We start from the raw sequence: 72089 nt of genomic DNA on the forward strand, positions 1-72089 counted from the left end.
TTGCCAATGTTTCTATGTTGGAAAAACGGAGAGGACGTTAGCTAAAAGGGTGTACGAACACCTCTATGAAATCAGTAGAAAAAAGGACACCAATGCGTTCTTCAAGCATTCATTAACCTGTGCAAACATGGATTTAAGATTCATGGTACTTGAACAGGTACATGTCAGCCCTAGAGGAGGGGATTGGGAAACATCTTTGGAATACAAGGAGCTGCTTTGGCAAGTGAGATTAGAAGCAGCAAAATTTCCTGGGCTCAATGGAGCTATTAGTATTAGTAGTTTATTGAAAATTAGAAGGGCAAAACTGTAAAAAGAGAATGACCATTTGGTAATAAATAAAATAGTTGGTTAAGTATTAAGGCAAGGGCAATTTGAGAACAAAAGATATGGGATGTCAGCAGGATCATCACAGATATTAGTTCAACAACAATAGCATATAAGTTGAGAGATGCTAAAAGAAAGTTTTTTTAAGAGTTTTGAATGGTAGATAGGGTTAAATGTGACCATGGGAATAGTAGGTAGGGGTCAACTTTTAGTTGATAAAAGTTAAATAAATATAAATATAATATATGTTTTTAAGGAATGACTTGTTATATAAGTTTTTAGAAAATTACATAGTATAGTAGAAGTCACTTGGTATTCAGAAACACTTTGGTTTGGTTACAAGTGTTTCTATAATATCTATATGAAGATTTTATGTAAAATTTCAAGTATCAAACATATGCATATTTTTTAATAATTGTTTAATAATTTTAACAAAATATGAATAACATTTTGGTTAGATATGAATAAAGTGAATAGGGAATTGAATATGTCATGAAGGGAATTGGAATTCAATGTACAAATGTGATGTGAAGGGCTTCTATTCCTTTAAAATGTAAATGTGAAGCAATTTAGTTTAATTGATTGTCAATTAAAGTATTTTGGGTTGAATTAGGGTAATATAAAAAGACCCATCACCCAATGTAAAAATGTCTTGAAAAAGCCTGGGAGGGCCCGGGTGAAAGCGCTTGACTTTACATGCTTGGAGTGTTTGTACTTTTTACGCTGAGCTGGTGGAGCTGTTTTAATTAAAATTCTTTTACTCAGCATTTGGTTCGTGATTCCTGCATCTTGGTTGTTTCGAATTACCAGTGGGTGCCTTTTAGTTCTTGGTTTTGTTGTGTTCTACAATTGAAGTGGTTTGTCCAATTGCCAACTTTATGAGAGGTACTGCATGGGGCTGTTTTGATGTTTGTGGTACATAAGATTCCAGTGTGGGTCTGCTGTTGAGAGTAGAATTAATATATAGCTTTGGCTGCTCATTTGAAGTTTTGAAGTATTCTGCAGTGAGGTTATCAACAGCTGGGGTAGTTGGATCATATTTTGTAGGTATTTATTGACAGTGGAAGAAATAGTTAGAGGGACTGATGTTTTGATTTGGGGTGGAGTGTTTGCAATAGTTTATGCATGCTTACATTCCGGGTTCAATACATTTTTCCTACTTTATCCTTTACATAACTGAATCACAACGAACCTACTGCCCCAACAATATACACTATTACATAGACTATATAGCTATTTACATGCACCCCCTTCCTGCACCAGGCTGTGCTTTTTACTCTTCCCCCACTTGACGTGTTTCTCACTGTTTATATAACACTCATGGCATCCATCTTTCCATGACTTTTTGTTTATGCTTGAACCCCGTGGCTACTAACAACTCCTCTAATCATGTCACTTCCAGAAGCTGCTTTGCCTTCACTAACCTAGGAGCCCCTCTCTTCTTCCATTTTCTGGTTATGACATTTTGGCTAACAATGTTATTTTCCCTGTTAAGTCCACCAGTTTCATTCCCAATCAATCATTCTGCCCTACCCCAGTAAAAACATTTTCTGGTTAAAATAACATTTACACTTCTTATAGCCTGCATTAAGCCTTGTAAGTCATCTTTACACTTCTCTGGCTACTGAAAGTTACATAATGCATGTTTTCATTCCCTGTGACATCACTATTATACTCTCAATACAGCTTGCTTACTTCTGGAAAGATCCTAAGTAGCCTAGCCACAGTTCAAAAATACTTGTGCAAACACATCCATGTTAAGATTCTGAATTTTCTTAACCACAATGCCTTTCCCAGAAGCAGACATGAGTTCCCTCCTCTGGTCTCAAACAACATCCCTTTTCACAGTTCCTTCCCATTCCTTCAAAATGTCATTTCTTCAGACCTGTCTGATTGCAGCCTTCTATATATACTTCCCACTATATATACCCTTTACACTCACCTGATTTTGCCTCAGATCAAGCTAGCATGAAATTATTTGGGGGTTGCATTCTTCTAACAGCATTACTCCCCCTAACTCTGCAATATCCGATTAGGGCAAAGTAATGTAAAAATACCTCAGGCACAACTCATATTTTTCCTGACCTTGATCTATTGTATTATTTTTCCAGCTACTGCTAGTTGCTTCCAGTACATCCTCATGCCAAAACTTCACCATTTCCAAACAATTGACTTTTTATCTCCTAACCTGCATGATATTGGCAAAATCTATTGTCTACAACTTTTGAGGTCTCTTAACTGAAAACTTTTATTGATATCTCTTTCCAATGACACCATACATGGACATTCCAGTATTTTCACACTTCCACCCCATGTGCTTCACTCCAATCCTTATATTCTAGCTATGGGCATTTAATTTGTAACATCTGTTTCCAACTAGCCTTATATCTGGGATTTTTACATATCACTATAATATTTAGAGATAAAGCACTAAAATATTTCTCTGTCACAGGAATTCTACAACCCTTCTCCCCATCCCAAGTCCTTCTTGGCCTTTGCCCTGACCATAAAAATTCTCTAATTCAGTTATTAAGTGTCTGGAGGATGTACCTATCTGGGGTATTTCAAAAAGCCTGATCCAAATAAATTGCTTGTGGGACTACATGAGACTTCAGAATTTGAGCCATTTGATCTAAATCTAGATTTAGAGTTTTTCATTGCTGTAGCTTGTTACACAAGCTGTCCATTATTTTAACCCACAAATACTCCTAGAATTCTGCAAATGTCTCTTTTACCCAGATCTCTATATACTTTAGTACTGCTCCTTCTCCCACATCAATAGGTGTTTTTCCATCAGTTCATCCCCTCCAGAGGGATTAATCCCTACTATTGTTATTTTGTCTGTATTTACTATATACTGTGGAATTCTCCAAAATTCTTCAAGGATTTCAACAGACGTTGGAGATCCTAATGGCAATGAGACACTGTAAGGATCAGATTATTTGTGTATGATGCAGTTTAAAGCCCAAAGTACTCCATCTGTATCCTCTAATGCATGACTGACTTCTTGATATCACTAATGGTTCCAAAAAATGAGGGGACAGTGGGTGACCTTCGTGATACCTATTATTAAATCCATCTCCAGTGTGACTCCCCTGACACTTTCACTCTTGCTTTGGAGTCCCTGTAAACTTTCCCAAAAAGTTTTTCTTAGAAATCTCATTGCCTCCAAAGCCCATTAAAGGTAATACATTGAACTCTATTGAGAGCCTTTTTGCTATCCAATGAGATTAATGCTACCTCATTTCCTTCCTTCACTGAATCTTGGGCCACTAAATTCAGAAAATTAACATTATCAAATGTTCTTCTCTGTTGGAGAAAGCCACACTAATTTAGACCAATGACTCTCTTCAACACTGTTGATCGGCTATATCCCAACACACAAATTAATACCCTATAATTATGGTTTATGGTTATTATTAGGTAGTATGACCCCAGGACACCTCATATCTCTGATCTGCTTTGGGAGAACTACAATTATCCCTCTCCTCCAGGACTATGATGCATGTCTACCTGCCAAAACCTTATTAAATAGTCCTGTCCAACACTCTACTATCTTATTTTTAGGTAGATTGTATGCCTTAGTTGGTAGATCATCCAGCCTGGAGGTTTATCTTTTGCCACTTTCAAACCCATTTTATTTCCAGCAGTGTGATCTGATTTTCCATAAACTTCCTTTCCTTCTCTGATATAAAGGGCTCTGACTCAGATTATCCCAGTCTTGCTTTTCCACAAACTTCCTTTCCTCTTCTGATATAAGGGGATCTGGTTCAAATTATCCCAGTCTTCCATTAATTATCCAGTTAACCTCACTCACAACTTCTTATAATAACCCATAATACCTGTAAAATCACACTGGTTGATGAAACTGCACCCATTTCCTCCCCATATGTATTGCTACAATTATTGCCTCCACCTTATGCATTCTTAGCATGACTATAAGTCCCTTCATCTCTTTTGGTGATGTTACTGAGAAATGTCCTCCTATCACAATTTTCTGTGCTAACACTGTTTTATAAGTTCATAAAGTCTAACTAAATGCTGACTGAGGGAAACACAGCCCAATAATAATAACTCCAAACCAAAATAAGGCTGGGTAACCATGCAAATACCACCAAAAAATGAGAAAATAAAGAAATTAAGGTTTTAGTAACTAAGCAGTTGAGCACTTTCATCCATTGGACTTCATCAAAACGAACACAAATTTAAACATTAATGAAAAACTTGAGAGGGGGACACAATTCTGTACTAACAAAAAGGCTATAGGCAATAGGAAATGTGGTGCCTATAGATAATACAAATACATATATGAAGGACAAGTGCTATATTTAAAAAGCATTAATTATATTTTAAATTTACTTAAAATATGATTGTAGCAGTAAAGGTGTTGTATATTTGGCTTTTTGTGACTTTTCTTTCTGTTTTTATGTTGGTAAGACAGAATGCTATATTAGAAAACATATAAAAGAGTATTATTATGATATTAATGAAAAAAGAGAAAATAATGCTCTTTTTAGACACAAGGCAGTTTGTAATAACAATAAATTATTTTATTTTACTATAATCGAACAGGTGATTCCGAATCCAAGGGAGGATCTTGGAAATATATTTTGGAACAGCATGAATTACTGTGGCAGCTATGATTAAATCCTAGTGAATACCCTGGTTTGAATGATACAATTTCTATAAACAGCACATTAAAACATTGTGCAGCTAAGTTATGAAAAAGAGAATGTGATAGTTGTGAGTTGATGAATGTAAGTTATCTATTTAAAACACAATTATATGTAGTACACATATACAGCTCATGGCTTTATTTTACCATTTTTCAACTATTTTAGCCTGGTATGTTTTTAATTTTTCAACATTTTAAATGTTTAATTATTCAGTCTTTGATTGTATATAACATGGTTGGATAACTAAAAGTATAAATTTGGAGTGAATTCTTATAAAAAGGTGGGGTAGATAAATGTGTATTAGTTCTGATGAAGTCCAATGGACAAAAGCACTCAACTGCTTTGTTAATAAAACCTTAGCTTCTTTATTTTTTCATCGCTCATAAATTTAAAAACTGTGTTCTAACCCTTAGACCTTTGAGGAACATAGACTATGAAAAGAAGGGATTGAAAATCTTCTATCAAACCCATGAATCTCAATTTTTTTAAAAAAAGATCTATATTAGTTGAAAAGCTTACAGAAATAGGTAAATGACTGCATGAAATAGGCAATGATTGCATAACAATATTTTGTCTTCTATTAGAAACAACTTTAAAATTAAGACCTTTATATATCAATATCCTGATATTTTCCCAGAGCTCCAAAGTTAACTCAGTTCTAAGTTCTTCACCCCTAAAGGCTTTATATGCAAAAAACATTTTATCACTATAATATCTATAATGTAATGAAAATAAGTTTAAAATCTTAAGTCTATCAAAATAATTTATATTAGATGAACCTTGAATTTTCTTTGTAAATATTCTCTGAATGCTTTCTCTTCTATTTAAGTCTTTTCTTCAATCTATACAGAAAAATTTGTTATATTCTAAAAGTGGTCTTATAATTGTTTTACACAAAGTTACCATAATATCCCTGTTTCTATTGATGCAATCTTGAAAAGCATAACCAATTATACTAAGGATTCATTGATGGGTGCCCATGTTTTTAGAGAAGGAGAGATCATTAGAAATTACAATGCCTAAATCATTATACTGAAAATCTCATACAGATTCCATTCTCGCAAAGCTATATTCTGCTTTATTGTTGGTTTACCAAAATACATCACCTTGCATTTACAAACACCAAATGTAATATCGACATCAGATGCCCATATACTGACCTTACCAAATATTGATTGATTTCCTCATAATCTTTATAACTTGATATTACAAAACATATTTTACAATCATCTGTGTATCTGTTCAGCCAAAATTACTTGCTCAATAGTTTAGTAGGAAAAACCTGAGAAGTACCTCTGTACAGTCTCCTAAAGGAAAAAGTGTGCCATTTTAATGCTGCACATTGATTTGATAATAAATGGGTTATAATCCAAATCACATAAAACATAAAACATTACAAATGTAATTCAAATCACATAAAACATAAAACATTACAAATGAAAACATGCGTTAGAGACTCAAATGCCTATCCTAAATCTTGAAAGATAATACAACAGGAAAAAAAAACTTTATCAAAGGCTGTTGTAACTTGTTTGTAAAGTATGTTAGATTGGTTAATATGGGTGTACCCTTTAGAACCCATGTTGATGTACATCAGCAGTTTATGGACATGCATGAAAACATTTGCAAACAATGAAAGTAAAGATCACTGGCCTATAATTATTTATATCTGAAGTTTACTTTACATTAATATTGGTATAATATTTAATAGTTTCCTTACATTTGGTACTGTGCTGTTCTGCAATAATGTAACAATATAGGAAATAAAATGCATTCTCTCCCTCTCTTTCTCTTTCTTTCCCTAGACTAATCTGCAAAAGTTTCAGTTTTCATAACTCTCTCTCCTCTAGAAGATAGCATATTTAATAAATTCCATTCCACTGAATAATTCTCCTGCATTTGTTCAAACAATTGTTATATTTGTGATTTCACCCAGTTTCCAAAGGAACTTTGGGACTCTCTATAGCTCATCCCTCTCATCTATATGCAAACTCTCTGCTGTAGCAATTAAAGGAGCATGATCCAACAAATTAATCACTTCTAATTCAACATTCTGAGTTTTGTTCATGTACTCCTTGGCAATATATACATTCCGGACCAGCACTTCTACTTTGCACTACAAACAGTATTCCCCTCATTCTGTTCCCCTGCTCTCAGTCTCCAAATGCCCCAAAGCCTTTTATTTTGTAACATCTATCTGATTCCTTTCTGTAGTATTGTTAATCTCGTCTCTCTCTCCTCTTCCTTTTCAGTTAGCTACTTATCACAGTGCTCCAGTCCCCTATGACCACTAAAAGGCCTTCCGAAAAGTATATTATATCTACAGTAATGAACTGTCAAAACTGATCTTCGATCTTGGGGGAAAATAAACCAAAATCATTGTTTAGTACCCTGCTAAATACCTTTCATCACACCAAACACCCCTTTTATTCTTGTAAGATACCATCTTTTTTAACTCTTCAGTCCTTCTTGACTAGCAATACTACCCACAATCTACTGATAAAAAATACTCAGCAAGTTCAGGAAGCAACTGCTAGGAGTCTACATGGATCCATTTAGGAATGTGGTACCTAACTCATCCTTGTCAGTCTACTGACTGAGGCTACTGGCAAACCAAGGACCATTGTGCAATGCAGTGATCAGTAGAATGACCTGAAACACTGCCTCTATAGAACTCTGGCAGTGAGAACAAAATGCTGCGAATTGTATAGTAAGTGTTGACATTCTTTATTTTGTTTACAAACTGTAATTTTATAGTCTCTTATTCAGAACAATGTTGACTGCTTCCTCTGCAGTTATAAAAACATACCAGGTGAGCTACAGTTGGGGAAATGTATCTGTGTTGTACCTGTTGCTTCTCTATATGTTAGTGAACTGCAGCATATTGTAGGATATTTCATGGTCATACTATCTTGAGTTTACATGTGGGACTGTGGTTTCATTGTGAGGCTGTGGGCATATTTTAGGCTTCTGCTATCTTGTAGTCAACATGTAGGATTTTTACTTTATTGCCAGGATGTAGACACTGTGTTATGCTTCTGCTATCTTGTACATGCATGTTGGACAGTGGCTTAATTATGGCGTTGTGAGCACTTTTCCAGGCTTTTGCTATCCTTTATGTGCATGTCAATGTGTATCTGTGCAATGTTGCTTGTATTTCAACAATATTTGTGGGTAAAGGATTTTGCCTTCCTTTTTGTCTTTCAGCAATGGCAGAGTAAGAGACCAACCACATCATGAGGCTGCAGAGACATTTGTCACTATGCAGTCAATTTGTCTATTACCTACTGACAGATAATATATCCATTTTACTATCTCATTGTGACAGGCAGACCAGGAGCCACCTGCCCTGCCAAAGCTGTAGCTGCGGTGGTTGAGAGAGCTAGAAGTACTTTGCTATGATGTTCTAACTTCTGTTGTTCAGGTAATCTGGCTGGTCACCAACTGCAGCAGAGTCATCATGCAGTTGATGTCGGAAGAGGCAGTTGACGTGAAAATGGTCTACTGGGTCAACTCTTCTGGAGGGGCTTGCTGATTCAGCTATCCTTTTATTATGTGATATCCATCCTTTGAAGGTTATCTGCCAGGGCAAGTTGCTACTACTTAAATATTTAAACATTAGCATATTTTAATGGTAAACAGTAAGGTGTGTTCTTGCTTTGCTAATCTTAGCTAACTGCTAGTAGGGCTACCATAAGCTTGGCTAACAGGTATTAGTGCTAAAGAGGTATTATTTACCCCCATGTTCTAGGGAAAACAATGTGTTAGTGCATTTGCAAATGAATTATGGTCAAGTTTTAATTACTGTTGGTAAGACTGCACTGGATGGGCTCAGGTAGGTGAAATCTTGGGATCCAGTATTTATGACTCTGATCTACAGCCGTGTATTGTAAAGCTCATTTATTTGTACAAGACTTGGCTATTACCTAGGGAAGCAGTGACCATTTACCATGCGACCTTAAGGCTATTTATCTTTTCTATATTATATAATATCAGTGTGGAATGCATACCCCATATATCTGCTTCATTTGTACAAGACTTGGCTATTACCAAAGGAAGCAGTGCACATTTACCATGCAACCTTAAGGCCAATTACACTTTCTATATTAGGTATATTCAGAGTGGAATGCATACCCCATATTTCTGTTTCTGTTTTACAAAGATTGACAGCAGTAGTGTAGTTGTCAAAATCCAGAGTTCGTTACTGTCCCAAGTGCAATATGCAAAGAAAAGACATCTATATAGTTTATATTATGGAATGTTGCATTATCATGTTGAAAAAATAAAAAGGAATGCACATAAATATGTTTCATAAAAAGCATAGGGAACAATAAGAAAGCTTAAATTGTAATCCAAAAATGGATACTCACCATTAAATCAGTTTCTCTGGAGTAATGTTCTTGTGACAAGAATTTCCTTATCCATTTGTTGCATTCTACATTTAATGATAAGAAACTGCTCTTTCTCATCTTTCATTCTCTGCAGTTTATCCCTTTGCGACTCATCTTTCATAGTACCGTCATTGTTCTATGATACTACATCACCATTTGCCTCTTCAAGCTAATGCACAAAACTGCTATTCATGATGTAAAGTTCATACTGCCACACAGAATTCTTGGCATCACATGCATTCATACATACACTGATGCTCACTGTGCATGCCATACTCCTACTCGACCACACTCATGGACACACTCAGCAATCAACTGCACCAACCCCACATGCACATATACACACACAGACACTCCCAATCCCATAATACCCCCCTTACTGCTATCATCCATACAAGCAGCCACACACGCACACACGCACACACACACACACACACACACACACACACACACACACACACACACACACACACACAGACACACACACACACACACACACACACACACACACACACACACACACACACACACACATACACACACACACACACACACACACACACACACACACACACACACACACACACACACACACACACACACACACAGTAATTGGACACCATTCATAACCCTGCATACATGCAGATATATTACCACATATATGCACACTCTCACATACACCACTACTTCTCTGTTAAACACCCTGACAAAGCAGTTTTCCCCATTGAAAGTAATGGGAGAACATGGCATTTGGCTGTGTTAATTTTTCACAGCTGGCAATGCTAATTTTTGCAGCCAACAATTCTCTAAATAGCTTGACTGTGTAAATCTCTTCCTGTTGGCATTCCATGGGGAAAGCACATGGATAATTAAAGGAAAAAAACAGGATATCCTTATAAGTAAAGATCAACTAATAACACAAGTCAGCAATGAAATAATAATATTAGATGACCACCATGGCTGTAAAAACAATTAAAATTTTAATAAAACAATAAACAAAATCAGTAAAACCCAAGTGAGGTTTTCATGGCCAACAGTGCCGTTTCTTCAGACCTATAAAGCACAAAGCAAACACTGTCAATTTAAAATAAAGCACAACAAATTACATCAGTGGGGAATGTCCCATGACCTCAACACTGGCTTTAAAGAGGCATGCTTATTCAAGCCAGGGGTCTTATTCCCCTGTAACTTCAAAATTCATCCCAACTCGCAATACTTCATTGTGTTGTTCAAATCACCACCCCTAATATTCACATTCACAATCTCAAGTACCAAAAACTTGATCCAGTGTTCTTTTCCACAATTAATAACATGTTTAGCCAAAGCATTGGTCATTTTTCAGTTTTCAGATGTCTCCATTATGTGCCATTATTCTGTCCTTCTGAAATCAGTTCACCATTCCTATATAGAAAGCCTCCCAGACCATACACCATGCATAATATACAAGATGTCTGCTCTTGCAATCCCTTCCTGTTGCCATTCCATAGGGAAAGCACATGGCTAATTAATATTAGCACTCCCCCAGAGTGCCTCATTAGCATATAATGAAACTGTGGAGAGGCTCAACATGATAATTCTAATCATGGCAGGGCTTACTGTTGGCAGAAGCCATTTCTGAATCCTAGTCACAGTTTTAATATATTCCTCTGGCAGATCTTCAGAGATATCTTCTTTAGTTCTGATTTGCCTTAATATTTTTCCTTCATCCTCTTTTTTTCCTGTTTGTCCATTTTTCTTTCATTTTCTAGAGTTCCATTTCCAGTAGACTCATCTTCTGTATGCATTATGCCAACTGTTTCTCTGTGGGCCTTCATCTCAACTTACTATTAGCCGTATAGTCTTCAAGATTTGTTAATGTAGTTCACTGTGCAGCCACTGTTTGATAAAGTCAGCATCTTGTAGCAGCCCTCAGAACACTGCCAACATTCTGCTGTGCTTTTCTTCAACATTTCCCTGTTTTGCTGAATGCAGCTGCTCTTCTTCTCTTTAAAGGTCAGATAATCCAACACAAAGAAACAAATGAATAAATATCAGATTTTTTTTAATTATGGCAAATTTTGGAGCATTTACATAAAGCTTAATTTATATGAATAATGCTGAATGAGAGAGGGGTGAGTAATGCAGGTATAATGCCACATTTAAACAATACTGTCAGTATTAAACCTGTATTGATGTTGAAGGTCCAGAAGTTTAGGGCTAACAAACTTGAACATTAAGATTTGAATATTAAAGTGTTTTAGAATTTTTACACTAAGTTCCTAAAAATGGTAGAGTTTTAACAAACAAAATGCAGTGTTTTTCATTGGTAGTCTATGTCACATGATTTTTCTAGCTTGCATTTAAGGGTTAATGTAGGTAATTTTAAATGTTCTGATCAAGTCTTTGTGAATTGTATGTGGCAAAATGCTTAACATAAACACAAGAGAAACATATTTCCAGTGGCTCCTTGAGAAATGTATGAGACAAAAGTGATAAACATATTTCCAGTGACTCCTTTTATATTTCTTTTCATCAATGACTTTATCCCACTCTTGTCAGAGATAACAGTGCCACTCAGAAAGTTGAGTGGTTGCTGAGATATTGTAAGCTGTTTACAACATATTACAAACTTGGTAGTTACTGTGTTTACTGTGATCTATAAAACCTACTTTAAGATCTAGACTCTGGAATAGACTGCCCATACATGTCAAGTGTAGCGCCTCCTTGGCCCTCTTCAAAAGGAACCTTGACGATTGGATGGGAGAAAGGAAATTCACCCCGGGGATCACATCAGCTAGACAGGGGACCAGGGAAGTAAATTGTGTGGGAAGAAATAGCCTGGGAATTGTTATGGCTCAGCTTATATAGGCCCTAGGGCTGATAGCCTAGTACCAACCTATGAACCTAGAACCTAAAGAATACTACCAATATAAAAATAGTTTGGGCTGAAAGGTTTGAGATGTACACTTGTTTGTAACCTCTGTGGTTCTAGAGATATGAACATTTGTCTGAATGTGAAGAAATAATTTTATTCTACCAAAAAGATTAGGATCCACCCATTGAAAGTTAAAGTGAAAATGTTCAGTGGTCAATTGAGGGGAATGAGTTAATGCTATCTTCCACTGGGGTTTCACTTTGAAGCTTGTTAGTTATTCTCTTGTTCTCCATTCCCTGCTAGGATAGTTAAACAAGAAAAAAAGATGACAAGAAGAGTTACAGTAAAGGTTCTTAAAAACCAGGGAAGGGAGCAGGTGAGTTTTAACCACTTATGCAGCCTTCTTTTTCAATACAGCTCGAGTGAAAGTTGTTTACTGGTAGTTTTACTTCTTTATCTCAGATAATATATTTCTTTCTTGCAGAGCAGGTTCTAATAGAATGTATAATTCCTTGCTTTTTCAATCAGGAGACTATTTATACAGTTTTATCATCACATAATGTGGTGACACCTGCTGCTTGTCTTAGTCTGGTCTGTAATGCCAAAGTAGCTAGTGTCGCTCATCTTGTATATTCAATAAGATGGTGAGGTTGGGTATTCATAGTTTATTACACACAATCACATCAGAATGGAGAACAGTAACATTAAACTAAACCAACTGACTGCTACACACATGCATGCTAGTTACACCTCAGCTGTTCACTACAAAATGGCACTCTTGCTTACACGTGCTCAGTACTTATATGCACATGCTCATTGACTGGAATAGCCCTTAAAGGAACAGACACACTCTGATCTACATCCTCCCTCTTTGACTAGCTGGTCATGCAAATAACAATGACAATCATATGATCATGCAAATTATACAGATATATATAAATAACATTCCTGTCCTGATTGCTGTGTATTTGAGAGTAGGTCTTGAGATACTACCTAACCTAGTCATGTAACAATTAGAAATGGATTTAGCAACAGGGACAGTTACTTGGGAGAGTTCTTTTTGAGGACTTTCAGGGATACTTTCAGGAACAGGAATAGGTGATGAAACGTTCTCTGGAACAGGAACATTACACAAATCACTTTGAGAATTCGAGACTCTGTTACAAGCAAAATGGTGGAACAGTTGCTCAGACTTCAGTAACAAATATTTCCAATTCCACCTGAATTCCATGCCTTGTGACTCAATGATGTACAATTTTGGAACACTTTTGGACCTTTCATGATGATACCATCTTCCATCAAAATCTCATTTCTGTAAGGAAAATACTGTTGCACATCAGGTGGCAAAAAAGATTGCTTTGACGGGCATCCTCAGCTGATAAAATGGTTGAGCTTCTGAAGAATTGCATCTAAACCTCTTGGAGTTCTAAGCTCATCGAGACGTGGAAGAAAAATTTCTCACTTCTATGACTTCAAAATCAGGTTTCTCATTTTCATGCTGTTCATTGTTTTTTTTTTCTGGGCAATCAGGATAAAGTATCAATGAGATAAAAAAGATTGCCTTTTGTGTAAACCAAGTGAAAATTGTACTTTTTCAGGCTCAATTTGAATAGATCAGCTATAAATATAATCATGGAACTTGCAACATACAAACAAAATTGATAAGAGCTCTTTCCATCTGAGCATACTGCATCTTGGTTTGGGTTTGGGGTCCGGATGCACAGGCTACTGGTCTACCCTCTTGAAGAATAATTGCACCAAAACCAAACTTTGAAGCATGACAGGAAAGAGTTACTGGTTTGTGAACATCATAATATCTTAAAGTGGGTGGACTGCAATTCACTGTTTCAGGACATCAAATGCTCTATGGTGTTGTTCCAACCAGGATCAAGTTACATCTTTATGTGTCAGCTCTCTTAGCAGTGCTGAAAGTCAGTCAAATCTGGAATGAACTTGCCCAAATAGTTGACCATGTCAACAAAACATTGTCAGAAAGTGACACTGTCTGGAGCTGACATCTCAAGAACTGCAGCTTGCATGAAAGGATCTGATTGTAAACCTAAACTAGTAGACAAACGACTCACATAAGTAACTTCTTGTAGCCTGAATTTATGTTGCAGAGGATACAGCTTAAGATTCACCTCACAAGCACATTCCGGAACTTTCCTGAGGTTTTTATCGTGTTCACATTCACCATTGCCTCCTACAAAAATATCATCTACTATAATACCACATGGACAGCCAGAAAAAAATGTGCTCCATCGCATGCTGAAAGATTTTATTGGCAGAATTTATCCCAAATGGCATTCTCACAAATCTGTACCTTCCACAACTTTGACTGTATGCATTGGATGGTGAGGTAGTTTCAGTGTTTTGTTCAAATCTCTTGGACCAATGCATATTCTAATATCATCTTAGCTTTTCTTATTAGCTACCACCATGGAGGAAACCTATTCAGTTGGTTCTTCTACTGGGCAAATTATTCCTAGATTCACCATTCTGTCTAGCTCAGCTTTGAATCTGCCTTGCAAGGCTACCGGAACTTTCCTTGCTGATCTGATGACTGAGCTTATGTCAAGCTCTAACTTCATGGAGTACACAACTGGGAGTTTAGCTAACTTATCCAAAAAAGATCAGCATGTTCAGAAAAATAGTTTGTATAAAATTTTCATTGTTGTACAAGCTTACATGGTAGACTTCTACATTAAGTGAAAGCAGTCCCATTTTCACACTGTCTCTGAGGCCTAACAATGGCTGTATGTGTCTTTTGACTACATAAAATTGCAAGCCATAGCTGTTCCCAACAGAGTGACAAAAAAGCACTACTGAGCCTTTGGTTTGAATTTCTTCACCAGCATAAGCAACAGGCTTCACAGACTTTGCCAGATCAAGCTTTTCACAGCTCTTATTTTGTCAAGCACTTCTGCTGACATAACATTGCATGTTGAACCAGTATCAACTTTGAGCTCTAATTGTCTCCCATCAATCAGAACAGTAAGAATGATTCATTCTTTGCCTGCAAATCTGCATTGACTGTTTCACCAAGCACAAACACACCATCAACAGAAAAAGTAGGGTTGCAGGTTTCTAGTTGATCCACTTGCCTCTTTAAATGTTTTCTTTAATAAAAGAATGTGCCGCTTTTGATTTACAAAATCTTTTGAAATGATTTCACTTATTACATGTGTGGCACTGCAATAGTTGACTATGAGGCTTGTCATAGGTTTTGCTGAATCATCCCTCTACTTCACTGAGCATGCTCTGGATTTTGATGGAGCTGAACTCGAACTTGCTACAAAGGCTCAGGGTAGCGCCACAGATTTAGGCCTGTATCTTTTAACCACATGCTGCATACTATCCAAATTAGCACTGGAAGCCACTGGATGCATGTTTTTCTCATTTGTAAGCATATTTGTGTGCTTTTCTGTGAGCTCATATATCTGACAAATTTTATGGCATTATTCAAAATTAAATAACTGTTGCAAAGCAAAATATTTCTCACTGCATCATCTTTAATACCACACTCATGCCTGTCTTTTATCAACTCATCTCTTAGATCACAAAATCTGCATGTTTTTGCCTTGTTTTTCAAGTCAGTTATATATGCTTCAAAAGTTTCACCAGGCTTTTGATCTGTTGTGGAAAATATGTGCATTTCAATTGTAATTTTCATTTTGGGTTACACATTTCTCTAACTTTATGTTTTAAGCAGTCAGGGTCTTTCCATGTTTCAGCCAGTACCACTTTATGGTGTTTTTCCTGCTCCCTTGCATACACAGCTGGGGCATACAAAAATGAATGCACCCTTTCAATGGCTTCTGAAAAAGCTAAATTAAGCATAATACCTTTGTACATGTGTCTTTATCAGAAAAAGCAGCCTGTATGAAAATATCATACTCTTGCTCAAACACTCTAATTTTCAGCAATATTATTATCAAATACAAGTGGAGCAGGTCTGCAAAATCCTTCTGTCATTCCAGCAAAATGTCCTTGTAAGTATGTTCAGATGCGCGCACACACACACACACACACACACACACACACACACACACACACACACACACACACACACACACACACACACACACACGTAGTAACACTTATTATAATATCCAGAGTATATAAATATGTATTTTTCCAACATTTTATTATGGATTTCATAGTATAACCACATAAAATAGAGGGTGGAAGTGTATATTAATATACATATTCCAACGTATGAGAGTATATACATGTATATAAATATATATTTATATGTGTATACACAAATATATCTTTTCTTATATAAAGTTGGGAATTTCTATTTCTGGTTACATAGTGATATGTGCCTGTATAGGGGGGAGTGTTTATATGTTTATTTATGTTTTTATATGTTTATTCATGAATTTACTGTAAAAATTGGGGGATCAGTGTTTAGTATTAAGTGTCTGCACCTTTAAATATTTGCTGCTTGTTGTTGTATGTTCTTGTATTTAAATCTGGGTTTCTGCCTTTTAAATTACACACTGATGACACTTTAGGCGAAACCAGTCACCAGTCTGTGTAACATGGTGCAGGCTGTGCTTGAATAAACTTCTTTTTCAGCAGCTATTCATCTTGAATTTGTTATAGAGTGCTGAAGATTTGTTGGGCATACGTATATATATATATATATATATATATATATATATGGATCCACTTTGTAATTTCTAAAGCCCAAAATCTCAAGTTTAAAAATACCGATCCTAGAAACTCAAGATATTTGAATCTTGAAATTACAAAGTAAAAAAAAAACAATGAAAATACTAAAAATTGTTTGGGGGCAAGCCCCCCTGCACCCCCCACACTCACTGCAACTTCAATAGACCATCTCCAAGATCACGCTACAGTGGAGAGAATGGTAAGCATAATGGGAGCATTACCATTCTCTTCACTGTAGCACAATCTCAGAGATGGTATATTTAAGTTGCAGTGTGCAAGGGGCTCTGCAAAAACATTGTTTTAGTTAGTTTTTTTTTTTGCACCACTTTGTAGTTTCAAGATTCCAAAATCTCGATGTTTTGAGTTCAATGTATCAAAATTCGAGATTTTGGGCTTTCAAAATTACAAAGTGGACCTATATATATATATATATATATATATAGATATATATATATATATATATATATATATATATATATACATATATATATATATATATATATATATATATATGTGTGTGTGTGTGTGTATATATATATATATATATATATATATATATATATAATATAAAGTACTTGGAAAAAAAGATTCAACCGCACCATAAACACTTTGAAATGACCGTATTCTGTGACATAACTGTACTGTAATACTACATAAAAAGGGAGAAAAATCCACTGTAAACCATGTAGCTCCAAACTGATGTCAAATACTTTAATATGCAACTTTATAGTTTCACTTAAAAGCTTTCCCAGGAACATAAACATTTAAAACAATTACTAAAGCCATGTAAATAGATAAAAGTCACATGATACAATTACATCCTCTGATGTAATTCTGTCAAATAGGACTTTAAAGATACAAATTCATTTAAACCTGACAATATGTGAGCCATAAGTCACAAAATCCATCTATAGTCCACTAATTCAGTATGTTGAACACTATCACCACCATGTAGGGATTCATTATCTTGAAATAAAATCATAAATTTAAAATAATGTGTGTGTTACCTGTATTATAAATATGCCTATATAATGCATTTGTGTTGTTTCCTATTCATTTCAGAGAGATGACTACTAATACAATCTTTCAACCTTCTGTTGGTTTGCACACTTTGGATATCTCGGATAGCTTTAGTCAATATGAAAAAGAAGCACACAGAGAAAAAATATGTCTGCTTTCTCTTTTTTTTTTGTACATTTTATGCAATTCAAACGTTATTTCAAGCATTGTAAGTATTTTGAATATTTTTTATCAGTATATTGTAGTTTCAAACATTTTGTTTAATTAGAAAGTCATTTTGAATGGTTTTAATGCTTTGTTTTACATTCATCGAGTTAAAAAAATCATTTAAATAAGTTTTAGTGCCTGGATTTGTCTTTCTGACCTGTTTGTGAGCTGTTTGAGCAGGAATAATCCACTCCTGTATATTCCTCCAACTGTAACTGCCTGCCTCATGGTCTTGAAGAAGATGTTTTACTTCGGACCTCTTTCTGGTACCACATCATTTTAAACATGCTGCTTCTGACACCATGTTGTTCATCTTGTGTATATTCAATAACATGATGAGGCTGGGTATTCATTTATATAGTTTATTGCACACAAACACATCAGGATGAAGAAAGGTAACATTAAACTAAACTAAATAACTGACTACTACACACATGCATGCTTACATTTCGGCTACTCACTACAAAATGGTACTCTTGCTTGCACATGCTCAGTACTTATATGAACATGCTCACTGACTGAAATAGCTCTTAAGGGAACATACACCCTCTGATCTACAGTTAGGTTCAAGCAAGGGAATATTTTATTTATTTATTATATTATAATGCAGAGAATGCCTGTACCTTGTGTGACACCCCTGCACTGGCCCAGTAATCAAGGAGAGTCAATCCTCACCACTAATACCAGTGAGGGACGTGCACACTGGGAGGATGACAAGTACACACACAGTAAAGTACAATTTCCCTTAAGAGCATACTGAGATCACAGTCAGTCTGAGGGTGGTCTCTCCCTTTCTCTCCAGATACCCAATAAGACTCCCCTCTGGCACAGCTATAGGGTTAAGACCTCAGCCGAGCAGTCAAGCCAAAACCTCCAGCACCCTCTCTGTCCAACCAGTGCTTCATGTCCCTGCCAAAGTAGTTCACACACACACACACACACACACACACACACACACACACACACACACACACACACACACACACACACACACACACACACACACACACACACACACACACACACACACTCTTTGAGATTTGATTTATATACAAACACACTGACACTCCTTGGGAAGGCAGGCAGAGGTTCACTAGCTATGCCCCCTTCTGCCCAGACTATATGGTAGTACCAGCTACTTATCAGCTTCTATAAGGCCTTTACAAAGGGTGACCAATTCTAGTGTGTAATGTTACTATTATCCAAATTGTAAGTGTGTCCAAGACTAAGGCTATTTAGGAGTGGCTTATACAGTGTCACAATATGCATGCAAGTACTCTAAAAGCTTAAATATCTCTAAACGAAACCAGCCACAATTAAAAGGTTTAAATATATTTAATAATAAATACTAAAATAACAAGACAATACTCAATAACTTAATACAGTGATAGAGTTCAGCATCACAGGAAATACTTTAAAACAACATTGCAGGACAGTCTCACATAAATACAGAAAACATCTAAACTAATCTTACTAAGTTCCTATCTATCTCTAAGTGAAATCACTGTAATGTAGTACTTACTATTAGCAAGGCAAATACAAGTGCTGAATGGAAGTTTCTAGGTCCAGAGACAAATACAAAATGCCCAGACTTTCTCTCTGAGATAGTTCTTAAATTAATAATACACATTACTGCTGGGTTAGCTAGATGGCATCACTATTTAATGCCTGCCTCTAGTTCCCAGACCAAACAGATACTAACATAATTTAACATGTCCCTATGAAAAATGCTTATCTTTTAGAAGCTGACACTTATCTCTTAGAAGCTTGCTTGAAACTGGAAGTTGTAAAACAATTAACACTTTTACATTTTAAGCCTAGTTATTATTTATGTCTTAAGACAATAGAAAGAAACTCTAGCTGTAGACATTCTGTCTTCTATCTGTGGTAAACACAATTGTAAAGCTCTTTACTTATTTTCTCAGTGTTTGCAAGTTAACTCTATATGTCCCAGTTTCTACTATGAAAACATACATTTGCACAGGCATATATTCCTTATACATTTCTGCTCTTTTCCAGCAGGGTGCAGTGTGGTTACATTTTTGAAGCTCAGCACATAACATACAGGTTAATTAAATTTGTACATAAGCCTATGGATCATATTAATATTTACAATGACATAGAATTATTTACAAAATTCTAGCTAGCTGGGCTGGCAGCCTTCACACCCCCCCACCATGAGAACTCAAGCTAGTTTCCCAAGTGACTCTTGAGAAACATTACTTGAGAGGGTTGAGTCTATCTGGGAATACTTTACCCCATCCTGGTCATGAGAGCCCATCTGCATTGGCATTGCTAACACCACTGCACTGCTGCACTGACATATGTGCTTGCAATCCTAGGCTCCACCTTAGTAACTTGGCATTTTGCTGGCTGGCTCAATGTAGCCATGTTAAAGGATTGTGGTCTGTAACTACAGTGAATTTCTTTCCATACAGATAAAGCTGAAGTTTCTGCAGTGCCCACACTATTGCTAGACATTCCTTTTCTACAGGTGCATAGCATTCATCCCTGGCTTGGAGCCTACGACTGAAATAAACCACTGGATACTCTTCTCCCTCTGAAGAAATCTGGCTAAGTACAGCTCGCACCCCATGGTTCAAAGCCTCTACCTGCACAACAAATTCTTTGCTGTCATCTGGCCTGGCTAACACAGGGGGTCCTCCCAAAGCTTCATTAAACTTCTGGAATGCCTGCTCACATGTTCACATGCTCACATGCTGGGGTCCACACTACCTTATTTGGCCTGTTTTTCCTTGTCAGGTCTGTGAAGAGAGCAGCTATGGTATTATAACTGCTGCACCAGGTGGATGCATCCTGTTTTCCAAGTGAACATGCCCCAAAACTCCTGTAACACTACTTGGATTTATCGAACCAGTTAGGAGATAGTTGCTGGAACACTGCTACCCCTTCCACTGAGGTGTCAGTCTGAGCCTCACTGAGGAGATCTGTCACCATATCTCCATCAGACTCCTCCTGCAATCCACTGCAAATACTCAGCACAAGGGCCTCCCTATCATGGTAAGGTTTCATCATGTTAACATGGTACATTTTGTGCCTCTCCCTCCTGCCTAGCAATTCTACCATGTAATTAAACTCACTGACCTTCTGCTGCCCTACAGCATACTCTCTAGCTCGGGCATTCCTGTCATACAAGACTTTTTTCTGCTGTTGGGCTTTTGCCAGGTTCTCCTGGGCCATGCCTGTGAGTTCCCTGATCTTTGTCCTGAGGTTTAGGACATATGCCACAACAGACTCCTTGTGGGATTCACACTCACCCTCCCATTCATCTCAAATTAAATCGAGAGGTCCCCTCACCCTATGCCCATGCAACAACACAAAGGATGAAAAAAACTGTGGTTTCCTGGGGAACCTCTCTGTAAGCAAACAACATATGGGGCAAATATTTGTCCCAATCCCTCTTAAACTGGTCTGCAAATGCTCGTAGCATGGTCTTGAGTGTAGTGTTTAACCTCTCAACAAGACCATTAGTCTGAGGATGATAGGGGCTGGTCTTTAGGTGCTTCACCCTATAGTACTTCCACAGACAAGTCAGCAGGTCTGACATGAAATTGGCACCTCTGTCAATCAGTATTTCTTTTGGGGAACCTACCCTGCTGAAAATCTCTAACAAAGCAGTTGCCACCTTTTCTGTCATGATGGAGGACAGAACCACTGCCTCAGGGTATCTGGTAGCATAATCTACTGCCACTAGGATATACGTTTTCCCTGTGGAACCTGGGGTACTCAGAGGCCCCACAATATCCATAGCTACCCTCTGAAATGGTTCCACAATCACAGGTAAAGGCATCAAAGGAGCTTTCACCTTGTCTCCTGCCTTGCTTATCTTTTGGCACTGTTCACAGGTCCTGCAGTACCCTGTTACATCTCTGGAAATCCCAGCTCAATAGAAGTTCCACATAATACGTCTCTTTGTACATGTTATGCCTATATGACCTGCAAAGGGAATATCATGGGCTATGGCTAGGAGTGACAGACGGTAGGCTCTGGGCACTACAAACTGCTGTATTCTCTCACACTCTAGCCCTCCCTCAGGGGTCCATTGTCTATACAGTAATCTTTTGTCCCAGTATACAGATTCCCCCTTCCCTTGAGAATCAGGTGCCTCACTAGCTACCTCCATCAGGCCTTATAATGCAGGGTCTGAGAGCTGAGCCTGTCTCAACTCTCTCTTTGTAACCCTTCCCAGCTTCCCTTCTACAGAAAGTCTGGTACCTTCTGATAGTAGTGCCTCACTGTCAGCCTGGGTACTACTACTGACCTCTGCACTTGCAGTTGCTCCGTCCAAGGGAACATCAGTACTCACAAGCAGCTGTGGCTCACTTTCAGTCTCATTGCTACAGGGTAGCTTCCTCTCTGAAGTAACCACCTCACAACGTGTAAAGAGACAGTGTAAAGACTCCTGATGACACTATACATTCGGATTTGTTATTTGAACTCAAACAAAATGACTATTTCATTATTTTTAAAAGGGTGGATAATATTTGTGATCTTAAATGGAAAAAGGACAATAAATTAAAGAGAGATGAGAATGACTATGCCCAACAGAAAGCCTACCCCCACACCCCTTGGGACAATATAGACAGACATTTTACACAAATAATTCTGTCAATGATAATCTGCATGTCCCCGATGTAAACAGGGATGATAATTTCGATGAATTTCACCCTGACCCTTTAGAGTATCCCCCTCTGAGGAGGTCCGAGCGACTGAGGAACCAGAGGGGGGGCGGTACGGGTTATTACAACTGGAATCACAGGGGGAGGGGGAAAATGTATTGAATGTATTAAATTAATTAAATGTATCAAATGTTTTAATATATCAAATGTATCTAATGACTTGGATAGTTCTACGACATTTGACCTTAACCTCATGACCCCAAACTTAATTCCTGATGCACTTTTCGTATGTAATGACACAGTGATTGAGGGCTTTCATGACACATGCAACATTTTAAAAAATACCTGTGGTGATTTTAGTATTTATAATTATACTGACTCTATTTTTGACCAGAAATTGGCAGATGTATTTGATAAAGGGCTTTCTTTTGTCCCATGTAGAAATGCAATACTTGATGAAATATTAATTAATTTAAAGCTTTATACAAGGAAGTTAAACTTACAGTTTTTATCTAAGGGAATGTCTTTTAATTCTATAGATCATGAACTGTGTACAAAAAATAGTTTATTTAACCCCCCCTTGAACCCTTTGATACAAACATTTGAGAGAATGTGTGAGCATGACATACGTAAGCTCCTTAAAAACAAGAGAAAGTATTCAGATTTGGACAATAATTTAACTTTATATGACAGTAAACCAGTCAGAGATGTATGCAACAATAGGGCAATCAGAGTCATGAAACCTGACAAAGGGGGTGGTTTGGCCATCATGAATACTAATTCCTATGTAGAAAAAAATGTTTGGTATATTTTATACTGATGTATATTGTGAGATTAGTTTGAATGAGAAAAACATATTGTATAGGAAAGTTAATGTAATTCTAGATGAATTATTGTTAAACAGGTAAATTAGTTTAGATGACTATAATTTTATGGCAGTCAAGTCCCCAAAAATTCCTACTATTTTTGGCATACCAAAGCTACATAAGGATATAAGTAACCCACCACCTTAGGCCTATTGTTGATGCAAAGGCATCTAAAACATATTTTATTGCCAAATTTATAGACACTCAACTAAAATCAACATTAAACAATTGTGGTTGGGTTTTAAAGGATTCATGGGACTTTCTAAAGAAAATAAATAAGGATATGTATGACGACGGTCTCATTTTTGTGACAATTGATGTTAGGGATTTGTTCTCTGTTATCCCACATGAACTGGGTGTGGAGTGGTTTTACCTATTTTTATGTAGATATACCAATATCAAACATGAGCTTGTTAGGACTATTAGAACCTTAATGGAATTGGTTCTAGACACCAATGTCATAGTATTTGAAGCCCAGCTCTTCAAACAATGCAAGGGCGTAGCAATGGGGGCTATATGTGCCCCTATATTTGCAAATATTGTTCTGGCCTTTTGGGAGCTAGAATTAATTTTTAATAGCCAATATGCTCAGTATTGGAAGTATTATAGCAGATATTTGGATGACATCATTATCCTGTGGCATGGTAGTATGGAAGAGCTTAATAGCTTTTTGTCCTATATAAAGTAAAGTACAGATTTTTTAGATTTTATGTATACAGTAGGGAAAGATGCAATAGATTATTTGGATATTACCATCAAGAAAAATGAGTATAAAAAAGACTTTACAACAACACTATTTAGAAAACCTACTTACTCTAATACCCTCCTGCACTTCAACAGTTTCCACCCACTACATCAGAAGAAATGCTTGGTAAAGGGCCAAGCTGTTTGTTTGGCCCATATGACTTCTGAATGGGAGGATTTCTTACAGCAAATTGAAGTATTGAAGAACATGCTTTTGCAAAGAGGCTATCCTGAACTGTTTTTAAATCCTATTTTAAAGGAAGTTATAGATAAAAGGCATAGGGGGTATTATTTTCCTTTACTTGGTAAAGGTATTATTCAAAATAAAAGTTTACCCAAGGAAGGAATTGACTTTAAAAGGTCAACTATCTTTAAGTTTAACAGACAATTCATTGACATTACCTAGATTATTCAGCACAACTGGAATTTATTTCACACCAGTCAAGATTATCTTGAAATAGTGGGAAAGGCCCCAAAAATTGTCTATCAGAAGGATATTTCTTTCAAAAATATGTTAGAGAGAAACAATATTATTGACACCAAAGTAGGGGGTATGTTGAAATGTGGATTTTGCCTTCAATGTAAACATATCATGGAGTGCACTGAGATTGATATTCCTAATTATGGGAAATATTTCTATAAGAAGAAATTTTGTTGCAGCAGTAAATCTGTAGTTTATCTTGCCCTTTGCCAGTTATGTCCATGTTTTTACATTGGCAAGACTATCAATGCCCTTAGAAGTAGGGTCTATCAGCACTGCTATGACATCAGGAAGCAGGACATTAAAAATGCCTTGGCAGTCCACATTAATAATAATGAGGGACACAATTTTAAGTTCACAGTTTTAGAGCAGGTATCAATGGGGGATGGGGGGTCCAGTTAATGACTTTTTAGAGTTTTATGAATTAAGGTGGCAGATGAGGACTAATGCTACCGAATACCCAGGCCTTAATAGTAACATTTCCATCAGCCCTATACTTAGACTAAGGGCAGAAGGATATATGTGATCAATATGCAGTTCACAACATATATACATTTTTATATTTTTATATATAAGCAAATATTTATATAATTAATATAGAATTTACAATGAAATGTTTCTTGTGAGTTTACATATATATGTTTTAACAGATTTTACATATTATACATCATACATTTTATGTATTTTAATGTATGTATTTATTGTATTTGTGTTTTTAGAGACTACACCTTTAAGCTGATTGCTAATTAAAATTTTTGTAAGCAAGATTGCTATATAAGTTGGGTCAGTCATTTGTAATCATTCTGATGAAGTTTTTTATTTTTAAAAACGAAAGCGCTCAACAAATATTGGTTCGTGGATCCTGGCTTGCTTCTTCTAATACAAGTAACCACCTCACCTATCCTTGCTCCAAGTGTGCAGTCTGTCTGGGTCTCCCCCAGGCTACCAGACCCACAAGCTTGTCTCCAAGCCTGACTGCATGTAACTGCATAAACACATTGTGCTCCATTATCAAAATCATTCCCTATCAGGACATCTGCAGGGATATCCTCAAACACACCTACTTGCCAGCTTCCTTTTCCACCCTCCCAGTCAAGGTGAACCCTAGACAAAGGTATTTGGAATGGGGTCCCTCTTAAAGCTCTGATTGGAGTAGACTGCCCATGCAAGTAGTGTTCCTCTGTAACTATTGCAGGCTTCAAAATGGTTATGTCAGAGGCTGTGTCTCTCTTAGCAATGGTCTCTCTGCCATTCACTAAGATAAGATATAACCTCTTGTGATAGTTTGGTACCCTTGTTGTCTCAAGACAACCTACTGTTGGAATTTTGCCATTTCCACTTACTGGGTCTCTCACCTTTTGTACCCCACCTTGCCTCCATGGACATCTATATGATACATAGCCCCACTGGTTGCATTTAAAACATTTAACCCTAAGTCCTGGATGTGTACCTGGACTAGTGGTTTCCCCTGCTGCTGGCAGATTCTGTTGGGGTAGTCTGGGCTGCCCATCATGGGTTTCTTTAGACCCATGAGCAGCACTGGGTGTCCCTTTCCTGTGCAGGGATGCCCTGCTTGCTATGTATAGGTCTCCTTTCTTCCCCCAACTCATCTACAGTAAGGCCTTGTCTATCAACTAACCAGATTCTCATGTCCTCAGGCAAAGTGCTAAGGGCTTGTTTCCCCACCAAAAGGTCTGCCATCCCATTAAAAGTGGTGACCTGACATCCACTCACCCATACCTTAAAAAATTCTAGCAAACAATTCTTTACAGCATTATAATTTACAAAGTCATGATCAGACAGTTTGGACAGAACATTTACAGATTTACCATGGAGTAAGGGGGTCAAGAACTATAACCAGAGACCTTGGTCAACATTATACCGTTTACATACCCTCTTAAACATATGAATGAAGCTATCAAAATTATCCCCCTCTATAAATTATGGAAGAAATGTACTGACATTTGTTGTTTCTAGGGTTAGGTTACTCCCTTCCCCATTACCTCCATGACTCTGGAAAAGATTCAGCATCTCCTTTTCACATTGTCTCTGCCTCTCCTTCTCCTCAGCTTCCAGGCATAGCAGTTTCTCAATTTCCTCAGTCCCTAGACACCTCAGTCTCTCTGCTGCTTCTATTTCCAAATGCTTGGCCTCCAACTCAAGTCTCTTTACCTCCAGATGGATTTTTAAGTCCTCTGCTGAAAGGTTAAGCTCTCCATTCGCTGAGAGTTGTACATCTCCATGGCCAGTCTGATTGTCCTCCTGGTTGCTATTCTCTGATGCAGCTGTGACTAAAGCTGCAAGCATGTCTGTTGGCATGCACCAGTCATTTAGCCTGGCACATCTCAGCCAACTTGCTCCTTGTCAGCTTGCCATATTCCTCTTTTGACATGCTTGCCTGCTCTCCCTGACTAACTAATCTAAAAAAAAGAAATAAAACAAGTGTGGTATGAACTCTGAATGTTCATTGCATAGCTGATTTAGAGTACAAAAACACCTTCAGCGATCACTGTACACAAGCTACAGGAATTCAGAATCCACACCACTAACAACCAATTAATATAAGATGTGGCTATCCCACCACTGCCAAACAATTAATATGTGATGCCCCTGCACTGGCCCAATAATCACAGAGCCTCAATCCTCAACACTAACACCAGTGAGGGATGTGCACATTGAGAGGATGACAAGAACACACAGAGTAAAATTTCCCTTAAGAGCACACAGAGATCACAGTCAGTCTGGGGCTGGTTTCTCATTCTCTCTCCAGATCCCCAATAAGACTCCCTACTGGCACAGCTATAGGGTTAAGATCTCAGCTGAATGATCAAGCCAAAACCTCCAGCACCCTCTCTGTCCAACCAGTGCTTTGTGTCCCTGCCAAAGTAGCTGGCAAACACACACACACACACACACACACACACACACACACACACACACACACACACACACACACACACACACACACACACACACACACACACACACACACACACACACACACACACACACTTTGAGATTTGATTTATATACAAACACACAGACACTCCTTGGGAAGGCTGGCACAGGTTCACTAGGTATGCCCCCTTCTGTCCAGATTATACAGTAGTACCAGCTGTCACCAACTACTACTATCAGCTACTATAAGGCCCTTAAAAAGGGTGACCAATTCTATTGTGCAATGTTACTATTATCCAAATGGTAAGTGTGTCCAAGACTAAGGCTATTTATGAGTGGCCTATACAGTGTCACCAAATACATGCAAGTACACTAAGAGCTTAAATAGCTCTAAATAAAACCAGCCACAATTAAAAGGTTTAAATATATTTAATAATAAATAATAAAAGAACAAGACAACACTCAATAACTCAATACAGTGAAAATAGAATTCAGCATCACAGGAAATACTTTAAAACAACATTGCAGGACAGTGTCACATAAATACAGAAAACATCTAAACTAATCTTACTAAGTTCCTATCTATCTGTAAGAGAAATCATTGTAATGTAGTACTTACTATTAGCAAGACAAGTGCTGAATTGATGTTTATAGGTCCAGAGACAAATACAAAATGCCCAGACCTTCTCTCTGAGATAATTCTTAAATTAATAATACACATTACTACTGGTTTTGCTAGATGACATCACTATTTGACACCTGCCTCTAGTTCCCAGGCTAAACAGATACCAACTGAATTTACCATGTCTCTATGAAAAATACTTATCTCTTTTAACCGAAGTTCACAGATAGGTTTGCAGAAAGTCTTCTATGTGTTCATTAATGAAAATATTTAGCATACCGAAAGAATTGTTTTTTTTATTTGTCTGTTTCTCTCCTTTTCTGTTTATGATAATTATTGTGCTTTCCTGGGTTTAACTGACTTATTTATATCCCCAGTTTGATGAAAGTAAGATACATGTGCTTTTAAAAGACCAAGGTTCTTATTTAACTACAATCTGTAAAAAAGTACCAGCTCTCATAAATTTACAGAGAGAGTTACTTACCAGTTTCTAGATACCTGTTTTGTTATCTAGCTTTAATAACTAACCTTTTTGAATATAGCTTATTGTGAGATACATATGCAGTCAGTAATCATGAACTTTGGTATACATTTGTTGTTCATATGCATCGTTCTATCTAGGTATACATAGGTATAGCTCTATATGACTAACACACAACCACCCTTAAAATATGTACTCTAAATATGTGAACTCTTTCCATTTTGTTGTGATCACCCTTGCACATGTATTGATACATTTTTATTGTTGACAGCAGTTTTGCATAACAGTATATAGGGGTCTGATGTATTCAAACCTACTTTGTCTGTGCATCTATAGCATTTGCTATTCAACTGTTGCATATTGCTGTGTTGTCTGTGCCATTTATACATATACATGTTTATAGTTGTGCTTAGCATAATATGTATAGAAGTCAGATATTAGTAATTTCTTTATTTGTTATTGCCAGGACTTGCGATACCTGTTTAATGTATAGAGAGAGTTACTTACTAGTTTTTGGATAGTTATTGTGCTCTCTAGTTTAAATCTTAATAGCTTTTACTTAAAATTGTTAATAGTTCCATGTTTTTTATTAATAAATACAGAAAGTGCCAAGTGGAAGGCAGGCAGGCAAAACATGATCACTTCTTCTTAAAAAAATAGGGTACTACAATTGCAACTTATAAATGCATGTTGATATCCCAAAATATATACAAAAAATATATATATATATATATATATATATATATATATATATATATATATATATATATATATATATATATATATATATATATATATATTTTGGGATATCAACATGCATTTATAAGTTGTGATTGTAGTACCCTATTTTTTTACATATATATTTTTAATACATACATCTATTTATTTAGCTTGATTCTACTTATTTCCATTTAACCACTTATTTATTTATTTATTTAAACATTTGCTCATACATTTCTTATGCATTTATACTTTAAATATTTGATTTTGTGAGATAGCAATGAAATAGTATGAAATAATTTTTATGCCATTTTTCTGCTAGTATTTGGATGCATTTATAACTGGTACGCTATTGTTCTGGTTTCGGCACATTGCTGCTTGATTTTAACACTGTCACTTTATGAATGGTCAACTTTGTTAATAGGAAATGATGTCATCTAGGTTCTTGTTTTAAATTTGGTTCTGTTTGTATTAGTTTTATCTGATGAAGTCTCTTTGACTGTCTAAAGTGAGACGAAAGTGCTTATTTTTTATTACTTTTTATTTTAACAATAAACAACTTGGTTTCTCTAAGAAGAAGTGATCGTGTTTTGCCTGCCTGCCTGCCTTCAACCTGGCACTTTCTGGATTTACAGGTTTTGCTTTGCCTTGGCATGTTTTCTATGTTTTTTATTAACTCTATCTGGAAAACATTTTAGACTCATAGTTAAACATAAGCTACCTAAAGGCATTACTATTTTCCTACTCCGGTAACAATACACTAGGTCTTTTGTTTTAAAATTACTCTCTGATTAGGTTGTATGAAAATAATTACTTATAATATACATAATTATCACAAATAGCTTATAAACTTTAATTTCACACATGATATTTCACTACTCAAATCCGTAACAATTCTAAGGAGTAGCCTTTTATTTTTCTCACTTCTTATTACATTCTATACAGTTATTGTAATGGCAGTAGCACATAACAGACATAGATTATTGTTCTTAGGATGGACAAAGGTGGTTTTGAGGAACTTCTCATTGAAGTAGGAATTAAATATTCCATGTTTAGACTTGTAAATAGTTTTAAATGTTTTACAGTTATACTCAGTGTTCGTGTTATGTTCATAACAGAATCTTTACTAACACAATCTATAGGAATGTTTTCATATAAATGTTTGTCCTTAAATGTAAATGGACTCAACAATCCTATAAAGAGAGGAAGCTTAACCAAATATTTGAAAATTAAGAAAGTAGATATTGCATTCTTGCAAAAAACTCATATAATAGAAGAAGATTTGAATAAGATGTCTTTTAATGGCTACTCTATACTTGCAGAATCTCATTTTTGAACCAAAAGAAGAGGCACCATGATATTGTGGAGGAAAACACTACCAGTACCTAAAATAATTGACATGTATTCAGACAAAAATGACATGTTCTGCTTAATTATTCTAGAAATAAATGAAAAACTAATCACATTAGCCAATACTTATTGGATACCCAGTGTCGGTGCTGCAACAGCGAATAAATATCTTGACTTACTTGCAATCAAATCTAAGGGAGAAATAATATATGCAGGTGATTTTAACTGTATTCTCTCCAGAAGTGACACTACTAAATGTGATAAGGTTAAGATATCTACACCTGCTAAAAGATTGAACAACTTCATCAATAATTCAAATATAAGAGATATTTATGAAAAAATAGAAACAAAATCCCTAAAATAAACATATTACTCATACATATTCAATACACAAGCTACCATCGATAAGGTATTGGTTACAGATTATTTATTCTCAAAAATTCAGGAAGTTTTCATTAGCTCCTCTCCAATGTCCGAACACAACGCTATTTTCTTTAAAATCCACATGAAATCTAGTCATCTTGTATATTGGCAAAGAATACCAGCATACATTGTTAAGATAATTGGGTTTAAGGAATGGTTACTGAAAGAAATCAAAATATTTCTAGACATAAATGACAATGATAGTACTTCTAAAGTTATTGTCTGGGATATGCTGAAATCTTACATTTTTGGTAAAATCAAAGCCTGGTACCTAAACAAGCAAAAGGAATGACATAGTATGCTATGGAGAATAATACAATCAAAATTTGATAAAATAAAAAGAAATCTAAATAATGAATACATAAACACAAATACAGAACTGAAACAATTAAACCTTGATTACATGGAAATTCTTAATCACAAAGTAGCAATAAATTTAGAAAGAATCAAATTACAGTCTTACTCTGTTAACCCAAAATACATGCATAGATTAGCTGTGAAATCAAAAAACTTAACCAATGTTAATCATATAAGGAAAAGTATTAATAAAACTAAAAATAAAAATAAAATTGTAACAGATTTAGAAGATATTCTTGAGACTTTCAGAAAACATCACAAAATAATAAATAACACAAATCCAAATATTAATAACAATGTCCCAAAAGATAACTTCTTAAATGAGAACACAAGCAACAAACTATCAATAGAACAGAATACCAAACTTCTCAAACCAATAACATTAAGTGAACTAAAAGAGAGGATTCAAAGCCTTAAGAACAATAAAGCCCCAGGATTAGATGGATTAATAGGAGAAATTTATAAAGTACTCACAGACGATACATTAAAGATACTTTTACAAGCTTTTGAGGAATTCAGAAAAAAGACAAGCTCATTCCCTTCCTGGAAATATGCCATGATTTCCCCTATCCTAAAACAGGACAAACCCCCCAAAATAGTAACTTTGTATCATCCCATTTCACTATTAAATGTGGACTATAACATTCTTACATCAATATTAGCTAACAGATTAAATACACTGATGCCTAACTTAATAGGTGATGATCAAACAGGCTTCATCCTCAATAGAAGACTACAAGACAATGTTATCAGGCTCCTTTCCTTAGTAGATCATGCTAACAGGAAAAAAAAGAACTATCAATTATTAGCCTAGACTTAAACAAGGCTTTTGACTCTATAAATTGGTCCTATTTATTTAAAGTATTAGAAGTATATAACTTCTCCCTTAACTTTATCGCTATAATTAACAGATTATATGTTAACTCAATATTGTACATCAGAATTGACACTTTTTTATCAGGTCCATTCAACATCCTAAAAGGTAGTAAACAAGGCTGCCCACTCTCCCCTTTATTATTTGCCCTATCAGTAGAACCTCTAGCTAACTTCATAAGAGCAAATTCTAATATAAGGGGATTTTCTGTTAGTCCAAGCTACATTTATAAAATACAACTTTTTGCGGACGATGTCATGCTAACAATTGGAAATATAGATTCCTCTATAGATCATATAACAAAATCCCTGCAAGTTTCAGGCCTAAGCTTTAATCACACCAAAACAGAAATATTATTAATAAATAAAAAAGTAAACACTTTACTAAGAAAATACAACAATTTTAACTGGGAAAATGACACCATTAAGTACTTAGGAATATACATAAAGTCAAACTGGAATAATACTTTAAAAACAAATTACAAATATCTATTATCCACAGTTAAGGAATTTTTAAATAGATGGAATAAAATGTATGTCACAATAGAAGAAAAACTGTCATTAATAAAAATGATTATATAACCCAAACTTTTGTTCTACTTCCAAACTTTAATTGCCTCCCCATCCAAAAAGTTAATGAAGCAACTCAATTCTATGTTAATAAATTTCCTATGGTTTCCTCAAAAGCCAAGAATCAGCCATGCTTGGCACTACAGAAGCTGGAAAGATGGGGGAATAGCTTTCCCAAATTTAGAACTTTATGTGGAATTGACCATACTTAATGTGATGAGCCAACAATTAAACTCCAAATATAGTTCTAATTGGAAACATCTCCATGTAAGTATCTTATTATCTGACATAGACATAAATATTGACAATAATATGTTCTCAGAAAATAAAAAAAAAATCTTCCTTGTTGTCAAAGAACATTTCTACAATACCAATAAGAATAAAAAATAATTCTCTTTTCACTAATTATATATTAGATGATTTTTAAAAGATAATAAACAAAAATCATATGAAAAAAGCTTAATATTTTTAATATTTCCCATAGCATACATGAAGACATGTCTGGACTATTTCAATGTATCTAAAATAAAAGTAATGGAAGAAAATGGCTTAGTTTTCTGGCACCAGTTTCTCTGCAATAATAGTATCCATGAAACATGTTCTCTTACGGCCAGGTATAATATAAAGCACAACAACTGGATGAACATACAAATATTTAGGGAATACATAGTTAATGAATTCAAAATATGTCATATCACCAGCACAATACCTTTACCTAAAATACTTTCTCTTCTTTGTGAAATAAACACTTTGCACATTAATAATATTCTATCATTGTCAAGTATATATAAATTTTTAAGAACCAATATGCAAATCCCAGAGGACTCCTTATGGAATTTCACAGAGGGAATAAACACATCCATTTTTTCAGATAGTGATATTAATTAGTACTTAAATCAATTAGTAGCACAACATCATCCCCTTCTTGGAAAATATTCACTTGGAAGTACAACCATATGAGCTTTATTACCTCACATAAGATGGACTTGATATAAAAAAATAATCTTAATAAATGTTGGAGATGTGAGGAAATACTTTTTGCAGATTGGGTACACATTTCTTACATGTAAAATGGTAACTCCATTCTGGACAGAGTTCAGAAATTTCATAAAAGCATTGTGGCCAGACAAGTGTGAAGTATCTGACTCATTTTTACTGTTCAATGCACTGATACCAACACATATCCCCCAAATACAGGTGCACCTTCTTTGGTTCTTGCTTGCAAATGCAAGAAAAATCATTACGTCAAATTGGAAGTACAAAGAAAATCCTATAATTTACAGATTTTTTTGGCTATTAGCTAAACTTGTATGTAATACGAAGTTGCAAACTATTTCTGAAATAGCTACTAAGATAACACATAAAAAATTAACTTGGTTGAAGCTTGAAAAACTACTAGATAAAATGTAATCACAACAATGACATTATGTCTGTTATGAACATTGTAAATAGTTATTGTTCCATGTTATGATGATTTTAAGACATATATTGTGCATATTTACATATCATATTTCTTGTATTATTTTATTATATGAAAATCAATAAAAATGTTTAAAAAAAAATACTTATCTCTTAGAAGCTGACACTTATCTCTTAGAAGCTTGCCTGAAACTGGAAGTCGTAAAACAATTAACACTTTTACATTTTAAACCTAGTAATTTTTTCTGTCTTAAGACAATAGAAAGAAACTCTAGCTGTAGACATTCTGTCTTCTAGCTGCAGTAAACACAACTGTAAAACTCTTTAGTTAGTTTCTCATTGTTTGCAAGTGAATTCTACATGTCCCAATTTCTACTATGAAAACACACATTTGCACAGGCATATAGTCCATATACATTTCTGCTCTTTTCCAGCAGGGTGCACTGTGGTTACATTCTTGAAGCTCAGCACATAACATATAGGTTACTTACATTTGTAGACAAGCCTATGGATCATATTAATATTTACAATGACATAGAATTATTTACAAAATTCTAGCTAGCTGGGCTGGCAACCTTCACACCTTGAATAAGGAATTGGTGTTTCTTATTATTTGTGCAGAAGAGTTTTTGTTTAAAAAAGAGATTAATAAGAGAAAGGAGGTATAAGAGAAGGGTGTGTAGAGAAAGTAAGTGTTTTGTAGCTGAGTAGCTTGGTGAGTTTTGTCTTGCATCTATATGGTAAGAACATATTTAACATGTTAAATAATAATAAAAAGAGGTTATGGTGTGTCTGTGTGTGTGTGTGTGTGTGGGGGGGTCAAGTCCTTGTTCACATCCTCATGCATTGCTTTGGTGGGCATCTTTAAATGTTTTGCTCCAGCTATGCGTTGTGTGGTGGTTTCAGTGTTTGTCTTTGAATGTACAGGTGGTGAGTCTGATACTGAGAAACTTTTTTTTTTAAAACTCTTCTTCTGGGTGTTTCAGAAGTGTCTATTGCTTTGCCTTTCAGATGCTGTGTTCTCTCTTATAACTGGAAGGTCATGAGTTCAAATATATATAATAATACAATAAAGATAATTAGCAATAAGAGAACAGCAGCGCTGTATGCCCATGAACATTTCTGGTATGTCTTGCTCTTCGCCTGCTTGATAGTTGGCAGGTTCACTATTTTTGCAGCAATGGTGAAAAAGTCCATGATGATTATTGGCAGATAAAGTATTAAAAAAGGGAATGAAACAAATATAAATGTTGGAAATCTCAGGTGGTTATTATCAGTGGTGCTTTGCTAATAGATGGAGTAGACTTCACATTGACCATTGTACTACTATGAGATGAAATACTCCACAATTGCAAAAGGTGGGTTGTGAACAGATTTTGTTGAATACTGGGCAGAAAGGTGCCCTTGTGCAGGTCCTCTGGCACATCATTAAATACAGAAATCAATTAAAAAAGAGAATAAATAAATAAAGTTGTGAACACCCAAAAGTTGTTTTGATAGATATTAACTACAAGCTACAATGGACAAGATTTGCTACACCAGTCAGGGGTAACCAATCCCAGGGAAGGCAGAATCTGGTTTAACTGATTGATGATTTATCTATTTATCTTTCCAAAGGTGGACAGTAGATTATTACTGGCTCTACATCTAAGATACCAGCAGAAGTAGTATTTGAACCACCAGCCAATGTGGTGGAGGGCAGCAGATAAGCAAAGAGAATGAGGTTCAGGGAGCACAAGAGATGTCAAAAGTAAGGCCAACTGACCCTAACCAAGTCTTCCACAAAGGTGTGCAGCATTAGCAGGAGTAAAATAATGATGTGCAGGTTTTGGAAGGAGGTGTGAGTCATGATCAGTTAAAGGGGCATATATTGTGGTCATGGAGTGGGAGCAAACCAGACATTCATAATTATGCAACTGTGATGATTGGCAGGAGGGTTTTTATAGTATATGGCTATCATTATAAAAAGAGAACTCACCTTGCACTCCCACTTCTGCCATATTATCTCATTATTTCAGAGGCTTACCACTCTTGGAGGGATATTAGCGTGGTTTCATTCCTACCCAAACTTTTGGGAGCACCATGTAACCAATAAGGACCGAAGGTGAGACGAGAACCATGTAGATACATAGCTGAGGGAGATGGTAGACAAGCTCAGACTTCCTGCTATCCCAACAATGAATGAAGGAAGTAAGGAATAAGTTTAAGCCATGTTAAGCCTTTAATAAGGGTTAGTGTTCCCGGCTATGCTGTCTCTTTAACCAATCTTGTTCCTTTTTGTAGGAAGGGTCACCCGGCTGTTGAATTTTGGTCTAAAGAGAGCTAGCTGACAGGCATGAGGTCAGGCAAAGTGGAATGGCTAATGACAGCTGAGATTCTGAAGCAAGTTATCCAGACCAGTGAAGCAGCACGGGGGGGGGGGGTGTCATGTTTTAACTTTGCTTACAGGTCAGCAATGTAGGTAGCCCTGCCAACTCTCCAATTAAGATTTAGTTACATTCCTTATTGTTGTAAGATTACTCAAATAAAGTGGCCAGGGACCATCTTGTTTTAGACTATGTTGTTGTTTTTCTTTCGGCTTTTCCTGGTAAGGGGTCACCGCAGCGGAACTCCGGTCTACTAATGATTAGCAGTAGATTTTTACAAAACGCCGAGGTGCCAGCTCGATGCCCAACCTTCAACAAAGGCACGCCCATTTATGCACCCATGTCTTTCGAATGCTACCCAACCATGGGGAGGACATGCAGACTCCACACACAAGGCACTCATCTTGTTTTAGACTATACTTTTGTTTTTTCATCAAAGCCTTCAGCTTCCTCACTCTCTCTGTTTGTAAAACTCTATAGGAAAGGAGGACATCAGACCCCCTAATTTGGAAGAATGGTTCGAATCATCCTAATTTTAGATCTGATTTACCCCTGCATAAGATGTCCTTATTTTTCGAAGTATGTCCCTATTTCAGGCATAATTTACTTCTTCACACAATCTTCTGATTGCCCTTCATCACGGGATTTTTGAAGTTGTCTAGTACATGGAAAACTACCCTACTTGACTAACATACTAGTGGCAACATTAATTTAAAGAAGGAGGGCACATACCTTATACTTCTTTTTTTCTGAATATAAAATAAATGACCTTATGTGACAGAACTTTGAAATATACCTCATTAGTTTATACATGTTACACTTTCTCTTTGATAATGTGCTTATATTTTTCCATCATTTTTGTCGCTCTCTCTTTTTAAATGTGCTTCTGAATAGTATCTCTCATTACTAATAGAAGCAGGAAAAGTTGATGCTATTTGGTACTCATAGTTCATGCTGATTAGATGTCACATTGTTGGCTGGATATTCTTACTTTTCAAGGGCCTTTGTTCCTGTTTTCAATGTCTGCAGGTTGATTGGAATGTAGCAGATTCTTCAGAGTTTAATTGGGAAAAAAGGTTTGACACGCAGAATGTTGTATCTTTTTCAGACTCCACACTTTTCGGATTTCATGATATCCCCAGTGGGATTAGGACCATAAAGAATGCAGGGGAGCACAGACTGATTTGGTATTTTTTCAATATGTATTTTTGACATTTATATTTGTATATGTTTATTCTGTGATCACTGGTTCCATTGCTGTACAATGAAATGTATAATGTGAATTTAATTATGGTGTGTCACTTTAAGCAAGGAGTATTTGAAGGTAAAGTGTTTTGGTTGTTTTCATTCACACTGATGACAACAGTGGGTGAAACCAGTCTGTGTATAGCCAGATCATTACTTTCTTTCTAATGCCAGGATGTTCGTTTCACAGTAAAACTATTGAGTGTTTCATTCAACTGTGTTTGGCTCATTTTTTGCCCTGATTGTGTATCAAGGGCAAATTGGATTCATTTCTATACTTGGAGTGCTGGACTGTGTTGGATTTGTGTGTGTGTGTGTGTCTGTGTGTGTGTGTGTGTGTGTGTGTGTATATATATATATATATATATATATATATATATATATATATATATATATATATATATATATATATATATATATATATATATATATATATTTACATATAAACTTATCCCAGTCTGTTAAAGCAGTATTAAAGCACAAATGGTCAGTGGGGGAGTCTGCGTGTACGTAAAACTGGTGTAATAGAGACTACATCATTAATGCCCAGTGCCTTGTCTGCATTAAAGTGTACAATCCATCTTAACTCAGCTAATTCTGTTTAATTCTTAATATCCCCTTTTCTAGACCTCTCTTTAACAATCTCAAGTACTAGAAATCTGGAGACATGATGCATAGCATACAATATAGTGTGCTTTGCCAATGCATTACTTTCTTTATTATTCCTAATATCTGTTAAATGCTCCATTATTTGCTCCCTTAAAGGGCTGTTCATCAGCTTTACATACTATACAGAAACTGTAATATACAACATTCTTTGTAGAACAATCTGCATAAAAATTCTGTCTCAAGACCGTCCCTTTATGTGTATGTAAAAATGATGGTCCTGCATATACAGAACTGCAAGTATTACAGTTCCTGCAGGGATAAGTTCCTTGCCTCTGTGAAGTAACAAATGGTTTACTCTCTTCTGTCCTACAACAAAGCTGTATCTTTATAGACAGATTATTCTTAAAGGAGAACAGTGGAGTATCGCTAACTGTTTCACTTATCTCTTTGAAACCTTTAGTATATTCCAGTTCCTCTTGATAATTTTACAATAGGTATTCACATTACTTGAGAAGGTCATAGGGACTCTAATATTATCTTTCATTGCTAACAGCAGGACCCAACTTCTAATCCACATGTTGTTCTGAGAAATAAAGTCTACCTTTCATCTCTCTTTCATTTAAAAGTAGAGAGATGCAATTATCTATCTCTTTTTTTGAATAACCTCTACCTAAAAAGCCACTCCTGAGGTCACCAAGTGCTTCCATCAAGGACTACTCTTCGTTGTGTAGCCTCATAACCTACTGTATCTGCCCTTTCCAAACATTCCTAGGCACATGCCTGGGATGCATACTACTTTTACAAAGTAACAAATTCTTCTTAGTTGGTTTCCTGTAAATACTAGTTCTCAAAGAACCCACCTCTGTTTTCTTCACTGTCACGTCTAGGAAATTAATCTGCTCTCTAGAAAACTTAAATGTAAATCTAAGAAAGGATGTAGGGCTGCCAAGATACTCAACAAACTCTAACAACAGTTCCTCTGAACCACTCCAGAGAAAAAATATATCATCCATAAATCTTATGTACCAAAGCAAAAAATCTGTGAATCTATTATTGTGCAAAAAACACATCTCCTCCCACTGCAACAGTGTCAGGTTGCTGTACCTATTAACGCAGGCTGTGGCCATAGCCATGCAAATCTTCTGTAAAAATTAACTGTCATTAAATGCAAAGACATTGTTCTCTAAAACAATTTCTAATAAAACACATATAAGATCAATCCTGTTGAATGCTAAACATTTTTTTAGTCACTAAATATTCTCTAATATTTTCTACTCCCCACGTGTTCAGAATTACAGTAAACAGTGACTCAACCTTGAAAGTAACAAACAGGAAATTATCAACAGGCAATTATTTTTCTATGACATAAAATCATGTAAAAATGTTTTTGTGTCCTTCAACACAATCTTATTACCCCTCTAACACAGGGTTAGAGTTTTGTCTATATAAATTGAGAGGGGTTCAGTTGCCCAACCTTTAAATGAAACTACAGGTCTCATAGATGGGTAACATATATTTGTATGCAGTTTTGGTAAACCATATAGTATTGGGACCACAGGATGTGGAACATTGAAGCACTTATACAATTCTTCTGTAATCACGTTAGTCATAAAGAGATCAAGAAATAAAAAAGAGATCTTTACCATGATCCCTACTACAATCCTAGAAAAGATTTGTGTATAGATATCTTCATTTTCTAATATTTGCCAAATTTGCATATAGTAGAAATCTTTGTTATCCCCCTCCTTTATCTGCAGGTCTAAATTCAAGTGCATTCATCCCTTTTAATTCCACTAGTGCTCTTTGTGCATCTAGAGTTAAATTATAAAAGCCTGAATTGGGATTTAGTTTATAAGTACATCTAATATCATTCTCGCAGACTAAAATAAAGGTCTCAGTTACTGGATGCAGTTTAGGAATAAAGGTACTTGGCCTATAGACAACATTACTAGAGTCATTTCCCTGTCCAGGGAATAAAGTTTTCAGAGTTAGATTCCTGGCAAACACTTTAAGGTCCAATAGTATAGGAACCATGTCTGACTTTCTGGCTGGAATAAAAGATAAAACCTTATTAAGTAGTGAAATTTGTGCATCTGTAAGAACAAATGAAGAGATATTCACCAATAACCCATTTACTATCTGCTTCGTGTTTTTGGCACGTTCCATGCTCTTTCTGCTGCTACTCCATTCTGTTGTCTAGTTGTTCTGCCTCCTCTCTTCTAACTCCTCAACCTGTGTCTTTGTTTTATTGGAAGAGTCTGTTCTAACAAAAAATAATTTTGTGTATTCAAAGCTGCAACAGCCCCAAACTCCTCCAAGGGGCTCATGTCCATTTGTAGAGCCTCTTTAACATATTCTGGATGCAGCATGGATGTACGAGGGGATGTGGTAGTACTCACACGTCAGAAGCAGGTTGATCATGTTGTAGATTAACCCTTGGCAATGTGGCTTGTATTTGCACATCAGAAACACACTCATCATGATGTGAATTAGCTCTTGGTGCTGGATCTCTAGATGGAATAGATGTTTGCTCTCTTGGCCAAGAAAACACATCGCTTTTCTGAAAATCAGACATGTCACATTGTACCTTCTTTAATTCAATTCCTTTAGTCTCTTTTCAAAGACCATAATGTTACCATGCATATATCACAGTTTATCACCAATTATTTCCGCAGAGAAATCCTCAAGAATAGTAGCCTGTAAAAGCTTGATTTCTGTCAATAGTTCTTTCTCTTGAGGCTGAAAAAACTTATTAGAAGTTGCATGTATTCCATGCTAGTTCTAAGGTTCAAGGCTTGCTAGTCTCTCAACAAAGCTGGATAAGTGTCCCCATCTGTCGGTATCCTTAGGATCCTTAAGCCGCTACGTACAACTTTATAATGTAAGGATGCTTCCATATGAAATCTTTACCACTGAAGACTAGCCTGAAAATGTGTGACTACCTGGATCATACAAGCCTTACTTATCTTTGCTAGAATGCAGAAATATATTTTCAATGAGCAAGGCTTTTTCATGGCAACCTTTAATGGGCAGAAGGCTAAGTTCAAAATTTCCCACTTCTTTCTCATTATTGGTTTTGCAGCATTAGAGCTGTTGCAGAGAATAATTAAAACAGAAAATGCTCTTTGACAAAATACAAAATTTGAAGGAAGGAGAAATGGACAAGGTGGTTCAGGTTTCTAACATAGGATGTTAATGTGCCAGGTTAACACAGTTGTTGATCACCTGAGATCCTACGTCATACAAGGTGAAGCTATACTGTTATATAGAAGAAATCAATGTCTAGTTCAGATATTGACAGATATGCTTCCACATCAGAAAATAGCTTAGACTGATTAGGACTTTCAAAAGTCATGCTGGAGTTGCCTAAAAAGAGGTTATCTACTATAGTCAATCCTAAAGAAAGTTCCAGTGATCTGACCTATCTTTCAGTGGTACCCCATCCTGTGACGTTTGATGCTGTGTGAGATCAAAGTAAGGAAGCTACTAAGCCAGTTAGTAACTATAAATATTAGTCAAGGCTTGAACACCTTATTAAAAATAGTCTCAGATACTCATACTGTCAATAGTTTATAAAAGGATTCCGTGCAGGAGATCATGTATGCTTATGTGTGCCACACGGCACAGATTTAATTTTGGATGAGTTATCATTTAGTTGTTTGTACAAATTTGTTTATAATTCTAGAGAGGGATCATAGCTTAAGTATAACGGGGATAGCACAAACATAGTATGTGAGCACGTTCTGCTTTTAAGATAAGCAGCAAGTTGTGATGTGAATCATGCAATCTGAGTTAAATCTTCAGTCAACAAGAGCTGAAGTGAAAGATCCATCATAATGACCTTGCACAGATCCATTTTGGTTATTTTTAAAGTGATATGTCACACTTTCCTTAGCAAATGGAAATAATCAAATTTTACTTATGGGAATAACTTCCTTACAATATACCATATCAACTTGTACAATGTTTGATGCAAACCTATTTTTGCAATTAAGCACTGTGGCCACCCCTTGAAAATGGTCATAAAGCTGAAAACTCTTGATGGGACATCATAAAAGACTGCACCCATAATGCCTTACTTCATACATTGGTGTATAAGCTATTTTTCCATGCTATATGCAGCCTCTTAACTCCTGGTAAGAAAATTTTATCATAGTAAGATAATTTGTCAACTATTTTGAGAGGTGGAACACTAATCCCTGAAAGTTAACACAACTGATGCTCTGTTAGTGATATAATAATGTAAATAAGCAGTTGCTCATCTAAATGAGTATTGTGTTTGATTACCCAGAATGCTTTACTGGTGTTTATAAATTATTGCAGTACCTAACTTGACATCATTTAATGGGTGAGGTCAGGAAAAACTGAGTCGATATTGAAACTGAAACATCAAAAACATGTCATAATATTTGTTTTGTTTTCAAACCACTTGCATCTTTAGCATCAAGAGTATTTCCAGAAATTAAATGAACTATAGGAATAACTATAAGATGCAGATGTACAAAAAGTATAACAACATATTTTAACTATGATGCTTTTGGCACTTTAAGGCCTTTTGATCTGAATCATGAGCGGGAATGGAAATATCTTTTGAACTGATGGATTAATTAATTTTAATGATATGTATACACACACACACACACACACACACACACACACACACACACACACACACACACACACACACACATATATATATATATATATATATATATATATATATATATATATATATATATATATAGTGGGTTTTTTTCTATGTATTTTTACTCCTTGCAAGACTGTTGGTCAAAGCTCTAGGAGTTTGTTCTTGATACATTTGAATCCCGAACATTGTTGTTTTATTATTATTGAATTGTAATGCTGCCAAACCTTCCTTACAGATCCAACAGTGTCAAGATGAAGTATGGCAGGCTTAGAGCTAGGTTTGATACTCTTCAATACTCTTCATTGTCTTTGTTCAAACATATTTGATGAAACGTAAAATAGGGTCCGCCTGTTCTCTGATGACACAAAGAGAAGTCAGCGGGGGTAGAAAAGGAGAAAGGTAATGGGAGGATTGGAAAGGGCTGACTAAGTAGGAAGACAAGTGGCAGCTATGGTTCACTGCAGACAAATGCACCCCACTGCACCTGAGACACAATGCTCTTGGTGTGAAATATCAGGATATGAGGAATAGAACTGATAGAAATGATAAGGAAAAGGTTATGGGGAAGGAGGTCACACCGGCAGTGAAGTCCAAGAAATTGGGAAACATGGTAGGTTATTGGTAAGCTCTACCTCCCAGTTTCAGGCTCCAAAGTTCAATCCTCAGCTCCAGTCATTGTCTATTTACAGTTCTCAATGTTCTCCCAACATATGTGTGAGTTTACTCTGTCTTCTTTCCAAAAAAAAAAGAAATAAAAACATACTAATTAATTGGTTGAAGTATGTAACGGTCTATATATACTATATTTCAATATCTGTATCTATAGGTGTGAGTGTGTATATGTATGAGTTATAGGTAATCCTTTGTCCTTGCTCCCCCAGTCATGGCTAAAATGGGTCCAAGAAGGACCTGTTCAATCACCAAGCTAACAGGTAAATAAATAAAATTAAGTAAAAAAAGGAACAGACTGACAGTACAGGTTCAACAGCACACAACATGCTGTGCTTTATTCTCAGAATGACAAAATTCAGAAGTAAAGATTTAGTGCTCACATGCTATTGGTCCCTGACCAGGTCATATCCTATGTAAAGATTTAAAGGATACACAAAGAGAAGGTCAGCATGCTGCTGGAAGCAATCAGATGAAAAGCCATGAAAAGCCATCAGAAGTATTCATGGGATACAGAAACAAGTTTATGTTCTGAGACTGGAGGAGCTGACCATCTTCTCACTGCAGACCAGAAAAGACATGGAGAATATGATACTGTTGCCATGATCACTTTGGAGAGATGTGAATGGGTCAGCCTATCCAGGAAGAAAAAAGAGGTGGCGAGAGAACAGACGGCATGCTGTGTGAATAAACTACTTCTTGAATCCCTAAAAGTACTTCTTCATGGAGACAAAATTTGGGCCCTGGAATGAACTTCTAGAAGGGATTATGGAAAAATGATCCAGAAAAATATTAAACAGGACAAAAAGGACAAAGAAAAGGCAAAAATGTATGAGGGAAAGGTAAGGATGGACAAGGATGGAGCGAACGTAAAATGTGAAATGTAATTAAGGAGGAGACTACATATGTTAACTGCCTACTGGTAACAAGCAAATGAAATGCACTAAATAAGTGATGTGGTCACTTGGTAAGGTCAGTTGAATCACAGCTGCTGAAGTATAACAGCTTGAGTTGACACTTACTAAAGCTTTGTTGTTTATATCACAGCAGAGCAAGTCTGTAATACTTGGATGACAGTGAGTGGGCAGTTTTATACGATACATCTCAGGGTAAACAGTGAGACAGGTTCGATGTGACCTACCAGTGATTGCTCTTACTCTGAAGTGCAGAGATCACAGAATTAGAAGAAGGGGGTCATAGAAAATCATGCAGAGGATGCAGATGGCTTGTCCTCCGCAAAAAAAACACTTTTTATTCCTGTCATATTTGCTCAGAAAATGACAATCTAAAGTACATGCATTACAGGAATGTTTACTCAAGCTATCATGTATGAGTTCATGTGATTGATCTTCTGTGATGCAAATTCTGATAAGTCAAATATATGTAGGGGATCAAATAAATAATTAACTACACCCAACCTCAATAAACAGAGCAGGATTTTCAATCAGAATGATGCTATGTTCAGAAATCAGTGTTGAGACATGACTGTTGAAATACAGTGCACTTGCTTGCAAGCTGGTTTCTACAGAAATCTTGATTTTGCTTTCCATATTAAGTAACTTCTGTCTGGTAGAAGTCATTGTTCTGACAAAAGATGAATCTGTTATTTTATAATAAGTACATTTGTATCTATTTTTATAACAGACTATTAACTACTATAAATCAGTAAATATAATTGATAGCTTGTAAGCTTTCAGATATCTGGTTGCCTATGAGGAGAATCTGGGGCAGAAATATCCTGTAGTGTGATCCATTTTTTGTTATATAAAATAATTTATATATATAATTATATATAATAAAATGTTATTGCAGCAGACAGTGTTGTGATTAATAAAAAGTATCTTCTTTCCTAGAATGTAATCATAAAGTCAAAGCAGTTTCTTGCCAGTAATATCTTCAGTAGCAATATGGAAACGAGGAAGCTTTTTTATTGAGAACAATACCAGGAAATATAAAGAATATCTAAATTTGACCAACAAATACAATTTCTGCATTTGGTCCACTGATATATATAATAGGATGGAACAAAATTTGAGAATAAAGGTATCTCTTTTGTAAGTGTTAAATAAGTGTTGAAATACCTTGTCAATTGTATGTGGAAGAGTTTATTAAACAGTCTATAACTTTTAAGGCATGCAGATCATTTTAAGTTGAGTAGAATCTAATGATTAAGGTTTTCATCTTTTACAAATTGTGAATTAAATTTAAAAAAACTAATTGATATATAAAATAAACAGGCAAAAACAAACTACTGAAAAACAAAAGTGGAGAAGAAACCACACAGTAGCACAAAACAAAACGATAAAGCGCTTTTCGTTTATTCCAATAAACAAACTTCTTCAGATCAAATAAACAAGGAATCACAGTTTAAATACTCTCTGGGCTGATACTTACAATGTCAATTAACTACTTAAAGTAAAAGCTCACTTACAAAGTGCGTCCTGCTGGAAAGCACAATTAGACTTAAAAACTGCTTAGAAGCAAGAACTAAAAATCTAAGTGATGAGACTAAGTGCAACTAACATTATTTATGATAAAATTACTAACCTGCTACCATACTAGCAAAACAAACAATAATAATAAATAAGTGAAAACCCCCACTGATATTGTACACCAAAATTATATACTAATACCTATACTGGCACACTAAACTGTATGTGTTATAACACATCTGATGTAAAAACCTGGTTGTGTAATCAATGGTACAGCAAGATGAAACTTTAAAACCTGAGCAGACAATACACATAAAGTAACTAAACGAAAATGCTCAAAAACATTAAAACAGCTAAATCGTACTAGTGTGTAAAGTAACCTTACACAGCCTACCTATTAAGGCTCCTAAGCTTAAGAACACTACTTACGGAACAATTCTCATTCAGTCCTGGTATACTGTATGCGTTGAGTCTGATTTGCCAAGACAACTCTCGCTCTTCAAACTTGAGTGGAAGAGGGGTACCCCTAAAATCTTGTGTAATTTGGTCAATAATCAAAAATTTAAACATATGGTTGGAATGAACTGAAATATGTTTAGCTAGTGCGTTATCCAATTTCTGCTTCCTGATCGCATAAGTGTGTTCATAAATGCGATCATGTAGGCGTCGTTCTGTTTTGCCCACGTAGAAAGCTGAACAGGTTTGGCACGTAGCTAAATAAATAACCATTCTTGAGTTACAATTAGCGCTTACATTCAACTTATATTCATAGTCTTGAACTTTGAATCTATTGGATTCTATGATATATTGACAAAAATTACACACCTGGCATTAAAACATGCCGGCAGTCATTGTTTTTTTACTGTTGTGATGTTCGAGAAGGGCTTTAAGATTTTTAGCCCTTCTATAAACAATTGCCAAGTTTTTGGTAAATAATGTTGTAATTTTTGAATAAGTCCCAGTTTTTATGTAGCGCCTGAGCACAGTCGCTACTATTGAGACTGTATGTTGTTATAAATGAGACACCGAAACTTTCAGATGGGTACTTATTTATATAATCATTCACTGAGTCTATGTTCAAAGATTCAGTGTCATCAATAAGAACCGACTCTCTATTCAAGATCGGTTTATAAAAATGTCACTGGCGCTTGGACGACACTTCTTCTATAATAGCGTCTAATTGATATATAGTTTGAATTACAAGTAAAAGATGAAAATATATTAGAAGCCACCATGCCAAGCTCTGAATTTAATGTAATGGCCAAATATATAATATTATTCAATAATAAGTTAAACATGTAACTGAAATGAATGGTGAAATATAACATTGTCAAAAGTAAGTTGTCACATGAGGTGATGGGATGCTACTAAAACTGTTTTTCAACCATGTAGTGACCGAACAACAAGTTACCAGTGAACAGGTTCCTGTCAGAAGCTACGATGTACTGAAACTTGCAAGGTACCTGGAAGAAAGATGCTTTACCAACCATACAGCAAAACAGCAGTTTTGCAGAAGTCACTGTTAATGGCAAAGTATTATTGTTTCTTTTCTGAGTTACAATAAACTTAGACTTTATTTCATATAGTGGGGGTATAATAGGTTTGAATCATCCTCAGATGGTGATATGGAGGAGATGCCCCATACATAGAACTTGTGAGGTTCTGTATGACAATACTCCCATATCCCACGCTAAGCTAAACATACAATTCTATGATCACTACAGAAAGAATAAATTAATTATTTTTGGTAATCCTGACACAGCAGGGCTGCTTTGCTTTATTTTCACCAATGCATATTTTCAGCTTTCCTATACAATATAAAGGAGAAATTCCCCAAGTATCAGTAGCTCATATAAAAAAAGTCGAACGGCATAAGGCTAAAACCTCTTCACCATAGGAATTTATTACTGGTATTATTTCTAAGTGCGCATCAGCAATGATTAACTTTTTAGGGAGATTTCTACTTTCTTTGTCTGGGTGGCTGGACTCGGTGTGTGTGTTTGTGTGTGTGTGTATGTGTGTGTGTGTATGTATGTGTATATATATATATATATATATATATATATATATATATATATATATGAGTATGGGGTTATGCCCTCTACATTAGGGGGGGGGGAGTGCAAGCTGATTGTCCCTATAAAAAACAAGATAAAAGGAGTTTTTCACTCTTTTGGTTTTTAGGTTTTTTTTTTTTTCCAAAGCGAAATTTTGATTCCTTGATATCTTACATGAATGTAATTTCTTAATATGGACTCAGCAGATGATATAATAAATAAAATCAGTTCATCAGCCTGTACAATTTCTCTATAACATTTTTTGAGACTATTCCAAAAAACACTTACATGGAAGGATAAGCCATGCAAAGAATTTAAAAAATAACAATAAAACTGGAAATTAACCATGCGGTGGTACAAAACTACAAGTACACAAAATAAATCTTATAAAACTTTTTTTTATTATTTAACTGACCAATTTGAGTTCATAGGTTCATACTAGGCTATCTGCCCTAGGGCATTTATAAGCCTAGCCAGAGTGTGTTTGGCTTTCGCCACCCATTTTAAATTAATTTTGCTATGCCCTTTTTCGAGGTTAGTATACTGTGCCTCTGTCTAACAATGACACAGAAGTGATACCCGGGGTAAACCTACAATCCCCCATCCACTCATCAAGATTCCTCTTGAAGAGAGTCAATGAGGGACTCTGCCTAACCTGGACTGGGATTTTATTCCAGAGTGAAGGGAGCCTCTGGGTATGAATCTGTCCCTCCAGCATGTCCTATTTATTTCAGTGCTGAGGTTCAAGTCTCTCGAGCATGTAGCTCGATGGGATTTGGATTTTCTAAGGTGCAGCATGTCCATTAATTCCGGGTTGGACATGGCTTTATACGTCAGGCACAGATCTCCTCTGAGAAGGTGGTATGCCACTGAGTAGAGCTGGAGATTCTTTAACCGGGCAGCATATGGCATCTGTTTGAGCCCTTTGATCCTCTTGGTGAGGTACTTTTGGGGTCTTTCCAGTTGCTGCAGGTGTCTGGTAAGGTACACCTCAAAAGGGGCATTGTACTCAATTATGGGCCTGATGAGGGATGAGTAAAGAGGTACGATGACCTCCCCTGATCTAGATGTGAATCCCTTCATGATTAGGTGGGCTATATAAAATGTTTTTCTAACCACTTTGGCCACGTGGTTGTCAAATGAGAGATTGCTATCAACTTGGGTCCCCAGGTCCCTAATTACTTCTTCCGTACTTAATGGATTACCACCTCTGTGGTAATTTGTGGGCACTTTGTTTTTGCCAAAGGGGATGACTATACACTTTTTGGCGTTTAGCTTGAGGCCATGGCTCTGGCACTAGTTGTCTGTTTCTATGAGGCCCTTTTGGAGGATGCTTGTGTTGGCTGGAGAGTCGATTATAGCACCCAGTTTGCAGTCATCTGCAAACTTGGTCAGCCACAGTCCTTCCATGTTGGCCTGTACCTCCGAGAAATATATACCGAACAGGAGAGGTCCCAGGACTGAGCCTTGTGGGATGCCACTTGTAACTGGTTTGGAGTCTGACATGGCTCCATCAATTCTAACCATGTGGGTTCTGTCCTTGAGCCAGTTTGCAACCCATCTAGTGACATAGGGGTTTATATTTAAGCTGGTGAGCTTATCTATAATGCCGGAGTGGGGTATTGTATCGAAGACTTTTGCGAGGTCCAGGTAGGCTGTGTGGACCACCTTCCCCTCGTCAATGGCCTTGGTGACTGTTTCAAAGAAATTGACCAGGTTTAAGAGGCAGGATCTGCTCTTAACAAAGCCAAACTGGGTAGGATCCAGTGTCTGTAGGTCCCCAATATCATTTTTTATGAGGTCCATGATGATCCTTTCCATAGCTTTGCAGACCAAGCTAGTTAGGCTTATGGAGCGATAGTTTCCAGGATCCGTTGAGGCACCTCCTTTGTGGAGAGGGACCACTGTTGCTGTACTCCACTCTTTGGGTACATATCCTGTGGTAAGGCTGAGATTGAACAGTAGTTTTATGTTTGGGTTTAGCTTTTCTTGGAGTTCATGTAGGACGCAGCCCGGAAAACCGTCTGGTCCCATTGATGCTGTGTTTTTTGCTTTGGAGAGGGCGGCTCTTACCTGAGCATCTGAGATGTCAGGGGGGCAGCACTCTGCTGGGATAGATATTTGCCCTTTTGGTGGGGAAGGGGGGAGAAGTTTGCGTTGAACCTGTCAGCTAGGATGTTGGCAATGTCTGTGGGTTTGGTGTATTTTTTGTCATTTTGGACTAATTCTGAGCATATCTGGGAATTCCCACCCAGGTTCCTAACATAACTAAAGAAAGCCTTGTGATTATCCTTAGTGTCCTGTGCAATTTTTCTCTCGAAGCTGGCCTTAGACTATTTTATGAATGCCCGTAGTTTTTTGCTAACACTGATCAGAGATGCCTTCCCGTTTTGGGATTTTGCTCTATCATGTAGTAGCTTCCTCCTTCTATTGAATAGTTTGTTTATGGCTGGGGTCCACCAGACAGGATGTCTGCCTTTGGAGGATTGGGTCTTGGTTTTATTTGGGATTGCATGATCCATGCATTCCTGAAGGTGTTCATAGAATGTGTTTATAAAGGATTCTGCGGTCTGGGCCGTATTTTCCACAGGCCCGGGTGCTTTGAAGGATTCCACCTCAGTTTTGAGGAGTGTGAAATTTGCTTTAGAGAAGTTTTTCACTGTGGTTTAGTGGGCAGGGGCTGGGGTCGGGATGTGAATATCCAGTGAGATTAGTTTATGGTCTGATCTTACCAGTGAGGGATACACTTCTGGTCTGGAGCATAGAGTCCCCATGTTGGTGATGATCAAGTCCAGTATGTTTTCCCCTCTTGTGGGAGTGGTAACAAGTTGTTCCATAGTATTTGAGTTTATAAATTCTAGGAACCTTTGAGCTAGGGTGTTGGAGCTAGAGTAATGCTCCCAGTCTATGTTTGGGTAGCTGAAGTCACCCAACATAATGGTGTTTGGAGAGACCTTCATATTTTCCAATGTTCTCAGGAAGGCCAAGTGGGGTTCCTGGGTTTGGGAGGGTGGTCTGTAGCAGGCTATAAACTGGAAGGCAGTTTTACCCACTGTTAGTTGCACATGGATAGTCTGTGATGCTTTGTGCTGTGCCACCAACCTGGAGGTGTGGGTATCTTTGACGAATATTGATACTCCCCCTCCTTTTCTGGTTCGGTCCAAGTTTTGGGGCCGAAAAGCATGGTATGAGGTATAACCTGGTAGTGCTGTGGTGCTCTCGGGAGCCTTGAACCAGGTTTCTGTTACTGCACAGATATCGATGTTCTCCATGCTAAGGAGAGTTTCGAGTGCATGCATCTTGAGGTTTAGAATTCTGGCGTTGAGTAGCATTACTCTTAGTTTCTTATCCCTTGTGATACCTATGGAGGTGGGTTTGTCTTTTGAGCCTTGCCTAAAAAAGGCACTATGGGGGTAGCAAGAGCCTTTGCCAATATCCAAAATCCCAGGGGTGACAGGTGCAAGCTGTCCCTAGCGAAGTATCATAGCTTGTCGAGCATGTCATCCCAGGCTGACAGGCATTGGATCCCCTTTGAATGACGCCAATTGTTGAAATTGATCATCTTGTCTTCATATTGTGGCATCATTCTTGGTGAGGGTAAGATGCTACTCAAGGTCAGGGTCATACTGGCCTGGGCCACATGCTCAGAGAGCTCCTCTATGTCTCTTTTCATGTAGTCCAGGGAGGTACATCTCAGGTCATTCACACCAGCATGGACAATGACTGAGTCATATTTGTACTTGCCTTGGAGTGACCTGAGTGCTTGTGTTATGTGGCGGATCCTAGCGCCCGACAGGCCGCTCACCATGACCTTCTCCTTGTTCAGCCTGGTGAGCGAGACGTCAGTGTGCCTGACGATAGAGTCACCTATTACAAGTGTATCAGGTGTGTTGTTTAGCCTTAAGGGCTGTGACTGTTTGGCACACTGGCTTTGCGAGCTATGTGTTGCACGTGTTTTGATTTGGGGTAGCGGTTGCTTGGGTGTCTGCTTTGGAGGTCTCTGCTGCTTAGGCAGATTTTTATTTAGAGCCTCCGAGTATGTTTTTGTGTGTTTATGTGTTTGGCTTGCTGTTGTGGTAGGTCTATGTGAGACTGGAATTGTAGTGAGTGTGGTTTCCTTCTCCTCCTGACAGGTTTCGCCAGTACTGAGTTGAGAGAGCTTAGCCTCCAATTTGGCTATATGGTTGCATCTCTCACACATGTCAGAATTTGTTGGGAGGAGGAGAGGGTTGTCTGTGTACATGAGGCAGTTGTAACATTGCCTCAAGATTCCCAGATCCCAGTTAAATAAAAAAAATACATTTTATAACATTTAATTGGTATTCTTGCAGTTTCTTGCCACTGTGCAGTTAATTTCTAGTTCTCTTTTTGGGATAATCCTAATTAAAAGTTGAGTGTTAAAGAGGATTATTTCAAAAAAGAGGTAGAATGGATTAGTTAAAAAAAGTACCAGACTTGAACGTAATTGCATTAAAACAGAAGGTCCCACTTCAGAGGTCTAAAGTTACAACTCCCACAGATAGGAAAATAAAGTGACTGTGACTGTAATACAGCAACTCTCAAAATTTGCTGTACTGCAATTAAATGAATTTTGCAGGGAGTTTTATCCCCCATCTCCTGATATGGAGGACACACCCCACTTGCATACTAACTCCAGGGTTGCTGTACCTAAGAAAAAAGAGAATACTCATTTTGGAAAAAAAAGAGTAAAGAGAATGCCGCTTGGTAATGTAATGTAATGCTGCACTTGCAGTGTAGCAAATGTAACTGCATTTATAGTCTCACAGCTCCAAAAATAACAGCTGGGATATTTGTAATTTCAACAGGAGCCCCAAATGGCTTTGTTTTATTTCTCTGACAAAGTTCTGCATGCTGCATGAAGGAAGCTGTTAAACTCCTGTCATTAGACATAATGAAGCAGCAGAAGACATGGGGGTTTAAATTAGAATTGCTATTAACTCAAAATCTTTATTAAGCTTCCATGATGCACAGGGCATCTTTTTTTGTAATTTCTTTATGTTGTGTGGCTTTGAGAAGCAGCACCTTTGCTCTCAATTAAATAATTAGACTGAAAAATTAAAGACCTGTACCTGTGAACTCACTCTGGTATGGGAAATCAACACCAGCCTCCAAACTCACAGTAAAAATGAGAGAACACTTAGAATATGGTCAAATATGAGGCCTATTTCAATTTCTTGCCTTGTGGTGTTTATGTTTCTGGCTTACTGTAACTTAACTTAATCTTAGGAGCATCATTCTAATTTTCTTGCACTCAGTTTGGATTGATGTCAAGGAAGTACTTATACTCCAGAATTCATTCTTAATACAGCTACATATTCTGGGAACTGTCTGAAAGCTCACATTTCCTTTAGCTACAATTAGATGTTTCAAACGAGTTCATAACTGAATATTAGGCTAACTGACGTGAAGGGCCACTTTAAGCCTAGCTAGTAACTCAAGGTGAGAATCAAACCTCATATGTTGTGTCTATGAGACAAAGACATTAACCATTATGCCAAATCTCCCAACTATCAGCAGTATCTCTAATCTGTCTCAGACTGGGGAGGAGAAATACCTCCTGATTAGACATACCAGGCTATTTTACTCTCTGGCATGTCAAGATTGCTGCCATACTTTATGTGTGTGTGTGTGTGTGTGTGTGTGTGTGTGTGTGTGTGTGTGTGTGTGTGTGTGTGTGTGTGTTTGAGAGACAGATAGAAAGAGATAAACACACAAAACTTGTTTGTATAAAGATTTACACATTACACAGATTGACAACCTCAAAACATCTTAGCTTCTTTAAAATGACCACCCCTACACATACAGCATCTATATCTATATTTATATCTATATCTATATCTATATCTATATCTATATCTATATCTATATATATGTTAGTCTATCTATCTATCTATCTATCTATCTATCTATCTATCTATCTATCTATCTATCTATATTTTTACTATCTTAAAATAGGAATTTACACAAATATCCAACTGATGTTATTACATAAATACTTAAATGATGTATCATTGACTTATTCTTCCTTCCTCCTCTATGTACTGTGGATCTTCCCCCAGGACTCCTCTGGAAAGAGGCTCTTGACCAGTTTGATTTTGATGTGTGCATGTGTGGGTATCTATCTACATTATATATATATATATATATATATATATATATATATATATATATATATATATATATACATATATATACTGCAAGAAAGATTCAGCTAAGCTAGTCTTCACTGTGTAGTACCTTAAGCCTTCTCTAATGGAGGCTCATGGGATATATGCAAATGATCTTTGAAGTAGCTAGATGACTTCTGTATTCCTATGCCTTTTTACTTTTCAAGTTTTGATGGGTTCTTTTAAGCCAACAAAGCCAAACCTCCCTTGCTATCATTCAGACTTTTTGAGACCTCATCAAAACAGCACAAGCTGATTATTTCACTACACTTCCGAAACACAAGGCTTATAACCCAGTCTGATGCACATAAATATTAAGGTGTCTGCAAAGTATTCCAAACACCATCCAAGCAAAGGGTAAAATGGTTATACAGACAAACCACTCAGTAAAAATTACAGGGAAGACTCAGCCAAGCAAGAGTATTCATTGTGTAGTACCTTAAACCTCCTGTTGTGGAGGCCATGCAATATATGCAAATAGCCCCTTAAGGACACACCAGTATTCAACTAGCTTCTAAATGCCCATGACATTTTACTTTTCAAGTCTTAATGGATATATTACAGCCAATAAAGCCAACCCCCCCCCAGCTGTATACATGCCTTGTTTTTGACTTTTTGTGACCTTATCAGTACAACATAAGTGGATTGTTTTGCAATACTTTAGAAGCATATTTTCTAGGATTAGAATTCCCTAAGAAATCCTTATAGACCCAGTCATCTCACTGAACTCCAGAATAATGAATGAACTCTTCCAGTCCTTTAAGGTGAAGTAGCTGAGAACCTCTATATACCATTGGTATATACTTCAAAAAGAATGGTTAGTGGCAAACATTAACACAATTTTGAAATCCATGCATTGTAAAGCTATAGAAGAAGATGGTAAAAACTGGGAAGAGCTGCATTCGTACTTTCTGTCTGCTTTAAGAGAGGTACTCCAAGCCACAAAAGAATTTACTCCCTTTGAGATATTTTTATGACACACATTAGTGAGGCTTACAAGAGATGTCAAGGGAAACATGGAAAAAAAACACTATCTTTAATACTATGTGTAATATCCTATTACACTCTTAAAGGGAGTTTTGTTGTTTTCCCATGTTTCTCTTGCTATGTCTAGCAAGCCTCATGAATGTCTACAGATTAGATATTTAAGAAGCTGAAGAGTATGTGTGTTCTGAACACATCGTGTCAAATGCAGATTTCTGCAAACAGTTCAAGTTACTCATAGATGCCTCTGAAGTATACTTCGAAGCAGTACTGGAGCAAATTGATGAATAGAGTGGAACACTCAATTTGGTATAACAAGAAGGCAAATAACACTCAGTGGGATAGTCAATGATGTAGAAAGCGACAGTGTTTGGCAATTAAATGAACATTATCTGTCCTTTTCAGGGCAGACAGATTTTACAAGGTATGTACCATGCATCCTTTCAGTGACAATATAGACAGGCAGATGTTAAGTCCAAGCTTGTCAGGTGGATTAATATCATCTGAAGGCCGATGGGCTGCCCTGGGATGTACACTCCACATGCAGATGCCAGAACTGATGACTCTATACTTGAGGGACGTCATGTGATATAGCAGCTGCTATACTGTTTTGAATACTGGGGAAAGAAGTAGGGAATATAGGAAAGCCCTGTAAGACCCTGTTGTTGTACATCAGAGATGATAAAAGCCTTACAGGCAAAAAACAGGAAGTCATGTGAGGACAGAACCTCTAACAATACAGAAGTTTCTGGGGAGAAGTCGCTAGCATCTTCAAGTGGAAGAAGACATTTTTAGCAGAGTAGAGCTGCTGTCCAGAAAAGGAAAGTCAGGTGAAGGTTGTTATACCTGTAAAGTTTGCCTTGCTTGTTTAGAAAGCTGCTGGGAGTCCTCCATACCAGTGGGACAGTAAAGGTACTAAAGAGAAGCATATCTGAGATTTGGACACTTTGGGCCAGATTAGAGAAACTCATTGAACTGTGTTACATGGAAACAAGATCATCCTGAACTGTTACTGCTACAAAAGCTGTAAGTACCATTTTAAGAACTTAATTTCATACATGATTTCTATTTCTACCTGTTTTACCAAGAAGAAACATTTTTGTTCATCTCAGTTGTAAAAAACCAAAGCTGAAACTTGAAAAGCTGATGACCGATAATGCTGAACTACAACTGTTTTTCTCTCCCTCACCATATCTATTTAGATACATATGTATATATATATATATATATATATATATATATATATATATATATATATATATATATATATATATATATGGGTCTACTTTACATACCCAAAATTTCACAAAACCAAAGATAATATAACAGAGCTGAAAACACTGAAACTTCACAGAAACGAATGATCACAAAGCCGAACTGTTTCCCAGGGTAAGTAACCACTGGGCCAGCAAGGGGAAATTCACCCTTTTTCCCACTGTAGTGTGATCCCAGAGTTGGTATATTTAGTTGGGAGGTATGGGGGGCACAATCCCCTGCATTGGGGCTTGTGGGGGGCATAGCCCCAACCTGGGTAGGTTGTAGATGGTGCAGTGTGATATCCGTGAGTTTTTGGCCCACTGGTTACTCACCCCGGGAAACAGTTCGGCTTTGTGATTGTTTGTTCATGTGAAGTTTTGGCATTCTTGACTTGGTTATATATATTATCTTTGGTTATGTAAAATTTTAGGTATGCAAAGTAGACCCATATATTTACATATATATATATATATATATATATATATATATATATATATATATATATATATATATATATATATATATATATATATATATATATATATATATATATATATGTATATATATATATATATATATATATATATATATATATATATATATATATATATATATATATATATATATATATATATATATATATATATATATATATATATATACACACACACGCACACACACACACACACACACACACACACACACACACACATATATATATATATATATATATATATATATATATATATATATATATAGTTTCATAGGTAGGTACTAGGCTATCTGCCCGAGGGCTTTTTTAAGCCTAGACAGAGTGTGTCGGCTTTCGCCGCCCCATTGATTAATTAACTGATCCTCTGTCCAGCAGAGCCAATGAAGTGATCCCAGGGGTTTATTTTCTGTTACCCATCCACTTGTGAAGGTTTCTCTTGAAGAGCGTTAGTGAGGGGCTCTGCCTAATGTAGCTTGGAATTTTGTTCCAAAGCATTGGGAGTCTCTGTGACAGGAATCTATCCCTCCAGCATGTTCTATTTATTGTTGTGATGAGGTTTAGCTCACTGGAGCACATGGCTTACAGTGACCTGGATTTCTTTAGGTGGAGCATGTCCATCAATTCTGACTTGGACATGGCTTTGTAGGTCAGGCAGAGATCACCTCTGAGTAAGTGATATGCCACTGAGTACAGTTGGAGCTTTTTCAGTCAGGATGCATAAGACATATGTTTGAGGCCAATAATCCTCTTGGTGAGGTACTTTTGTGGTCTCTCCAGCTGTTGGAAGTGTCTTGTGAGGTACATCCCAAATGGGGCATTGTACTCTATAATAGGTCTGATGAGTGATGAGTAGAGGGGCATTATAACCTCTTTATTTCTAGATAAGAACCCTTTAGTAATTAGATGGGCCGCAGAGAAGGATTTCCTAATTACTTTGTCAATTTGATTGTCAAAAGGAGAGATTACTATCTACCTGGGTCCCCAGATCTCTTATTACCTCTTATGTATTAAGGGGGCTGCCACCTATGTGGTAATTCATGGGTGTTTTATTTTTTCCAAATGGGATGACTATGTGTTTTTTGGCATTTAGCTTGAGGCCATGACTTTGACACCAGGTGTCCGTCTCAGTAAGGCCCTTTTGGAGGATGCCCGTGTCAGTCTGAGAGTCAATTATGGCTTCCAGTTTGCAGTCATTGGCGAACCTGGTTAGCCATAGTCCTCCTGTGTTTGCCTGTACTTCTGAGAAGTATATGCTGAACAGTAGGGGACCCAGGACAGAGCCTTGTGGGACACCACTTGTGACTGGTTTAGAGTCTGACCTGGAGCCTGCTATTCTTACCGTGTGAGTTCTCTCTGTAAGCCAGTTGGCAACCCATATCGTGATGTAGGGGTTTATGTTCAGGCTGGTGAATTTTTCTGTAATACCTGAGTGGGGAATGGTGTCAAAAGCCTTGGCTAGGTCAAGGTAGGCTGTGTGAACAACCTTTCCCTCATCTATGGCCTTGGTGACTGTCTCGAAGAAGTCAACCAGGTTTAGTAGGCATGATCTGCCCTTAACAAAGCCGAACTGGGTCAGGTCAAGTGTTTGGAGGTTCCCAATATCTTTGTTAATGAGTTCCATGATGATGCACTCCATAGCCTTGCAGACCAGACTAGTCAGGTTTATGAGGTGATAGTTACCAGGGTCAGTTGTGGCCCCTCCTTTGTGGAGTGGAATAACCATTGCTGTGCACCATTCTATGGGCATGTAGCTTGTGGAGAGGCTGAGGTTGAACAGCGTGTTTAGGTGGGGGGGTTAGTTCATTCTGTAGTTCATGCAAGACGCAGCCTGGGATATCATCTGGCCCCATTGACGCTGTGTTTTTGGCTTTTGAAAGGGCTATTTTCACCTGTGCATCTGTGATTTCCGAGACACTAGACTTTTCCAGTATTGTTGTGGGCCCTTTTGGGGGTGAGGGGGGCGTTGAAGTTTGCACTCAATCTATCTGCCAGGATGTTGACAATATCAGTAGGTTCAGTATATTTTGTGCTATTTTGCACTAGTTCAGTGCATATCTGCGAGTTGCCACTTAGATTCTTAACATAGCTAAAAAAGGCTTTGTGGTTATCTTTTGAATCCTTGGCTATTTTTCTTTTGAAGTTAGCCTTGGATGATTTTATGAGGGACCTTAGTTTCTTACTGATACTGATCAGGGATGTCTTTCCTTCTTGGGATTTACTTTTTTTCTGAACTAGTTTCCTCCTTCTATTGTATAGCTTGTTTATGGCAGGGGTCCACCAGACTGGTTTCCTTCTCTTAGAGGAGTGAGTCTTTCTTTTGCTAGGGATGGCATGATCCATGTATCTTTGTAGGTGCTCATAGAGTGCATTTGTAAAGGTTTCTGCATCTTGGGCAGCGTTATCCTTTAGTGTGGGGGCTGTGAAACTTATCGCCGCTGTCTTAAGAAGGTGAAGTTTGCTTTAGAAAAGTTTTTTACTGTGGTTTCCTTAGTTGGGGGTGGTGGTGGGGTGTGGACATCCAGAGTGATTAGTTTATGGTCTGATCTAACCAATGACGGGTTGACCTTCGGTGTGGAACACTTGTCGTCCATGTTTGTAATGACCAGGTCCAATATGTTTTCACCTCTGGTAGGGGAGTTTACCAGCTGATCCAGGGCATTTGAGATGATGAATTCCAGGAAGCGCTGGGCCTGGGAATTTGTATTCAAGTAGTTTTCCCAGTTAATGGTAGGGTAATTGAAATCACCCAATATCAGGGTGTTTGGTAGGACCTTCATGTTTTCCAGTGTCTCCAGAAAGGCGGAGTGGTATTCCTGGGTCATGGAGTGTGATCTGTAGCAGGCCATAATTTGCATTGCAGATTTGCCCGATGTTAGTTGCACATGGATGATCTCGGAGGTATCATGCTGCTCCACTAACCTGGAGGTGTGAATATCCTTGATGAATATGGATACACCCCCTCCTTTTGTGTTTTGGTCCATGTTCTGTGGCTGAAACATGTGGTACAAGTTGTAGCCTGGTAGTGCTGGGGTGCTCCTGGAGCCTTGAACCAGGTTTCAGTTACTGCACAGATGTCGACGTTCTCCATACTGATGAGTGCTTCGAGCATGTGCATTTTGAGATTTAAACTCCTGGCGTTGAGTAGCGTAACCCTCAGTTTTTTGTTAATTGTGCTGTTTACAGAGGTGGGTTTGACTTTTTAGCCTTGCCTAAAAAAGGCAATATGCGGGCAGCAAGAGCCTTGGCCCATATTCGAAAGCCTAGGGGTGACAGGTGCAAGCCATCTCTTGTGAAGCAATGCAGCTTGTCGAGCATGTCGTCCCAGGCTGACAGACACTGGATCCCCTTTGAATGACACCAGAAGCTTAGCCAATTGTTGAAATTGATAATTTTTTTCTTTATACTGAGGTATCATTCTTGGTGAGGGCAGGGTGCTACTCGGGGTTAGGGTCATACCAGCCTGGGCTACATGATCAGAGAGCTCTTCCATGTCTCGTTTCATGTAGTCCAGGGAGGTACGTCACAGGTCATTCGCACAACATGAACAATGACAGAGTCATATTTGTACTTGTTCTGGAGTGACCTGAGTGCTTGTGTTATGTGGTGGATTCTGGCACCTGACAGGCAGCTAACAGTAACCTTCTGCTTGTCCAGTCTAGTGCATGGGACGCCAGAATGCCTGACTATAGAGTCACCTATGGGTCTATATCAGAAGAACGAAAAATCCATAAATCAAATACGTAAAGATCGAAGCTTCACGGACATCGAAAACGGTATTGTGGGGTCTCAGTACAGTGATAATTAGGGTATTTGCCCTTTCCTCACTGTAGTGCGATCTCGGAGTTAGAATATATATTTAGCGGGGTTGTGGGGGTGCAGCCCCCTACAAAACCGATTTCGATTTCTGTGACGTTTCGATCATTACGCATTCGATGAACGGATTTTTCCTTCATCTGATATAGACCCGTCACCTATTACTAGTGTGTTAGGTATGTTATTTCACCTTAAGGGCTGTGATTGTGTGGCACACTGATTTTGTGTTTTATGTGTTGTTTGGTTTGTGACAGGAGGTGCAGGTTGTTTGGGTGTCTGCTTTGGAGGTCTCTGATGCTTTTGCAGGTTTTTATTTAGAGCCTCCAAGTACGACTTTTTTGTATTTATGTGTATTTTTTGTCAGTGCTGGTTTAATAGGTCTATGTGTGGCTGAAGGTGTAATGTAAGTGTTAACCTTCTCTTCTTGACTGTCTGTTCCATTCTTGGGTGGAGACAGCTTAGCCTCCATTTTGGCTGTATAATTGCATATCTTGCATATGTTAGTGTTTTGTGGTAGGGGGAGAGGGTTGTCTGTGTACATGAGGCAGTTGTAACATTGCCTCAGGATACCCAGATTCACCAGCTGGACTGGAGAGTACACCTGAAATTGCCCTTTGGTCATGCCTGCATAGTAGGGTGAGCTGTTTAGTCACTTGGTTGGTGAGGGGTGAATAAAGAGCATTGCCCTGCTGTGCAACCAAGTGGCAGTGTATATTAGTGCTTGCTATTAGGTCTGAGCAAGTGCTGGGCTGTAAGATGCTTTTTGAGTGCTTAGGTTGAGAGTTAGACTAGTTTCAAGGGAAAAACTGAAGAGGAGACTTAGTGGAGCCGGGAATAATTTAACCCTAGCTGACTGGCACTGTCCGGTGCAGAAAATCATGCAAACATGGTTTTTATAGCAGGGAATAGAAATTAGCCCAAAATGGCCAATAAACTACTAACTTCTGGGCTGGAACCACTTCTCCAGGGACAGAGAGGCTGCTCAAAGCTCCCCTCTCTCACAGGTGAACAGAGAAACTTCCTTCTATTCAAGTAAGGTATGGGCAACTCAGAAACTTGTAACACATCCCTGAATTCAGCACTAGCCTGAAAACTGGATTATATTAGCTTAGAAAGGTGGGAAACAAGGGATTTTTTTGTTTGTTTTTTTTGAAAAGATAAGGCAAAAACAGTAAAAAATACACTTAAACAGATTTAAATGACTACAAATGATCAGAAAAGGCTATCGCACTTTAGTGTGTAGCCTACAACAGTTAAACAAATTATTTAAACAAAAAATGACTTTTTAAAAATGCAGGCAGTCAAATAAGTACAATATGTGAAAAAAACAAGCTTTTGAATCACAATAAATGCTGGAAAATCAGCATTTAGGTGGAAAACAGTTAAGTACAGCAAGAAAGTACAGAAAACTGATACTTAATCACTCCAAAGTCTTTCTTCTAAGCTAGAAGGCTTGTATCAGTTTATGGCTTTCTAGTGCTTCCCAGTAGGTTAGTTACAGGAAAGATGGGAAACAAGTGCAGATGTGGTCTTTTAAACCAGAAAGTTGAAAGAGATGGACAAACTGTCCAAATGGTCAATAAACTACAATTGCTGGGCCAAAACCCCTCGTATTGTGGTAGACAGGGTACCTAGTGCTTACCACTTCCACTGCTAGAAGCTAGAAGGCTTTCCTCCAACACAGAAAGGCTTGTGGGGCACAGAAGCTTACCCACAGTCCTGGAGACAGCAACTCTGTATCTGGACTAGGTTAGTTACAGGAACGGTGGGAAACAAGTGCAGATGTGGTCTTTTAAACCAGAAAGTTAAAAGAGATGGACAAACTGTCCAAATGGTCAATAAACTACAATTGCTGGGCCAAAACCCCTCGTCTTGTGGTAGACAGGGTACCTAGTGCTTACCACTTCCACTGCTAGAAGCTAGAAGGCTTTCCTCCAACACAGAAAGGCTTGTGGGGCACAGAAGCTTACCCACAGTCCTGGAGACAGCAACTCTGTATCTGGACTAGGTTAGTTACAGGAACGGTGGGAAACAAGTGCAGATGTGGTCTTTTAAACCAGAAAGTTAAAAGAGATGGACAAACTGTCCAAATGGTCAATAAACTACAATTGCTGGGCCAAAACCCCTCGTCTTGTGGTAGACAGGGTACCTAGTGCTTACCACTTCCACTGCTAGAAGCTAGAAGGCTTTCCTCCAACACAGAAAGGCTTGTGGGGCACAGAGGCTTACCCACAGTCCTGGAGACAGCAACTCTGTACCTGGACTAGGTTAGTTACAGGAAAGGTGGGAAACAAGTGCAAGTGCAGCTTTTAAACCAGAAAGTTGAAGGAGATGGAAAAAAACTACCCAAACGGCCAATAGCTACAATTTCTGGGCAAGGGACCACTCCACTTGTGGTAGATAGGCTAACTAATGCTTACCAATCCCCCTGATAGAAGGCTTCCCTCCAACACAGAAAGGCTTGGGGGGCTCAGAAGCTTATTAACAATCCTGGATACAGCAACTCTATAACCAGACTTGTCTAGTTATAGGAAAGGCAGGAAACAGGTGCAAGTGTGGCTTTCAAACCAGAAAGTTGAAAGAGATGGAAAAGCTTCCCAAACGGCCAATAAACTATAATTTCTGGGCCAGAAACCAATCCTCCTGTGGTAGATAGGTTACCTAGTGCTTACCATTCCCACTGATAAGCTTCTCTCTAACACAGAAGGGCTTGGTGGGGGGGCTCAGAAGCTTACCAACAGTCCTGGATACAGCAAATCTGTACCTGGACTACACTAGTTACAGGAAAGGCCAAATGCAAATACTGGCTTTTAAACCAGAAAGTAGAAAGAGATGGAAAAACTGTCCCAACGGCCAATGAACTACAATTTCTGGGCCAAAACCCACTCTTCCTGTGGTAGATAGGCTACCTAGTGCTTGGGGGGGCTCAGAAGCAGCTACTAAGTAGGGCAGGACCAGCTCGACTGTCACACTGATGGGGGAAGGGATGTGAATTTAACATGTGTACCAATAGCACTTTGTTTTACAGCACAATAAGCCACTCCCATGCCTGATAAAAAGTATGTATGTATATAATATTTAGAAAGCTTGTGAGGAAATTATCACTCTATTTTTGTTTTACTTGGATCGCTTGCCTGTGTACTTAATAAAGGATTTTCAACTGGAAACAGACCGCCTGCCTTGCTTGGATTACTTTTGAATACTTAGTAATGCTGTACAATTATATATTTTCTATTATTATTTTTTGTTTTGTTTTGTTTTGACTTAAGACAAGTTTAAGTTCACTACTTCTACTACTATTGTCTGATCTGATTAATATACAGTGATTAACTAGAGATATATGGACTGAAAATCTTCCACACAGAGAAGTTTCTTACACTGTTTTGTTTTTGGACCCACTACACTTGTTTAGTGGGTTGTTTTGAGACTTTGGGGATGCCACAGAGATAACTTGTTTTAAGATGAAATCTTTTAAAACATTGTACATACCATGGTTTTGGAATTATTGATGTAAATATGAACAAGCAATATCTGATGCCTAGAGGTGTCAGTAGGAGTTAACTGCAGATGCACCAGAAGTTGTAACTTGATGTAATGAGTGTGTGATAATGTGGATTTTTGTTATTGTGGTCTCAATGTTCTGAAGTTCAATGTTTTGGAAATATGATATTTTAAAGTAGATCCATACATACTGCGATGTCTCTCACTATCCTGGGTAAGCAATTAAGGAGCTTCAATCCTCACTACTGACTCCAGTGTGAGACTGTTACTTAAACAGGAGTAATATTTCACAATTTTCCCCTAAGAGCACAACAGGAACATGCTCTATAACTAGGGACTGGACTGTATACTTCTGTCCACCCCAAATATAACTCCTTATTAAACACTCCAGAGCAATGTGTCCCAATTTAAGATCTCTGATGCACTCACACTTAAACAAATTAAATCTCACACATCCAGACACTTCTGGGAAAGCCTGACACAGATTTCCAACTGTGCCCCTTTCCCAAAATAATACGGCAATGCTCTGCAACAAATTGGAATGTCTTTATGCTCTTTTAAAAGGCTGTCCAATTATGAAAATGAAATTTTAAAACAAGTAGTAGCAAATGACCTAAGCAGCAGGCTTGGAGTGGCCCTAGAAATTATCAAAGCAGGAATAAGCACTCTCAGACCACTGAAGAAAACACTGGCTGACCAGCCACAATTTAAGTTAATAAAAATATTTAATAATAAGCAAAATGATTAAAAATATAAAACAGTAATTCCAAATAATAAACAAACAGAACTCAATCACCAAGAAAATTAAATCAATAATGTAGACTAGAAACCCATCATTTAAAAAAACTCTAACTGATCTAACCGATTAATTATAATTTTCCTGTCTGACTAAAGAACACTGTCCCTGATGTAAACTAAATTACTATAGCAGAGCAAAGGCAGGCTTACAGTTCTTGGTGAGTCATTTTGGGTACCCACTGCACAGTACATCTGTGAAAAGCTCACAACTGGCTGCTAACTGACAACTGACTTCAACTGTCTTCAGCAAGCTCTTTTATAGACTAGACTGTCACATCTATTCCAGTTCTTATTTTCATTTCATAATTTGAAAATCAACCAACAGCTGTTTACTAAGGTTACTTCCTGTCTTTCAGCTTCTGACAGTGACATATAGCATCTGTCAACATTCTGATGACATCATCTGCAGATCAGCTGAATCTGAGACAGTTTGCCTTTAAAATCTTTTTTCACAAACATGCACAGTTAGAAATGTAATAGGACACTATTTCCATCTTTACAACATTCTGTACAAACAGATTATAAATCAGCATGTAAGAACTTATTTACAATATCATAGCTAGTCATGCAGGCATATAATACACAAGTTAATCTGAAATTATGTATAAAACCTCAGCCAGATATGCTAGCACACATAACAATGTCTAATTTCTTTACATTTCTCCCTCCCCATGACTCAAGCATGGTCAAGTGACTCTTGAAAAATAATGCTCGAGAAAAATGGGTCTGTCTGGGAATATCAAGCCACTCCTCTCCTGGCCAGTCAATTTGCATTGACATTATTAACCACACTACAGTGTTCCACTCCTTCTGAGGAAGCTTGGCTGAGCATAGCCCCCACCCCACAATTTGAAGCATACACTTGCATAACAAACTCTTCACTATAGTCTGGGCTGGTTAAGATAGGGGGTCCTCCCAAAATCTCTTTAGGTTTTGGAATGCCTGCTCACAATCTGTTTTCCACACTACCTTATCTGTTTTATTTTTCCTAGTTAAGTCAATAAGGGGTGCAGGTAGTGTACTATAATTGGGAATAAATTTTCTATAGTACTCCGCATGTCCCTAGAAATGCTCTCACTTGTTTTTTAGTAACGGGAACTGGCCACACTTGAATACCTTCCACTTTAACAGATTCTGGCCTAATCATACCACTCCACACTCTATGTCCTAAGTAAGTGACCTCTGCCATACCCACCTGACACTTACTGGGTTTAGTGGTTAACTTTGCCCTTTTAAACTAAACCTCTCCACAAGACCACTTGTCTGTGGAAGGTAGGGGGTGATCTTTAAATGTTTCACCCCACAACACTTCCTCAAACAAGTCAGCAGGTCTGAAATTAAGTTATCCAGTCTGTATCTCCCTTGAAAAACCTACCCTGCTGAAAATTTCTAGCAAAGGACTTGCCATGTTTTATACATGAATAACAACTGCAAAAGGAATTTAGGGACTATAGCTAGAAGTGACAGACTACTAACTGCTGCATGACCTCATCATCCAGCCCTCCCTTAGGAGACCACTTTGTATACAGCATACCTTCCATCTGTGCCTCAATATTCCTGCGCAATATTATATTAGGGAATATAGCTAGAAGGGGCAGATGGTAAGCTCTAGCCTCTGCTAACTGCCATACTCCCTCACATTCCAGCCTTCCCTTCGGAGTCCACTTTTTATACAACAAACCTTTGTTCCCATATACAGACTCCCCTCTTCCTTGAGCCTTAGGTGCTTCCTTAGCCATCTCCCTCAAGTTTTGTAATGTATGGTGCATAAGTTGAGCCTATCTCATGTCTGCATTTGTGACCCTGCCAAGCTCCTCTTCCACATGAAGCCTAGTAACTTCTGACAGTTGTACCTCGCTGTCACTTTGGGTACTATCACTCTCCTCTGTCCTTGCAGTCACTGTGTCCAAGGGAACATCAGTACCTCCCAACAGCTGTGGCTCACTTTCAGACTTACTGCTACAGGATAGCTCCTTCTCTGAAACAAGTATCACACCAGTCCCCACATCAGGTATGAGATCTGTCTGGGTCTCTTCCGGGCTACCAGACCTACATGTCTGTCTCCAAGCCTGACTACATGTCACCGCATGCATACAGGGCACTGAATCACTACAGTCATTCCCTATCACAACATCTGCAGGAATATTCTCAAACACAAGCTCCCCTTCCACAGGAAGCCTTGCAACTTATGACAGTTGTACCTCATATTCAATCTGGGTACTATTACTCACATCAGTCCTTGCAGTCACTGTGTCCAAGGGAACATCAGTACCTACCAGCAGCTGTGGCTCACTTTCAGATTTACTGCTACTGGATAGCTTCTTCTCTGAAACAGCCATCACACCAGTCTCAACTTCAGGTATGAGATCTACCTGAGTCTCCCCCAGGCTACCAGACCTACATGGCTGTCTCCAAGCATGTCTGAGTGTCATTGCAGGCACACATGGCACTGCACCATCAAAGTAATTCCCTAGTAGGACATCTGCAGGAATATCCTCAAAAACGCCTACCTGCTTGCTTCCAATTTTACCCTCCCAGTCAAGATGAACCCTAGCCAAAAGATTTGGAATAAGGTCCCTCCCAATACTCTGACTGGAGTGGACTATCCAAGCAAGTACTGCTCTTGCTGGCCTCACAATGATTATATCAGAAGCTGTGACTCTATTAGCAGTAACCTGTTTGCTATCTACTAAGATAGGATACACATTTTATTGATAGATTGGCACCCCTGTTGTTTCCAAACAACTTACCACTGATAGTTTGTCATCCCCACTTTCTGACACCCTCACCTTTTGTTTCTCAACTTACCTCAATGGATATTTGACTGCTATGTGGCCCCACTGGCTATATTTGAACCATCTAATTCCTAATTGTGCACTTGGACTAGTAGTTTCCCCTGTTACTGGTGTACTCTGTTGGAGTGGTTTAGACTGCCCCCATTGGTTCCCTTATATCCCTGTGCAGTGCTTAATATCCCTTTCTTATATATTGGTGTTCTGCTTGCTACATAGAGATCCCCTTTTCTCCCAACCCGTCTGCAGCATTACACTCTTAGTCTGCTAACCAGATTTTCATGTCATCAGGCAAAGTACTGAAGGCTTTTTCCTTCACTAAAAGGTCTGACAGTCTCTCAAAAGTGCTGACCTGACACCCACTCACCCATCTGTGAAAGTAAGTATTTAAATCAGCAATCTAATCCCATACACTTTCATCTACCCTGCATCTGTCTTCACAAAACTTTTTTATATAAGCTTCAGGTGTTAGCTTAAAACACTCTAGAAGACAGTTCTTAACTTTAACACAATTTGAACAATATACATCAGACAGTTATAATGTGGCCTGAACAGCTTCACCATGGAGTAAGAGAGTCAGGAGCCGAATCCAGAGCTCACAGTCAACATCATATGTACTCTCTCAAATATATGGATAAAACTATCAAAGTCATCCTTGTCCCTGTATTGAGGAAAAAGTTTACTTACCTTTACAGCTTCTTGTGTCCAGTTATTCCCTTCCTCATTACCTCCCTGATTGCCTTGAAGGGTAAGAAACTCCACTTTATGCTGGCACTGTCTCACATTTTTCTCGGCTTCTAAACATTGCATTTTCTCCTCAGCCTCCAATCATTTGTCCTCCAGTTCATATTGAATCTGCTTTTCCCTTTCCTCAGCCTACCATCTTTGGGCTTCCAGGTGCAGTCTCCCTTCAGTCAGCAGTCGTCTGGCTTCTAGTTCATATTGTCACTGCTTCTCCTCAACCTCCAGATGTCACATTTTCTCCTCAGTCTCCAGTTCCAGTCTACTTAACCCTAGACAAATTCTCAGGTCCAGTGAAGAAAATGTGGACTGTCCTGTCTCAACAGGATGCACATCTCAAAAAGCAAACTGGATATCCTCCAAAGAACTCGTCCGAGCTGAAGCTACATCTAAGGCTGAAATCAATGCTTCATTAGTCAGGTTGGCATGTACCAGTCCTCTGGATTCCCCCTGCTTGGCCAACTGGTTATTTGTCAGCTTAATATACTCTTCTGCTGACATCTTTGCTTGCTGTCCCTGACTAACTAAAAATAAATAAAACTGTGGTTGACTGAGATTCTGTATGTTTACTTTGTGGCTGTTGAGAGTGCACACCTTAATGACAACTCCCCACAGGCTACTGAAGTCCAATTAAAAATCCCACACCACTGGCACCAACTAATGTGATGTCCACAAAATCCCACCACTGCCACCAATTAATGAAATGTTATGATAATGTCCCACTGAACTGCCACCAAATAATGTAACATTTCCTACTATCCTGGGTCAGTAACTAAAGAGCTTCAATTCTCACTACTGACTCCAATGTGAGACTGTTACTTAAACAGGAGAAATAGTTCACAAGTTTCCCCTAAGAGTATAACCAAAAACATGCTCTATAACCTTGGACTGGATTATATACTTCTGTCTACCCCAAATATAACTCCTTATTACACACTACAAAGCAATGTTTCCCAGTTTAAGACATCTGATAGACTCACACTATAACAAATTAAAATTCACACATCCAAACACTTTAGGAAAAGCCTGACACAGATTTCCATCTGTGTCCCTTCCCCAAAACAATACATTAATGTACTGCCACCAATCAAAATATCTCCATGCCCTTTTAAAGGGGTGTCCAGTTATGAAAATTAAATATTAAAACAAGTAGTAGCAAATAACCCAAGCAGCCAGGCTTTCGGAGTGGCTCTGGCAATTATCAAAGCAAACATAAGCACTCTCAAATCACTAAAGAAAACACTGATTGACCAGCCACAATGTAAGCTAATAAACATATTTAGTAATGAGCAAAATGATTACAAATATAAAACAGTAATTCCCAGTAAACAAACAAAACTGAATCACCAGGAAAATGAAATCAGTACTGTAGGATAGAAATCCATCATTTAGAAAAACTCTAACTGATCTAACTGATTAATTATAATTTTCCTATCTAACTAAAGAACACTGTCCCTGATGTAAACTAAATTACTACAACAGAGCAAACGCAGGCTTACAGTTCTTGGTGAGTCATTTTGGGTATTAACTGCACAGTACATATGTGAACAACTCACAACTGACTGTTAACTGACAACCGTAACTGACAACTGACCTCACCTGTCTTTGGCAGGCTCTTTTATAGACTAGCCTGTTACAACTGTTCCAGTTCTAATTTTCATTTCATATTTTAAAAATCAACCAGCAGCTGTTTACTAAAGTTACTTCCTGTCTTTAGCTTCTGACAGTAACACATAGCAATTACCAACATTCCGATGGCATCATCTGAATCTGAGACAGGTTTGCCTTTAGGATCTTTCTTCATAATCATGCACAGTTAGAAATGTAAAAGGAGACTGTTCAAGTCTTTAAAACATTCTGTACAAACAAATAAATCAACATGTAAGAACTCATTTACAATATCACAGCTAAACATGCTAGCATATAATACACAGGTTAATCTGAAATTATGTACAACACCTCAGCCAGACATGCTAGCACAAATAACAGTGTCTAAAGTCTTCAAACATGCACACACACAAACATAAATATATGTATATATACTGTTTCTCTACACACACACACACACACACACACACACACACACACACACACACACACACACACGTATACATATATATATATATATATATATATATATATATATATATATATATATATACACACACACACACACACACACGTGTGTTTAAACACTCATACAAACGTGTGTGAGCACACATGCAAAGATTCACAAACACAAACAGCAAATTTTAATGCAAAATTACATGACAGCTGTGCAATCAATGTTGTTGCTGACTTACTGAATGGATAAAAAATATTCATGGTACTTATCCATTCATATTTCATTGTTCTTTCTTACATTATTTTTTAATGCAATACTCCATGGATTTTACATATGTTAACACCTATGTAGTACAGTCCCTACATTTTAGTCTGCTGAATGAATCACATGCAGAACCACAAACACACATACACACACACACACACACACACACACACACACACACACACACACACACACACACACACACACACACACACACACACACACACACACACACACACACACACACATTCCTCACCTCTCTTTACAGTTGATTCCTTTTCATACTCTTACATATCAAATCCCCTTTCCCTTCAGTAAAGTTCCTGTCAAACATTTTAATACATATAACCAAACTCGTTTACAGTCTGGTGTCCACCAGGTGGCTGCATGTGTACTTTAACCATATCCTTTGCAGTATTTCTTTTAGCATACATCTGTCATATCACCTCTCATGCCACTTGCATTTGCACTCTCACTTCATACGAGTTATGCATATTATCACCAACTCTTGCATTTCAGTCTCCTAAAACATACTAATCTGACATTTTGTAATCCATTGATAGGTGAGTCC

Source organism: Protopterus annectens, chromosome 8.part0 (assembly GCF_019279795.1).
Source record: "Protopterus annectens isolate FY-2018-M chromosome 8.part0, PAN1.0, whole genome shotgun sequence".
NCBI lineage: Eukaryota > Metazoa > Chordata > Ceratodontiformes > Protopteridae > Protopterus > Protopterus annectens.